Below are 61,951 nucleotides of genomic sequence, written 5' to 3' on the forward strand. Positions count from 1 at the left end.
CCAGGTGGAACATGAACCAAGTAATTTTAGCCGTCATTCTATTCATAAAGTGTGGACCACCTGATTATAATCATCCTTTCCATATTCAGACCCTGACACATACACAAGTGGGGCACACTCGATGAACGGTCGGGATCACGTTTACATGCCGACTGGTAGAACAGCCGTTCCATTTCTCCATTAACAAAAACCTGTTGAAAGAATCGCACCACTCCCGTACACACACCAAAGACAAAAATCATTTTCAAATTGGTGCTGGCTCGCCACTCTACGTATGGCCCACATGTACATCCGGACCGTCCAAATGGTGTATCAAGTCATAGATGGATCATATCTCAAATATCACACTGATTGGGAAATTCTAACCGTCCAATTCCTGGCCATAAAAAGGACGCTTAGAAATAAATTAGCAAGTAGTCCAAATGCAACAATAAAATCAGATGGGTTTTCGTACATGAACCATCTACAATCAGCTGAGAAAGCTGGACGGTCTGGATTGTCGTACAACTACACCAAATGTACGGTGAAGGAGCCAGCTATTTATGATAGGAGTCACCTGGTATGTAAGACTATATAAACACGACATTGCAAGAAAACACTAGAGAGGTACAGATATGGGAAGAAGCTGGTCGGCATCCATTCTCCGGTGGCCGGGATTTGACATCTCGGTCTCGGACCAGTCGTCGACTACCTTCCAATGGCCGAAATTCAGCTTCTCCGGCCTTACACCGAGATGGGCGTCTCTGATCTTCCGATGGCCCGCTTTCGATTTCTCCATCGTTGATAACGTGCTGTGGACCTTCATCACGGCATTTGAGTCACTAGCTTTGGTGGCCATGCTCTGTTTCTTCTTCCTCTTCTGTGGGTGCAGCTTCTGATCTTTGATCCTCCTTCAGTTCTAGAAAGTTCTAGAATTGAATTTGGATTCTTCTCGAATGCCCGAGTTTTGAATTAGATCAGACGGTGGTGATTGTGTCCTGTTTCTCCAGGCTGAATTCCTGCCGTTGAAGATGATGGGCCATGAGGGTGCACGGGAGGCACGTGAGTACGCATGTACGCAATATCATTTTATTGTTTTTTTTTTTTTTTTTTGTATTTATTCAGTCGGTTTGTTATTTTCATTAAAATGAGTAATTATGGTGTATTAGAGTATGTTTAATGGTCCAGATTTAATTTTTCGAAATTGGGATGTTTGTATGAGTGATCAATGGTGATCTTTCGAAACATAGATGTTTGATCTATGTTTCGTTAAAATACCTGGTTGATCTATTATCCTCCTCTGGAATCGAGTGTTTTGAGCCGTTGGATGGTTGTGATTTACCTAAATATTTTGTAAGGATATTGTGTAGAGTTGGCAGGTGAGCAGAGAGGGAGATCTGTGTCATGGGCAATTTGGTCATTTAAAATGACATGTCACCATTTGGGTGTTTTCAGTGGAGGGTGAGGATCTGTTTGGATGTATCTAAATTTGAAAATAGTAGGCAATGAGGCGTGGCCCACTTGCATTTAGGGGGTGACGCGTTTGGTGGGGGTGGGCAGCTCGAGTAACTGGAATCCCTGGAAATTTCTGCCGTAATTCAGGAGAATAGTAGATTATATAGATTGTATTTTAAATTTTATTGAATGAAATTAAGTTTTTATTTTTTTTAATTTCGAATTATATATCTAACTAATACACATGGCACCTTTTATTTTATTATCGTACGAGTTATAAAAATATCATATAACTCTAATTACAGATAACCTAAGTCCCATTTGGTAGGTCCTAATGCTCATGAACTGTGACTCGCCCAAAGACCGAACTAAATATGACTTGGTTTAACTAACTCCTAAGTCGGTCCGTCACAAGTGTGGTGACTGGTGACTCAGTACCTTTTAGAGAGAAATCAATGCAACTCAGTAGAAAATATAACCTATTGTTTTGGGCTGGCCCGCTTTTATATATATATGGGTGTGGTAAATAGTTCTAAGCGGTGGAGCTCATGGGAACTTTCCGTGAGGTCGAGCTATATGGGACCCACCGTGTTGCGTGACGAATGTTAACACCATCAGTAGATGCACCATTCCATGGTGGGCCTCGGGGTCAAGAATCAAAGTCAATATATGACTTGTGTGAGCTACGCTACAAAAGTTAAGAGGGGTTACCCTCCCATTAAAACATTTATAATTATTTATTAGGCCCTCCGAGATGTGGTTTACAAATCTAGCCCATCTATTATGTGTGTCCTACTTGGATGAGGGGTCAAACCAAGTTTCTGACAAATTTATATTTTAGGTGGGCTCCATCAATTGCTTTTATATGTTTTAGGCATGTCTTTATATGATTTTAGATGGTATGGCCCACCTGAGTTCTGTATATGGCTGATTTTTTGGATATTCCATAATTTAAAGGGGACCCATCAAATGCACAGTGTTGATGTTCGACAAATCATGGTGTGGCCCACACAGCTTGACCTCATAGGAAGTTCCCATGAGCTCGCATAAAACCATTTCCCCACGCACACACACACAATATATATATATATTAAAGGAAGAAAAGAAACACGCAAAGTCATGGAGATCTTTTCCCCAAAAATCTAATTTCGCTATTGGGTTGGCCTCAAAATCATTATAGGTGGGCCCCTTTAGTAATATATAAAAGAAAGGGAAAGTGATGAAAGAGCCTAAATCATGGATCCTTTGAAGCCACTTTAGAAGACATTTTTAATCTTTTGAATCTTGGGCCCAGACCTTGTCGTAAGCCACTTGAGCAATCACTAAGGGGGAACGTGCATGTATGTCTATCCACACATGTGCCAACATGGCGCACTCGGGCGAGACCCAAGTGGGCCGATGAAATATATGATGCAATCTGGGCCGCACGAGAGCCAACGGTCATCGAATTGACCCACACAACGGCCCACCTAATGAAATTTTGGCTGGATTTTGGCTAGCAAATCCAATTCTTGTATGTCTATTCCGTTTTAGCAACCGTGGTGCAATTTAATTGTTACAAGAGTAGTACCATCAAAAGCTGTCGATGGGCCGTGCCGGGGGCAGGCTTCAGCTCGGTTTTGAAATATCAACATGGGCCCAGCCCATTGACAGCCTTACACCCAATGTTCTAAGGTCTGGACAGGACACTGGCTCAGCAATTCAGTCCGGCCACTAGTTCAATTGGTCGTATCCATGTTGACTCATTTGGATGATTTTAGATTAATTAAAACAAAAGGAATTAGTAAAGAATAGGAGCGATAGGGCTGGCCCGCTTCCGGCCAGGTTTGGGCTTGTATACTAGGGCCGAGAGAGCTAGGCCCGAGCCTCTGTTAAATAATTGGGCTCAATTAACAGCCTGTCTGCCCAGCCCGTTTAGGATTTCAAGGGCATTTTTGTCTTTTACCATGCATGATAGAGCACGTTTAATCAACGGCCCTGATCTTGCACAAAAGTGTGTCGGCTTGGACTTGGGCCTGTCCGTTTTGGGCCAGTTTGGGTTTTGAAACACTTGTAACACTCGTGGTTTTAAGACTCAGGTGCATCAAGGTGCCATTTGATGCACCTGTTGCCATGACAAAATGGAAGACTTACAAGAATTTAACACGAGGTCATAGGTTCAAGCACCTATTGTGGTGCGAGTGCACGAGTGTGTAGGTGTGTGTGGGTGTGAGGGTGTGCCTACAAAAGAAGGTGCCATTTAATCAATTGAAAAATAAGCTCTAGAAACTAAGTTTAGTGATGAAAAATTATCGCTCGAGCCTGTGTGACATTTTCTCAAACACATAAATTGCATCTTGAATTTCACACACCTTGAATGCAAAAAGTAAAAGTACTTTCCAGGCATTTCATGAAGCATTCAATGAGCAACATCAAGATCAAGATATGAGGGTAGTCTTAACATGTAAAGTTTTTTTTTTCCTAGATTTGTTTCTACAATCTCCCATTGGGTACCTATTTTGATAATATCATGATATGATGGACGTCTAAGAAACAACACTTTGTTGAGGCATTTCATCAAACATTGGACGAGTAGCATCAAGATCAAAATGACCAAGTCACTGAGTTGATTCGAGTTGGGGTTTGAGCCGAGCTGAGTCAAGCTCGAACTCGGCTCGAAAATTTTTCCAGCTCGAATCTATCCGAATCCAGTTTCGTGTCGAGGCGAGTCGAGGTTTTCCCAGTTGAGTCAAGTGAGCTAACCGAGCTAACTTCACTCATCTACGGGCCATACCACTAGGGGTGTCAATGGGCTGGGTTGGCCCGTCGGGCTCATGCTCGAGCTCAAATATGCAACCCGTTTTAGAATCAAGTCGAGCTTAGATGAAGATGACCAAAAGCCCATGCACACACACACACATATGAAATGGTACTATGAGCTCGAGCACATTATTCATTTCGAGGGCTGGATTAAAATTTCAAAATCGGTGAAACCAGTTACGTAGGGCCAAGTAAATACACGACTCCATAAAAAAAGTTTTAACCTATTTAAACCCTAGTTGTGCTCTCGAGCGTGTTTAGTGTGAAGTATTGTATATTTCTTCCTTATTGTGCATTAGTTTTATAAGCATGAATGTGTTTAATTGATCTATTTACGCATATGTTTTTTATGTGATATGAATTGGACAACCAAGATGGAAATAACTATTAAAGAGAAGATTTAATATTAAAAAAATGACTAAGTAAAGATTTAGAGATTTGAAGGTAATTAATGAGGAATTTAAGTGTCAAAGATCTAAAAAAACCAAGTGCAAAAGAGAGAAAATATTGGAAAAAATATAAAGTACATCAATAAAAATAATAGATTGTTCGGTCCCACCTAAGGTTGGTTCGATCCGACTAAATGTGCACAGAACAGTCCAATGAGAAATTGTGATTTTCGAAAGAAATTCGGCTCGACACTTAGGTGCGACCAAAGCCATATTCGATGCCATCGAATGAGAGTCCAGTGTGACCTAAGGACGACATAGACTTTATAAAAAAATTGGCTATAACCAATAAACTAACTGAAGTGATGTTTGGTGTGACTAAAGGCTACAATCAATGCAATCGAAGTGTAACATAAGTGCGTAAATTTGAAGTTGGTTTCATTTTAGTGTAAAATTTTTCTATATAAAGGAATAAGTTTAGCATTCAAAAACACGAATTAGTGTATAGGAGATAAAACAAGGAGTTGTTGAGCTTATACAGAGTCCTCCAATCATTCGGTTCTTTTTCGATTTTTATGTTTTTCTTTTGAGTTTTAATTTAATCATGTCTATAGTTGGCTAAATCTCTTAGCTATGGATAAGAGGTGAAGCTTTTTGTTATTTTTAATGTCTTAATTTACTTTTATTCAAGTTAATTAGTTTGAATGTTGAATAATTATTAATATTTGGTTTAAATGAAGACTTATTTTTAGTTTACTTGAATTCATTACCGACTCCTAACACATTGGATGCTTATAAAAGTTAAGAGTAATTTCTTATATATTTTGCAAGGGATTGGTATGTAGGATTCATTTATCTATTATAAGCTAAGGATATGATAGATGTTTTGAATTTCATGTTATTAATATTTTTATGCTTTATGCGAGAACTAATCCAATTGAAGTTCAAATCTAGGTTGGTATGTGAATGCTGATTTAACATCTCTATTATTTGGCTGGATAGGATAGAAATTCAATTTCAGTTATGTGATTGAATCAAATTAATAAAACATTAATAATGACTATAAGTGGACCCTTGGCTCTCTAGTACTTTGTCTCCATTGATTTCCCTCTTTACTTTTGTAACGTCCTGGATTTTCACTGTTTTGGATTTTAAAAAATTCTTAATTTTTTTAAAAATGTAATTAACTTATATTATCACTTACTGACCATTAGCACTCAACGTTAGTTTATATACGGGTGGTACCAGTAAAGAACCGCACAAGTCTGATTAATCAATCGTAGGAAGCCAACGAATCCGCCCGATCACTTAAACACCGAATTTAGCTATATGATTTGCTCACACAGCCTAAATCTAACCGACCTACCGCTGATTAATCAAGACAATCGTAACTAAATTAAAAGATCTACTCGAAGCTGAGTTAGATAAGGCCTGGATTTTGACTAATACACCAAATCAACTCCGTTACTCTTTTAGCTTAAAACCGATGGTTTAGAGTAATCATGACCAAATATCCACTTTCACTAGTTATAAATAGGCCACATTATAAACATAGTTAATCCAAACCCTAATCATTTTTCATGAGAAATCTTAATACCTAATTCATTCCAAAAATGTCCCGATTTTTCGAATAAGCTCTAAATTGCTCATTAGTGGGTTACTAGTTCCAAAACTATAGAATAATGTCCGTCTTATTGGGCTCGACATCCATCGCAAAAGTCGAACTTGGATAGTGTCCAGAACCGCTCAACTTGAACTGAAGGATGAGTGCATGAGAAGTGCAAATACTCTGAAGGAAGAAGCTGAAACTTGAGTGAATCGGGTCGTCCACTCTTATACAAAGTTGAAAATTTCGAACCGTCGGTTTATGACCAAACTTCACACGTAGAGTAAGGATATTTCCTTGCTCATATCTGTATAGCCGCGGCCTCGATCGACCATCGGTGACTGTTGAATAGACTTCTAATCATATCTGTCGATTGGCGCATCCAAATGACGGGCCGATCATGTCCATATGTAGATCATCATTAGGGCTAACTATTTAATGGTGTATATCGACATGTACACCCTATAATGGGCCCTAAAAGTTAGAAAAACCCTCTCATATGGCTAGTATAGTAAAAATCCAACCATTGGAGCCATTTACACCAAATCTGTCACTATATAAGGGCTTTATTTAGGCACCCCCTCTTCCTATACGAATTTGCATTTTCAAAGGAGAGAGAGAGAGAGAGAGAGAGAGAGAGAGAGAGAGAGAAGAAGAGAGAGTAGGGTCGGGAAGCTTTAGTGCTTCCCTTCATCGGTTTCCTCCAATTAAAGCCCTAACATCGATCACTTTCCGCTGCCGAATCCACTCCATTTGCGATTTAGAGGTAAGAAACAAACCTACTTCCTAACATAGGTTCTTTCTAAAATGGATTACATGAATCTCATATAGTTCTTGGTGTTTATATGAGAATTTATGATTTTCCCCCAATCCCTAACCATAGGAACCTTGCATCCACCACCACAAGAACAATATTCCCAGATAATCACCATTCTTCTACATATATGCGTTTTGTAAGTTAGGCCCTTGCATGTATCATAACATACGGGTGCATTTGACTCAGGACCTCGGCAAACCCTCCCGCGAGTCCAACACCCCTAGGATAATTCCGCAATCCCTCGACGATATAAAGGTGTGGACCATTATCCCTATGTGACCAAGTACCAATTTTAGGATAAATTTAATGATTTTGAATGCTAGAGTGATGTGCATGAGTGATTCGGGGAAAAACCTAGCTAGAAACCTACATATTAGGTCTACCAACATCTATACAACGATAAATTGCTATTTGTTTGGTTTTCAACATGTTTGAGTATAAAATTAGTGTTGCATGATCATCTCATATTTGATTCTTGCATGATTTTTCCTATAACATGTATGATTGTATTATTTCTTGTTGTATTCTTGTACTATGAGTAGTGTGTTGTCCTTAGTCTCTTCGGTAATCCAGCACCACACGCACACACGTCTAACTCATACTATTAAGAGTAGTTGTATTTATATTAACAACTTGAAACTTCATGCTCGACATATTGTGCACATGATTTCACTTGTGTTAGAAGATGAATTCTTAATTGTTGAAGTGTTATTGAATACAACCCATTCTCTAGGTTAGTCAGGAACTGAGAATTGTGAGGGTGGACTTGTTGGTTGGACTGCCCTGTGACTAGACTGACTGATTTGGGCGGACACGAATGGACGATAGTAGTGAGACTACATGGGTTGCTTGCATTCGATGTCGTGCATTACGTGCTCGCCTAAACTTGGGCAGTCTAGTCTACTGACTGACTAACTGTGCATGTTAATCATGTTTGCTCACGCCTGTTTGGAACCTGGAACACCCCTCGCCCATTGACGCCCACTGACAATAGTTGAAAACTGATCCACAGTCTCGTGAGCCGGGCATGGTGGAATGAGACACTATGTCCGAGCTGTCGGCCTACGCTGGGGTAATGAGCCTCCCCGTAGTGACCGCGAGCGATTTCACTTTCCAGCGCTCCCCACGTACTTGCAATCAGGGGTGGGGACCCCGATGGGATCAAGGATTGCGGGGTCATGGCCTCGCGCGTTGAGGGGTCCGGGCCTCGCAAATGGATGAGGGCATTGATATCGTTGGGATGTACCAGTTTTTCCAACCTATTGGATGAACGAAATTAACTAAATGCTCGGCTAACATTATTCATGCATCGCATTAGCTAGGATTTGGCGACTCGGTAGTTGAGGTCACAATGAGGGAGTGTTGGTCATGCGCGACCGTGAGATAAAGTCACTCGAGGGAGTGTTGTTGGTGAGGTCATACATCATACACAACTCATGCATATGCATTAACAAATACCAGTTAATGATTTATGAATGTGTGCTTTTCATTAAATTCATCATGGAATTGTTATTTGATGTAACTTATGGCTGATGACACCCACTGAGTTAGCTACTCACTCTCACTCTGGGACGGTGTTTAAAACATCAACTAGACCCTTTACTAGATGCAGGTGAGGCGGAGCTCGACGAACCGAGCGAGGTGAGCATGGATAGGGAAGAGGAACTTTCTTACTTACAGCTTATGGTTAGATCACCGTAGACTGTGCAGGTTGTTTATGAATTGTTGAATAGGGATCTAGCGCACCATTTCTTATATAAATTTTGTCGGGCGACGCCTTGTGCTACCCGTTTGATATTCTTATAGACTTGTATTTCTTAGTCGCATTTATTTCAGTAGATTAGTTGTGGTTGTGGTTTATGTTCCAGTCAATTCATTTATTGCTCATTTAAACTGATTTACATACAAATCACCATAATTAGGATATAAGCGACACCTGGGAATTCGGAGGCCAAGTTCCTACACAGCCCTTGAAAACCCGGGGTGTTATAACTTTACTCAACCAAATCATTCCTTCTTAAATCAAATTTCATAAGTTAGTTATAGTTATAGTTCTAGTTCTAAAGTATTTTAGAAAACGCACAATTATAAGTCCTTGTGGGCACGACATTGGTCTCATCAAGTTATTACTACATCGCAACCCTGTATTTGTAGTCTGTTCCGATCATAATGCATATTACATTTTCAAAACCATTTAAAAAAAAGAACATTTCTTCTAATCTCTTTCTCTCTCTCTCTCTCTCTCTCTAGTGGCTTCCTCCCCCTCCGTAAGACACCTCTCTCATCCCTCTGTTTCTTCCTCCCCAAAAAACTCCTCCCATCTCATTATTTCTCCTCTCTACACAAAACCCGACACTGAAATATCGAATGATATGAAATCCGACATGCCTAATACACCAAACACAAACGTGACCACCCTCCAACACCTCCCACTTTTGCCCTTTTTATCTTCATGACTATGATTAGAGATGGGAGAAGAAGAATTGAAGATGAAGGGGGAAGTCGAAAACCCCCTACAACTTAGGTCTCTCTCTCTCTCTCTCTCTCTCTCTCTCTCTCTCTCTCTCTCTCTCTCCCCCTTTGCAATGGGCCTATGAAACCGCCCATGTGTTCGGGCTTAGGCCGGTAAAAATGTTTATGGTTGGCTCATGCTGCACTATTTTGGCCCATCACGAGCCTAGGCCTAGTTTGGGCCTAAGTTGAAATTGTGGGTTGGGCTTGGACAAAGCTTGGCTTGGCCCTAACCTGGCATGTTAACACCCCTAATCACCATGTTCAACATTCAACATTAAGTGAAGAGAGCGGAGGTTTTTTTAAAAAAAGACCCATATTTTCAATGAAAAATAATTAAGTACTTAATAAGTTAAAATTACCAAATGACCTAAATGAATCATTGAAAATCACTAAAAATATCAAATTTCATAGATAAGTGTTGAAGATAAGTTTTATCAAACAGCCCCTTAGCGGCTCGAACATAGTCGCTCCCTCCCATGTTGAGTTGTATCCAAGTTGAGTTGGGCATATTTTCAATGGTGACTCGAAGTGTCGGCCTGGATTTGACTCAATTAGGTCTAAGTCAACTTGAACGAGTGGGCTTAAGTGGAGACTCAACCGGGTCCACACATGTGGGTCCAGGTTGTGGACGACTCTTAAGTAGTGGCTCTCTACTCTCGTCTTTGTTAGGCTGAGCGGAGAGATCTGTGTTGGATGTAGTGACATCGGCAAAATCATCACATGATCATAGGACCTTAACTATTGGTTTGTGTTTTATTTTAGGATTTTGATTTTGATTGTATCTACGTAGAAATCCTAGTAATTTTAAATTTTGAAAATTTTAAAACTTTTATGTGTATATATCTTTTCAAAATTGCATATAATAATTACATATAGTTTGAACTTAAGCCCAACCATCCAATTTTATGCAAGATTCATGCTGTCCATTATGACTACCCTACTTTTTATGATATATTACAAAAATGCCCTTGAAACCATAGATGGGACCGGTCGGGTCAAAGAACTTTTAGCCCTAACCTAAGGCTAGCCTGATTAATAAGATGCCTTTAATCTTAGGTTGGGGCTTGTCTTTGGGTCAAATATTTTTGCCAAATAATTTCTTGGGTAGGCAAGTGGATCCAGATTGCTTGCCACAAGTAGAAAAATCCTGCCCGTTGCAATCTAATTGAGCCACATCATCACACACTGCATTTTATGTAGCAGTGCTGACAATGTTGGTAATGATGTGGGCCAATCAGGATGCAGGAAAACTGAATTTTTTTGCTTGTAGCAAACCGAGGATCTAAATTCAAGTCGGATCATGTTTCCCTACTCTGCTAATACACTAGACACCTTGATTGGACCTATCTCTTATACACTATCCTTCACTTTCTTTTCATGCAACCCATTTAACTCCTGTTAATTGATTTGTCAGATGTAAACACAAAGCATATATTGCTTTTTATATCTTTTATTAGCATTTTAAGAGGCTCGAAAATGGAAAACTTATTTTAGCTTGATTTTTTTAGAAATCCAATATTGGATCAAGCTGATATTTGTTTGCTTACTTTCATTCATATATGTATGACCTTATCAATGGGATGGATGGCCTATAAACATTATAGTGAGCCCTACGAAGTTTTTAATGTTAATCTTTCAAATAGTGACTTTATCAAAGTTTGTGTGACCTTCTCAATAGGTTAGATGGCAAATAAACATTATGGTGGGAATTACAGTGGGCCTTATGAAGTTTTTAATGGTAGATGTTCAATCAACATTGTTTCCTATGATGTGGTCCACCTGAGATCTGGATCTAACTTGTTGTTGGGCTTATGCCCTAAAATGAGATGGTAAAATGGATGGACAACATGGATATACAATACATACATTAAGGTGGACTCCATGGTCAGTGCCACATTCCCTGTTGGGTGAGGCCGGCCCCACCGAATGTGCTCCAATCCAAACCGGAAGCAGATTACGTGGTGGCAACCTCAGTGGTGTGTTGATGTGGCAAAGTTATGTGGGTTCCACCATGATATATATGTTATATATATATATATATATATATATATATATATATATATCTATTATTGCTATATTTTATGAAATAATTTTAGGCTATGATCCAAAAAATGAATCAGATCCAAAATCTCAAATAGACCACAACACAAAAAGCAGGAGGGATTGAACACCTACAATTGAAAACTTATTGGAAACCATAAAAGTTTTGGATCAAGGTTATATTTGTGCTTTTGCCGGATCTACGTAACCTTATGGACATGATCGATGGTAAATAAATATCATGCTCTGTGTTGTTCACTTAAGGTTTGTATTTCCTCTTGGGCTCATGACCTAAAATGATCCTACAAAATGGATGGATGGTGTGGATATAGAACATACATCATAGTTGGCCACAGAGCTTTGCCACGTCAACACTCCATCAAGGTTAGTGATGCATGACACACCAGCAATGTGCTATCAGTCTAAACGTGGCCCAGATGGTGAGTAGGTGATTCTGATAGTTGGACATGTCATGGATGGAAAATAGAGTGGATTAGGCTCTATCGTCCATTAGTTTTGCTCAATTCATCTACCAAATAACAGGCCATTAACTATCATTTTCTACTATGGCTCCAATTCAAACGTACAAGATGGGTAGGATTTCCTAATAAGTGTCCCAGTAGATGCATGGACCTAATTGATACATAATCCTACCTGTTCATTGAAGAGATGGCTCTTCCATGTTCCACCAAGGGCGAATTTTCCTATGAGAGTTATTGGAGGAAGCATGAGTGGAGCTGTACGTGAATTGAGTCAGCTTGATTAATTCGCTCGATTCGGTTCAATAAAGATAGTCTCGACTTAGTTCAACATTAAGTTCGGGCTGAGTCGAGCTTTTTTTATTTTTTTTTTAGTTCGAAAATTTTTGAATTGGGTTTGAGCTGCGCTCGGCTAGGCTCAGTCCTTGGCTCAAATCGGACTCAATTTGACTGGATTGGGTTTGACTCGTTTGACCAGGTGTAAATGCCTACTCAGTCATCCAGAACCCTAATTTCAAAAAACAAACCCCCTTGGCCCTTTCTCATCTCTGTCCATCACCTGTCCAGAACCAACCCCTTTCTCCTCTCTCTCCGGTGGCCGGACCCTAACCCACTACCCCACCCCGCCCCGCCCCGCCCCGCCCCGCCCCTTTCTCTCTCCCTCTCTATGTCCGAAGTTTCAGCCAATTCCTTTGATCCGACGAGCACCGAGCCCGAGGCCTCCTCCGTACTATTTCACACACACAAAGACCTCCTCCTCCTCCCTCTCTATTTGCCCTCTCTCCTCTTCTGAATTCGGCTCAAAAGCTTGAGCTTGACCAAACGGGGCCGAGTTGGATAGTTAGCCTTGAGGACCAAGCCAACTAGAGTTGGAGTTAAGGTTGGCTATTGGCCAATCTGAGCTGAGCCGTGCCAAGCTCGACGCGTGTACAACTCTAGCACTAAAAAACTCAGCACCGTTCATCGTGATTGGATGGTAACCCCAACACCACTCATTTACCCGTTGTTGGCGTTGTGGGGCCCACTATGTGTTTTATCCATGCTACCTTGTTTTAAGCGTGAGCTAAAAAAATAATGAAGTAAATACAAAACTCAAATGGAACATACAAGGGGAAACAACGGTGATCAAAAGCTCACTATTAAAAACTTCTGGGGGCCACGAAAGTTTTGAATGAAGCTGATATTTGTGTTTCCCCTTCCTCTTAAGCTTAAGGACTTCCTAAATAGATTAGATGACAAATAAACATTATGGTGACAGCTTCACATCAACTTCATTTTTGGGCTCATGCCCTAAAATAGAGTGCGTTTTTGGTGGATCCCTAATCAAGGGGCTCATTTTGATGTATACACTTTACATCCACACCGTCCATCCATTTTTACTGCTCATTTTAGTTCATGATTTAAAAAATGAAGTAGATCCAAATCTTAAGAGGACCACACCACAGGAAACAGTCATGATTGAATCTCCACCATTAAAAACTTCACGGGGCCACCTGACTGTTTATTTGCCATCCATTCTGTTAAGGTAATAAAGACATGGATTTAGACCACACAAAATCAGCTTCATCCAAAACTTCTACGCTAGTTTTTAATGGTTGATTTCTTTCCTGTCCCATTGTCTACCTGAGATTTGGATTGACTTCACTTTTTAGATCATGCCCTTTAATCAGTTTTCGAAAAGGATCATGTGGATATAAGGCACAGACATCAAGGTGGGCCCCACAGTCAAGGATTCATCTACCTCATTGGAAGCTGCCCCTTTAAAATGAGCTGACAAAATGAATGGACCGAGTAGATTTAAAACACATACATCGCTATGGCCCTGCAGCACCCTATCAGCTTTCCATAACAGGAGTTCGGTAGGATGTGACTCCTAAGGTAAAGCTGATCTAAAATTCAAGTAGACCACCCTGCATGGAAAAATGGGGATGGCAATGCCCACCACCGAAACCTTCTTGGCCCAGTAAATTTTCAGATCGGGCTGATAGTTGAATATCCCTTCAATCTCATGGGACTCACCTTATGAACGGCTTTGATGGCATGTAAACATCAGGGTGGGCCACCCATGAAGGTTGCAATGGTGGGCGTCCCATACCCACTGTTCCCTGCAGTGTGGCCCACTTGAGTCTTGATCTGACCGATTCTTAGGCTCGCGTCCTAACATAATCCGGTACAAATGATGGACAGAGCACAAGCATCACAGTGCGCCACACACACCTTTGCTGCATGGGATCCCAACCGGCGTGGTTTGCGCCGTCTCCCTGCCCATCTCTAGCCGTGAACGGGCAGTTCTGTGGGCGGGCCCAACGTGATGTATTTGTTTATCCATGTTGTCCATCCCTTCTCTCACATTATTTTAAGTTTTGCGCACAAAAAATGAGGCGATCCAGTGCTCAAGTGGACCGCACCAAGTAATAAGGTTGGGTTGCATTAAATGCAAGGCGGAGTGAAAGATACTTCGTTTCAACGGTGAGATCTTGGTATCGATCCGTAGTGGGGTTGGCTAACAGTGAAGTGTCAACTGACAGTGAGGAATACTGACAAGCTAAATAAATAAATCAATGCAAGAGTCATTCGTAATGGTGTGGTCCAACTCTCCAAATAATAAGCTTGAGTTACATTAAATGCGAAAAGCATTACATGCAAGAGTCATCAGTGATGGTGCGGTCCAATTGAGACTTTGATTTACCTCATTTTAGCACACATCTTAAAATGATACAAGAGGGGCAGATACCGTGGATGAACAAAAACATCTACTCACATAACAACCTGAGACTGCAAGGTAACCATAGCTAGGAATTGGGGTGAGGATGTGTACTATCCACAACAGGATCCTATCAGCAGGGAGCAACTATAACATATGTATTATATCAATGTTGTTAATTTATTTTGAAAGATAATTTTAGATAATAATATTATAAAGGAGATGAATCGAAGTCTCAACTGGACCACACTGTTGTCATGGGATAAGATTAATGCCATGTTTTATTGATAATACGGTGGTACATTGAATGGATATACCTACCATCATTTGAAATTACTAAGAATAACACACATGTATTATATTTAAACCATTCATTTGTTTTGTAACCTCATTTTATGACATGCGCCTAAAAATAAGGTAGATTTAGAACTTATGTGGCCCCAAAAAAGTTTTCAACGGTGAGTATTCAATACCCGTTGCTTTCTATGGTGGGGTCCACTTGAGCTTTAGATTTACCTATTTTTTGGTCCATGCTCTAAAATAATCTCAATAAATGGGTGGACGGTGTGGATATAGCCCACACATCATGGTGGGAGCTACGCAACTTGCCAACATTGGGTGAAATTGGCACGTACCCAATGTAATTCCATTTAATGTAATTCCAAGCTTTACCATTCTTCCCAAACATTAGTGGAATTGGCACAGAACCAGATGAATCCCATCCCACATAATCCCTTCTAATCCCACTGCCCAAACGGGCCCTAAATTAAGCTATTAAATCACATACATCGAGGTAGCCCCACAAGCCCCTGTCAGGACTGTCCATCGTAAGTAAGTACATTCGGTGGCTACACCTGATACACGCCTTATCATTGGAAAAATGGGGAAGGGGCAAAAAATTGGGGAAGAAATTTATACCGTCGATACCTTTTTTTAAGCTCCATCTTAATGTTTATATGATATTGAAATCTCTCTCCATCTTAATGTTTATATGATATTGAAATCATTTATAATATCATTTTCACTTGACGAATGGAATGTTAAAAAGAACTTAGCCTGAAATAAAACTAGGGGGATACAGAAACTTTTGTAGCCATATAATATTTAAGGTGTTGCCTACTCCCTATTATTTTTCAATGATCCGTTGCACTTGAGTCCTTGAGCCTGATATTTTTGGTCTCATGTCTTAAAATGAGTTTTAAAAACAGATGAACGGGTGAATTTATCAGAAACATTTCTGTAGGCCCCACCCAGGGTCACAAGGAAATAGATTGGCTACTCCCCTGCCACCAGCCAATGGCTGATGGTTGGTGCTATGTGGGACCCACCATGATGTATGTGTTTCATCCATTTTGTTGTTCTATTTTTGTAGATCATTTTATGGTATGAGACCAAAAATTAGTTATATACAAATTTCAAGTGGGCCACATTACAGGAAAGGAAACAGTGATGAATGAACATCCACCATTGAAAACTTTTTAAGGGCCATAAAAGTTTTGGATCAAGCTGATATTTATTGTTTCCCTTTATATGGGTCTATATGACCTAATCGACTGATTGAATGTCAAATAAAAAGTACAGTAGGCCTTAGGAGGATTTTAATGGTGGATATCCAATTTTTATAGTTTTCCTGTGGTGTGGTCCAAATGAGATTTATATACCTCTAATTTTTGGTATCAAGCCTTTAAATGATATGTAAAAATGGATGAACGAAATGGATGAAACACATACAATGGTGGGGCCCACAGAACACTGACCACAGCCACCGGGCAGGTGGCAGGGGGAGTAGCCAATCCGTTTCCCCCAGCGGCAACTTCCTGCGAAAGGTCGCAGGAATTCCGCGTCCCTGGTCTGACTCGGACGCGGATTTCCTGCGAAAGGCACGCGCAGGAACTTCCGGCGAAAAATGACGTGTTCCAATGAAAACATGCCAATTGTGTGAATGGCGTGGCAAGTTTAAATCCTGTTAACGGAGTCTCCGTTAACAGTGAGAATCGAGCACTACGCAGCGCCTCTTCGTTTCGCATGTCCTTTTTTCCTTTTTCGTTTTTTCTCTTTCTTCTCCTGCCCTTTCTTTTCCTCTAAACTGGAAGCCAAAAAATAAAAACTTGCCAAGCTTTTATTTTGAGATACCACACTTTGGCAAGGAGATAATCTAGAACTTGCATACGTTCTCCCATTTGAATAGGTAACTATTTAGAGTTTCCTCCCTCAAATTTTAGGAGTTTTTTTCTCCTTGTTTTTCTTTTCTTTTCTTTTCTTTTTCTTTATTTTTTTTAAAAATTTCTGTTGAAATCTGAAAATGTAAGAATTTGCTTTTTTCATAGTTTAGGGGCATATAAGAATTTATTATCATCCTGTTTGCGAAAGTTCACATAAATAATGCCTGCTGGTGAACACGCAGGCAAGGTACCGCTAACTTATGGTGAACTACTATCTTTCCTTCAGATCTACAAAATCTGTACCGTCAAAGTTATAGACCCCACCATGAAAATCATCTGACCGGAAAATCAGGCTGTTTTTCTAATCAGGTGGGCCACATTGTTGAAATCAACTTACAACTGATGGTTGGACTTAACATAAAATATTAGCCCACCTACTGAACGGATTAGCCTGCTTTTCTGGAAAGCTGGACTTCGTGGTGGGGCCTATCATTTTCATGGTACTGATTTCCTTAACAGGTGCCACGTTTGCAAAAAAGATGGCTTGGTGCTACACATTGTGGTAGGTCCTCTTGTCATTCTAGACCCGGTTTTCTCAAAAATATGGCCCACCTTGGCAACGCTGGGATGTTCTAACCGGACGGGGTTTGGCTAGTCATGCCGCCACCAGCATTCTAGACCCAGTTTTCTCAAAGATATGGCCCAACTTGATCAGTGAGAATTATTTGTGGCCTATTTAATAAATGAGTTAGGTTTGAGCTGATTCTAATCCAACCCGAACCCGGCCCATTGCCACCCCTAATCAAGTGAAGCTTCTAAAGATTTTGTATATATGCATTTACTTTAGGAAAATGTAGAAAGTGTGCTTACTTTTTTACTTAAATGAATTATTTTATAATTTTTATTCTTGGTTTTGCACTTTCCTATTTAAATGAATACACTGACAATTTCATTTTATTTTTTTTAATGACACACTGTTACTTTTTCTATTGTAAGAATGTGTTGCCTTTTTCTTTTTTTTTTTTTTAGATTTTTTCACTATTGCATATGTATATCTACATTTATGTTTTGACAATTTTATACCGGTAGGTAAATGGATGACATGGGTGCCTTGGATAGCCAAAATTTTCCCCAATCATGTCGAAGGTTGGACTTCAATGTTGAAAAGGAATATCATGTTCAAGAAACAGTACATGAAGTTTTGGTTGAGACAGGTGAAAAATTAGATGAACCAAACCTTGTAATGGAGTTCAATTCTGAAGAGAGTGCATATGAGTTTTATAATAAATATGCTGGGAAGATAGGGTTTAGTGTTCGAAGATCATCGTGTAACAAATCAAATAATGGTATCGTGATTCAAAAAACATTTTGTTATTATAAAGAAAGTCGAAGACAAGAAGATAAACGAACTGATCAAGTAAAGTATCAACGTCCGAATATAAAAACAGGATGTCGAGCAAAAATGACTATTAGGCTTCAAATGAATGGTAGATTCAATGTCACTAAATTTGTTGCAGAGCATAACCATGAGGTCATTACACCATCAAAAGTACACATGTTAAGGTCACAATGAGGTTTAATTGATGCTCAATCAGCTGTAGCAGATATGGCAAACAATTCAGGCATAACACCATCAGCAACTATGGCATTTATGAGCAAGCAGGCTGGAGGTCGAGAGAATTTGGGATTCCAACCTGTTGATTACAAAAATTACTTGCGAAAAAAGTGAATGAAAGCAATGGAAAGGGGAGATGCAGGAGCTGTTTTAGAATATTTTACAAAAATGCAAGTAGAGAATCCATCTTTTTTTTATGCAATACAGGTAGATGAAGATGATCAAATCACCAATATTTTTTAGGCAGATTCAAAGTCGATAATGGATTATAGTTATTTTGGGTGTGATCTGCTTTGATACTACATACAGGATAAATAGCTATGGTCGTCCATTTGCCCCATTTATTGGGGTAAATCATCATAAACAAACAGTCATATTTGGTGCAGCCTTGTTATATGATGAAACAACTGAATCTTTTAAGTGGTTGTTTGAAACTTTTTTAAAGGCAATGTCTGGAAAGCAACCAAGGACAATCTTAACAGATCAATGTGCTGCAATGGGCAATGCAATAGTTGATGTGATGCCGGAAACATACCATCGTCTATGTATCTGACATATATACCAAAATGCTGCAAAGCACCTTAGTAATGTATTTCATGGTTCAAAAAGTTTTGAATATGATTTCAGTAGATGTGTGTATGATTATGAAGAAGAGGAAGAGTTTCTAATTGCATGGAATAATATGCTTGAGAAATATGATTTGATACAAAATAAATGGTTACAAGCGTTGTTTAAAGAAAGAAACAAATGGGCTTTGGTATATGGCAAAAATACATTCTGCGCTGATATGAAGAGCACACAACGGAGTGAAAGCATGAATAATGTTTTGAAGAAATATTTAAGTTCCAAATACAATCTTTTGTGTTTCTTCACACATTATGAACGAGTAGTGGCTGATCGACGATATCGAGAATTGGAAGTTGATTTCAAAATGAGGCAAAGTACCCCAATATTGTATGTTGATGTGGAGATGTTGATGGAAGCGGCAAAAGCATACACTCCGGAAGTATTTAAAATATTTCAAAATGAGTATAAAAAATTTCTTAGTCATACAATTCATAAAAGTGGTGAATTTGATACAGTGTTATAGTTTCAAGTTGTTTGTAATGATAAAGTTGGAGGCCGTCTTGTCAAATTCGACACATCAAACAATACCGTCACATGTAGTTGTAAGAAATTTGAGTTTGTCGGGATACTATGTAGCCATGCACTAAAAGTTTTGGATTATTATAATATAAAGGTGCTTCCTTCCAATTATATTTTGAAAAGATGGCAAAAAGATGCAAAAGTTGGTGTTGTGAAGGACCATCTTGGGTTTACCATACAAGGTGATCCTAAGATTTCTTTAGGGAAGCGTTATAGCTATTTGTGTCGCAAGTTTGTTAAAATTGCTTCAATGGCTGCGGAATATGAAGATGCATTTAATTTTGCTGATAGATATTCAGATAAATTTCATGATGAATTGACAGAGTGTATAAAAGGGATTAAGAAACTTCCATTGATGACATATCAAACTAATGATGAAAATGTAGATGCTGAAATTGTTTGTCATCAATCGACTGACAATGAGCTGCCAATTATGACATCTTAAATTAATGATGAAAATGTAGATACTGAAAGTATTCATCATCAATCGACTGACAATAAAGTTACTTTCGTTGATAGTCTCCGCTCGCAAATTGTAAGTGGGATTAAAATGAAGCCTAAAGTTGTAGGTGATCGCCGTACTTTTAAAAATCCTTTAGATATAGGAATGAAGAAAAAATCCAGAACCGAATCCATTTAGCTACAAATGAATCAAGAGAGAAATGATTCAACCCAAGCACCAAATATCTTTCACCTTCCTTCATTTCACCCTTCACATTGTCCAAGTGTATTCTCTCAACTAAGCCAAGTCAATCAGGTATTATGGACATTTTATTTACTAAACTTGTCATAACATTTGTTATCCACATTACAGCTTTTTATACTTTGTTTTTTCATACCAGGGTCAAAAAGTTCCTATAGTGAGTCCTTTTGGATTACCAGTAGCTTATTATGGGTACCATCAACCTAATATTAACATATACCAGCAAAATTCCTTGAGCATCAGATCTCAGGTAAATTTGAGATTTTTTGAAACTAAAATATATCATATGTGGTTCTCACAACATGTGCTCATGAACTATGATTCTGTTATTTTGTTATTTCTTTGTCAGGGTAGCTTTGTTACTAGCGGGAGTTATTTTGGAGTACCTGGTGGAAGTTGGGTAGCTGGCACCAGTGGATCCATGAATGCACACCATCTGCCTCTTGTGGGTGCCAAACAGGCATCAACTGGTAACAACAAAATTATTCGAGGACCAGCGCTTGCCTAAGGTATGAATTGTTGTAACATGTATTAAATTTTTTTTTCTTGGCACATAAGCTTACAAATATTTTGACTAATGTGTATGGTTTTGTTTTTGTTAAGCATTCTAGTAATTACATATTGAGTTGTTAATTATATTGCAGTTTGGAGGGCAACGGGTTCGATGTCAATGTTAGCTGCATTGCTGTTTGAAGGGCAGAATAGTTGTTTTGTGCTATGAATGTATGTGGGATTTCTTGGATGCAGAATATGAGATATTGTACTATGGATATATGGGGTCTTTTTGTTGTATGCAAGTCTACTCACCTTTTGCGCATGTTAGATTTGTTGAATGCGAGGATAGCTCTTTTCCATCATTTCTTGTTGTAAGATGTGGAGCTTACTATTGGTCTTGTGCTAGGGTTTGTAAGGCTATTCCACTTTAGTTCAGAGGTGGTGTTTTTTTGGTGTGTTCGAGTTTGCCCATTGTTGGTTAGATTGTGATAGTTTGTGTGGCAGTTTTGTCGAAGCTGTCTAAGTGCTTAGACCTCTCGCCTATTGTCTTATTTTGTTTGTTTATGTTATTTTTGTATACCTCTCTTCCACATAATAGGCATGGTTTCCTATTTTTTTGTACAGTCTACCTAAATAGACGTACAGGATATTTTTTGTGTGTAAAGAATGTTATGCAGGAAAGGGAATAGAGGAAAGGGAAAAAAACAAAGGAAAATTTAGTTATCACTCACTTGGTAGGTGTATGTTATGATTCTTTTAAGTATGTTGTGGGCTTGGTTTCATGAAAGCCATTGTTCTATTCTGTTGTTGTTTTTTTTTTTTTTTAGTTGATGTGATTAATGTTATTTGTATCATTGAGATATGGAACTCTTTCAAATCCTATTTGAACTCTTGGGTTGTTATGTTTTGCATTCTAATCTTGCATTAGAAGCTTGATCAGTTTCTATACAAAGATAACTAAGTGAAGAATCTGAGTGTGCTACCTTGATGAGTGGCCCATTTAACACATGTTGTGAAAATAAGATGTGAAATAACACCACCAGATTGATGCAACTAGCACTTGTAACACCAAACCCTCGTAGTGAGCCCTTGCATGCATGTAAATAAGGGGGCTCTTTTTGTCACATGCACCAATGTGTGACAATGTGTGTAGGATATGAGCTCATTTATGAAGTGCAGGCACAAATATCAGTGCTCATTCTCAAGCAAGCACATCCCCACATGCCACATGTGTATGAGATCCTGAGCTTTCGATTAGGTGGTTTATATGAGTTAGAAATTTGGCCTAAATTTTAGATCATTTCACTCTATAGCTATGTGACTATGTTGAAAAAAATGGTGAATAACCATTCGAATGAGAACATGTGAATAATAACACTAAATTGATGCAACTAGCACACGCAAAACTGAGCCCTTGTAATGGGCCCTGCACATGTAAAAAAGGAAGTTCTTTTGTCCCATGTGCCAACATGGGACCATGTGTGCAAGATATGAACTCATTCATCAAGTGCTGACATTAACATGGGACCATGTGTGCAAGATCCTGCACAAATGAGCCACGTTAACTTACTCATTAGTTGCATCCATTTCTTAAATTCAGGTCATCGTTTTGGCCTCTTTCATAGAAGCGAACAATTTATTCAGCATTTTTCTTATCGATAACCCGAACTCAATTCTCGAATCAAGTTGAATGCAAGCTATTGATCCATAGGCTAGAACAAATTGTTAAAGTTGTCTAAAGTGGACATTTTTTAGTTAATGGCCAAGAAGATAATAGCATTTGAAGAACATTTAATGGCCAAAATGCTTTCTATCCAGATCAATATCCAAATGAGAAATCCAACCCGTCCATCTAGTTTTTCGAGCTCATTTTACAAGTTACAATAAAAAATGAGTAGTATCCAAAACTCAAGTGGTCCGTATGAGTTCATATCTTGATGAATGAGTTCATATCCTGCACACATGGTCCGTATGAGATGAAACAGTGGGGAAATGAGTGCTTACTGTCAAAACATTCCTAGGCTCCACCTTGATGTTTATATTCTATCTAAACTGTTTATAATGTCATTTTTACATAGATGAAGTGAAAATATTTAGAAGCTAAACTGTACAAAACTTTTGTGGCCCATTTAAATGTTTCAACGGTGGTCACTAAATCTTCACTATCTCCTCTCGTGTGGCTCATTTAAGTTTTGAATATACTTTATTTTTGATCACATGTTCTAAAATGAGCTCGAAAAATAGATGAACCGAGTGACTTTATAAAAAAATATCGTACTAGCTCACACAAAATTTTTACACAAGTTATTTATAGCCAAATGCTCTGGTAGAAAATAGAAACCGAAGAGGCGCTCACGTACGTGCTCGAGTCTCACTGCTAGTAGAGACTCTATTAATCGGATTTAAGTCTTGCCATGTCACCTATGCAAATGGCATGTTTTCATTGGAACACGCCATCTTCGCAGGAAGCTCCTGCGCGTGACTTTCGCAGGAAATCCGCGTCCGTCTGACTCGTTTACAGGCATCTCCACGTCATCACGAGGACATTTTCGTAATTTCAGACTGTTTCTTAGACCAGTACCGATTTGACACGTGTTCAATCGCCGACTATATAAATCCAAAACCCCCTGCTCCTCTCCCTCTACTTCCTTCACACGATTCCCATTTCAAAAAACAGAGCGCAAAAAGATATAAGAAAAGCTCCAGATTTCAATCTAGGGTTTCTGTTTCTGCGATTTTCTTCATCAATCTCTGTATTTCTCTGCAAGATCAAACCTTTCTTTCTTCGATTCGTTGAAATCGATCGTCTTCCTTCAATCTCGACCGTCCTTTCCCCTTCTTGGATTTCTCGTCCTGTGCATGGCATATGCTTATCCGAATCAAAGGAGGATCTTGGTGCCTGGACCTCAATTCGTCGATCCACGGACTGCGATCCACCCATCTGGTTTTCTCCCCACGCCGTTTGGCGTCATAAACCCTAGTTTTCGGCTCCCGGTCCCGCCCGTCGAGGTTTTAGTTCCAAACGGTCCTCCAGTTTTCGCTCCGGTCCGATTCGCTTTGAATCCCGCTGTCTTGATCCGGATGGACGAGCAAAGAACACAATCGCTGCTTCAGGTATAAGAAGTTTCAGTTATTTCCTATTTATTTTCTTTGAATTAGTTTATTCTTTTGATGTGATGGTTGGGGTTTATATGTTCTTTGATTGGGGTTGTTGTTTTGTAGTTTATGGCAAAAGAAGGACTCGTGCCATCTCCAGAAGAGGAATCAAAGAGGAGAGACGCGATTGTGGAGCTTAAGAAGGTTTGCTGATTCGAATTTAGATTTCTCAGTTGGAATATGATTTGATGGTTGATTTAGTTATTTTGATTGAGATTGGTGTCTTAGTTATTTGCTTGGAGGCTGACATGGTCATAGTGTCTATGGAGTGTTGGTATTTCATCTTTCAGTGTAAATTAGCCGAAAATGCATTGTGGTTTATCATCAAATTGACGTTGTTGTTTATTGGGTATTTGGGGTTTATAGTATTATAGTTGGACGGTGGGTTTGTATGTATTTAGCTATTTATGCATATTCTAGTTATTTCTTTTTTACTTGTCTTGTTTCATGAGATGTTGGAAGGGAAGGGAGGCAGGGCGGGAGATATCCCAAAACCGAAGTTTTTTTAATTTTATTATTATTTAATTAATCAATAAAGATCTGTTAACAGATTTCATGTCGTAATTAAATGAGATTAGGAAATCGACTTGGGACCTTTCCATGTTAACCACAATGAACAGTTGATCTCAAATTCTATAACCATGGTGAGTGGTTATATCTTGAGTATGGCTTCTAAAATTTTTAATTGTCATGTTAATTTTATTTATTTTTTAATTGTTTGATGTAAGATCCTGGTGCAACTTCTGACTTGGTTGACCACTGGCATGTGAGTAGGGGTGGATCCCCTCTCTCAACTGGGGCACAATGCGCTTCCTTTCTTGTTTGTTAAACTTTTGCGTTTGCTTATTATAGCATGAGTGGAGGTTTATTGCTATGAATGCCTTGTTTCTGTAGAACTTCACACCATGTTCAATTGCCATTTATTTTTGTTCCTTTCATTGTCTATGATTTCAATCATTTTATGTTATTGTTTCATCTATTTTAAGGAGCTATGATAACACTGCATTTTGTTGTATCATCATGTAGATTGTAGTGGCATGGGTAAAGAAGGTAGCTTGGCAACGGCGACTTCCAAAGAATCAGATAGCAAGCACTTGTGCAACAATATTGACTTATGGCTCCTATGGCTTGGGAGTAAGTACTTTGTTTTTCCCAGCCTGTTCTTTCCTTAGTCTCAGGAGTGAGGTTTGGTACTGGCACCATTATTCTATTTAACATTTTCACTTTTTGTGTTTAAGTATGGAAAAATCATTCATGTGTAATGATATATGATTCATGTTAATAATTAATTGGCATATATATGCCCTGTGTGGAAGTTGGATATGTAGTTGGAGGTGAATGTAGAAGTCAGTGGCTCGAGAATTTTGCCAAACATTGTCAGATGCATTTGATCCTGTTTGCTTACCTATGCCTTTAGTTGTGTATTGAGAAACCTAAGTCCATACGGCATACTAGTTTGGAGAGGCTCGAAAGGAAGCTATCCATATGGAGGAAGGAACAAAGAAACTTCTGAAATAATTATGTCAAGAAATTGTTGCTCTTATGATGATTTAGTGATCATCAACAGCTCACCTAAAATTTGTAGCAGGGATATGACAAGAGAACAGTAAGAATTGTGATTCCCACATAAAAAGATGAAACATTGAGATTCTTTGATAATGGATATGGTAAAAGATTGAAAGTAAAATCTTTTAGTAGTAATATCTACAATGCATATTAGGGGGTTTTGAGTCGGGTTCTTTTGCATATTTGGGAATGGGTTCCTTGATTTTCCGTTGAGAACGGGTTCTGAGTGAGTCTTGGGTTGTTCCCAGGCCTTGCATCAGGTATTTCCCACTCTTTCTCTTCTGTGTTGTCTTTCTGTTCTTTTTTGTTGTTTCTTTTCCTTCTTCTTTTGTTGGCTGTTGGCGTTAATAAAATTGCGTCTTTCAAAAAAATAAAATAAAAATACAATGCAGGAGAGTCACATTCGAATAGTTTTTCTTTGACACCAAGAGAACAGATGCAAGCTTGAGGGCGAGGACAGTGATAAATATTTGGCTTGATAAAAAAACATAAAGACCACTTAATAGAAAATAAAACAGAACATAAATAGAAGCCATCAAAGATGACACCTCAGTGGAGGTGTCTGACGTGTTTTACTCTCTGATGTCATCACCAGGACACTTTGTCTGCACTCCCCTGAGTGTTGTGTCAAGTGCTCCAATGACCGAAACCCTAAAAGTCTCCAGGTACGTCCTCTCACTGGCCTGGACAGGGTATGAATGGAATGGATTCTTGCTTGACTCATAGAACTTGTCAGCCCACCTGGAATGCATCATTTTTTTTTTCTCAAAAAATTCGGTGGATAATGAGATGCACCACAATTCATAAAGAATCCTGTTGCAAATTGCTACTGCTACAAGTACATTTCTGCTTGCCCACCATTGAACCCCATGCTATGCACCCATTCCTAGTGAAAGGAAAATGCTAAAGTAGGTTACCCCTGCATATCTTTTCTTGTTGAAATTTGCTTACCTCATTACTACGTGCTTTATTTTGTTCCCCATGTTTCTTATTTCAACAGATTTTTTTTTCTTCAATTGACAACTTGAATTTTTTAAGCCAATAAAATAGAGCCATAAAGTTTTAGGGATGGGCAGTGAATAGAACCTCTCCTTGCTCTCCCTTTAGTGAGAGATATGGCTGTTTCACTAGCATACCTATGAGTTATTGGTTGTTCTCTCAATTATCTTTCAGTTGCTGTGCTGAATGCTGCATTCGTTTTCTTGCTTATATGTAAAACTGTTGTTTCGTTTATAGATTCTTATACTAAGGCATTTACCATTCATTTAGGTTCATGGATCAGAATCGGATATCGATGCTTTATGTGTTGGCCCAATCTATGCGACAATGGCAGTAAGTTCCTGGACATGCCCTTTGGTTTACTCCTTAGTTATCTAGGGTGGAAATTTATCGCTTGATCTGTTATTTCATAACTGTGGCAGGAGGACTTTTTTATTGTTCTGCGCAATATGCTTCAAAGTAGGCCAGAAGTATCAGAGCTTCACTGTGTCAAGAGTGCAAAAGTTCCTTTAATGCGTTTCAAATTCAATGGGATCTCAATAGATCTTCCGTATGCCCAACTTTCAGTAATTTCGGTTCCTGAGGTAACTCTCTTGAGTTTGCATTCCCTTTTGGAACTGCTGTAGAAGGCCTTATGTTTCTTTGAGACTGCAATTTTTTCCCCCGTGATCAGCAAGAAAATTTTATTCAAAGAGAAAGGGGAAAAGGTAATGGACAACAATGGATGAGAATTAACAAACACTAGCGATTTGTGTAGACACTCCCAAGCAAAGCCCATCTGATAATGAATTCATTTCCTGGAAATATGGATCGAACTGTTGGGAAAGAGGCTGCCTAAGACTTTCTCGTTAAGAAGAACTCTATGTTTCTGAGAGGTGCAACTTGATCCTGAATCCTGGAGAGGAGGAGAGTGGTTATGACAGTTGGAGATGACCCAAAAATCCTGGATTTTGCAACCTAGGGGTCTCTGTTGGAATTGAAAAGTGTGGAAGTCCTGGATTTTGATCCACTATGGAATTGAAATCCAGGATTTTCAGGGGTGCTAAATGACCTCACTTCTACAAATCCTGGATTTCAATTCCCAACTACCTAAAATCCAGGATTTGGTGGAGGTGCCAAATGACCATTTATAGAGTTTGTTCCGGAAACTATTGCTTTCTGGCATAATTGAGTAGCTGTACACCTGTGGCTCTGAGCATCTATAGCCATGGTTACTTAAAAAGAACACAGTCGACGAGGAGTAGGACAGTATAAATGCATGCTTCATTCTGTTTCTATTTGTTTTTGTTATTGGTATTATTATTTTGCAGCATACACATGTTTTTCACTGTTCCATCACTGCATACTATCCCCCGCTGCATGCTATAGAAGGTTAACTTGCTTAGTGTAACATTGCAGAATGTGGACATCCTCAACCCATTCTTCTTACAGAACATTGATGAAACAAGTTGGAGAAGCTTGTCTGGTGTACGTGCGAATATACGTCTCCTTCAGCTTGTCCCAAACTTGGAGGTACTGCTCGAATCTCTCTGTTTTCAGTGTTTATGTGGTTCTTGAACGAATGGAATGTGTTAGTTTGGGACACGCCTGCATTACGGCGCTTCTTTTTTACATTGAGTAGGTGCTCTGGTTTGTGGCTTTAAGCCCCACAGCATGAGTCATATAGCCTTAATATAAGTATCAAAGCATGGATCGGGTCTCACCTGACGTAGATACAAATACTAGCATCCTAGTTTTTTTTTTTTGGTGGCTGACTTAAGATATAGGTTTCTATATTTCAATAAGATATGTGTTTCTATATTTCAATAACAATTTTCCATCTGCTCTGGAGTTCATCTTTTCTTTAAGTGGAGACTAAGACAGATTTCCATGTTGTGAATGTTTACTGTGCTCTGTCCACATGCTTTTGTTTATGTTCAACTGTGAGTCTTTGCGAGCATGATTGCTAGGTGTAGAGATGACACTGTGTAGGTTTTTTATTTTATTTTTATTTTTATTATTACACCTTTGAAAGAAAATTTCAGAAAGATCTATTTCAGTATTCTCTGTCCTACATTGTTCAGTTTCTGTTATTGTAAATTTTCTGATACATTCTTTGCTTGGTTGTCTCCAGAATTTCCAATCAATGCTGCGATGCATTAAACTATGGGCTAGGAGGCGAGGACTTTATTCTCATGTAAGGGGCATTTCCATGCGGCATAGTTGTCTCGTATCTCTGCCTAAACTTAGTTCTCTACTAGCAATGCAAAATTTCACAGTAATATTTGTTTTTTCGTTGCAGTTACTTGGGTTTTTTGGAGGGATCCACTTGGCAATTCTTTCAGCACATATTTGTCAGAGACATCCTAATGCCAGTATCAGTGCTCTTATCTCAATTTTCTTCGATACATTTTCTCGCTGGCCTTGGCCCTCACCTGTGACTCTGCAAGATGGATCGATTCCATATAGGGATGTTTCTGATGGGCGCTCCTTCATGCCTATTATGATGCCATGTAGTCCGTATGACTGGTGCAACACTAATATCACAAGAAGCACATTTAACAGGATCAGAACAGAATTCAATCGCGGGCATAATATGACAAGGGTATGTTTCCTTTTTTACTGTGTAATGATTTGTCAATGCTTACCGTGAAAAAAAAAAGAGGCTTTCTCAATGCTTTCTTCTTAAGGTTTCTTGATGGGTGTGTTTAGTTGTACCCAATATCATGATATTTAATGATTATCAATATTATTTGCTGTGAAATTTCATGAAATTTGTGCAACCAAATACACTCTAGAATAGCAGGTATATCCTGTATTTTATTCTGTTTCTCAATTTAATGTTAAATGCTCAGTTCGTCATGATCATGAGGGGTAAAAGGTTGCCACCTTATGTATGTAAATATTATTCTTTGTCAGGATCTTGGGAAGCCGGATTTTGAGTGGAGTGATCTATTTGATCCTTTCCCATTTACAAAGAGATACACACGTTTTGTAAGGATTTTCCTCGCAGCTCCAGATGAAGATGAGTTGAGGGATTGGCTGGGTTGGGTGAAGTCACGCTTTCGAAATCTTCTTCAGAAGGTAGGCAGCAAGTCTCATATTTTCTTACTGAAGTAGATTTGGTCTATTGCCATATTTATGTTGCCGCTGATGAGGAGCTTGTCTTTTATCTTAATATTAGGAATTTTATTTTATTGTTTATTTTTTTGTCCTTGTGTTTGGGGCATGCTTTGATTTGTTATGTGAAAGATTTACTGGGGGAAAATCTCACAACCTTGTTGGAGCAACAAACAAAACTGGCCTTTTTGGGGTGTACTGTTTCTGGCCTTTGATGCTGACATTTACTTTTGCAGGCCATGATATACCTTACCTTTAGGCCCTTTTTGGAAGATGCCTGAAAATGAGTTTCTATCTCATTTTGGTTAACCGTGGTTATGTGTTAGAGAACTCGATCTCTAATACATAATTACTGTTAACTTTTTTTGACAAGTAAAAGATATTTTTATAAAAAACGAGAACAAAAACAAACAAAGAAGGGCTGAAGAGCTGAGATAGCCCCTCCGCTACTCCCCTACAAAAAGAAGATTACAATCCTTTAGTTTATCAACAGCATAAGCCCACTCAACTATAAAATAAATCACCTTATTAACAGTACCCTCTAAAGATTTAGACATGTCATTAAAACACCTCCCATTTCTTTCTTCCCACACAGCCCACCAAACTGCCAAAAGAGACATTTTCCACAGCTTTGACCTATAATTTCCAAAACTTATGCCATGCCAAGCCTGCTGCAAACCTCAAACAGATTGTGGAAAAGACCATTGGATGTTAAAGCAGAGCAGAATATCAGTCCAAATCCGATATGTGAAGGGGCAGTGGATAAATAGATGGTCCACTGTTTCTTCATTTTCCATGCAACAAAGACAGATATTAGTGATGTACATGCCCCTTTTCCTCAGATTGTCCACTGTCAAGACCTTTTTCTTGCAAACCAACCAACCGAAGGAAGCTAGCTATCTTTGGAGGAACATGGTATTTCCAAATCCGATGAGTCGATTCTTCTTCAATAGGAGGAGAGTTTTTTTCAACATGACTGTGAAAGGATTTTTAGGTTTCTATAAAATAGGGGCTTAGCTCTTCTTTATGTATACCATTGGGTCATAGTTGACTTTTTACTTTTCACCCGCATTCATTTCTATTGGATCTGAGCGCATGGAATCTTGATGCAATGGTGTGTTGATGCCCATCCCCATCACATCTTGCTGGATCGTGCATTCCTTTGAATTACATTTTGAAAAAACAAAAACCTAATTAATGGTGAATTGTCCTGTAACTAGCGATGTGTGTGTCCCATTGCAAGGAAGCATGGCTCGCATGTGCAAGATCCTCAACTGTTTTTGATGTGTGTTTATGTTAGAACTTGGAGCTTTCGAAGTGATTACTCTTTTGAATTGTAATGTGCTGCAGCTGGAGGAAGTTCAGGGATATTGTGATCCCAATCCTACAGAGTATGTTGATCATGAAGTAGCTGAGCCAAACACTGTATTTTATTGGGGTTTATCACCCAACAGGAGCAGCTTCACCGATATTGACTCTGTCAAAGAAGAGTTCATGAAAAGTGTGGACAACGGCTATCAAGGTTCTGCTTGCAGGCTCGAACTTTCCATTGTCAACGCCTCCCAGCTTCCCAAAAATGCACAAATCGATTGGGGGAATGGAAACATGTCGAAAGCCTATTGGAGAATTTCTGATTATATCCAGCAGAGACCGCCTGTTTATTCTCAGCATTTACCGTATTACTTCGTCGGGTATGCAGCAGCAGCTACTGATAGAAGCGAGTAACCGGTTGCCGGGGGTTAAAGCTACAGTAAAATGAGTGGATCTGTGTACCCGTGTACCGAGCTTCAGATTGGCTCTTGATTAGGTGATCTTCCTTACTTTTGGGCTTCCAGTATTTCTTGGATTGAACGGTCCAGATGATTTGTTTTGTAGAAAAGGAATGGTGCCTATTCCCCACTGTTGGATTGGTGGAAGGCACAATTGCACTATAGTTCAAAGAGGGCAGAGTGGTGTTTGGGGAAAAAAAATATATTTCAAGGAATTGTAAATCGCATGTAATGTTTCCAATTTTTTTGCCATTTTTTCTTTATAAAGGTTAACACAATCATCTAAAAAATCTAGGTGGAGGTGCCTTTTGTTCCTCTTGATTTGTAACCCTCTCTCTCAGTGGGAGGTTTTTCTAGAGCAATACTGTTTTTTTATTTGTCTGCCTAGGCGGAGGTAGAGGTGCCTTTTGCATCTCTCTTGATTTGTAACCCTCTCTCAGTGGGGGAGGTTATTTCTGGAGCAATACTGTTTTTATTTGTCTGAACAGGTGGGGCTGTTATAATACTGAAAAGTTGTTTCTGTAATCTTGAATTTGTAGTTCAATTGATTCATATTCAATAATTGGATAGTGCATGTGTTGGTGAAAATGGGAAGCAGTCCTGTTTGCAATGCTTTGACCCATTCCTTGGGCTTCATAATCTGTGGTCGGGTGTGCCTGTTGCCATTGTTTAATAGATATCGTAATCTCCTACTGTAATTTAAAAAAAATAAAATCATGCGGGTGTTCCATGACAGAACAGAAATATTCTTGCATTGAAATTTCATGTCATGGTTGTTCTAGAGGACAGGTATTCTCAACATGTGCCATTGTGGCATGCCTCCAATTTTGACCATCCATCAGTACGATAAACAGGGAGCTCTCCGGCCATAAAAGTAGGCTGAAGAAGGGAATGCGTGTATGTTGCTCAATGGCCCTTGAACCATTCAAAGCTTTGAATAGAAAAGTTGTTAAATCTCTGCCCTCGATTGTGGCTACTTGTGTCTTTTTCTTTTTTTTTTCTTGTGGCCCGAGAATGTTCCCCTGCCAAAAAAAAATACACTTTTGAAGTACCAGCCTGTGGGTTCCACCACAGACTCTCCTTGTTTCAAAATTTAAATTGGTCAATAAAGTGGCCACACACCCACCTGGCGTAGTATGCTCTCCATCTTGCCACGGGCGTTTGGCATGCAGTGCCTCGGCTAGCGCACTTGGCTGCTATGTGAGTACGTCCCTGACCACGTGGTCCACCTCGATGTATGCATTGTACATAGAAGATGTCCATCTATTTTTCCAGCTTATTTGAGGGCAGAGTCCCAAAAAATGAAGCAGATATAAATTTCAGGTGGACCAACACCACAGGAAACAATGGTCATTGAAAGCCCACCATTAAAAACTTCCGAGGGTCCACCTTTATTGACTATCCAATCGGTTGATAAAGTCACACAGACCCGGATGAAAGGAAAAACAAATATCAACTCGATCTGAAATTTGTGGCCCATAAAAAGGTTTTTAATGGTCATAATCACTGTTTCCTTTGGTGTGGTCCACTTAAAATTTATATCCGCTTCATTTTTGGGACCATGCACTAGAATAATATGAAAAAAACCGTTGGACGTCATGGACATACAATGCATAGATTGAGGTAGGCCCTGCAGTCAGGGTCTGGTCTCACCCACAGTGCTGGTTCGGGGACGCATCCAAGTCGCGCTCTGCCCCAGCACCCTAATAAAATGTTTGGCTGTAGTGACTGTTGAATATGGACCACTGGTCATCTTCTTCCTAACTGTCCATCACAGACAAGTATGATCAACAAGTTAGCACACAAGTGTGCTTTTTTGGGCCAATGTGTCCGCTTATGCACAGTTATCCGGATTATAGCAGTGGAATGCGAATGATCACATTCTCTCAAGTGTTCCACATCTACACAAGTGCTGCTGTCAGATATGGGGCTAACAAAAGGTTCTTTGAAAACTGTTCAGTTAGCATATTATCAGTTGTGCTGTTTTGATGTGGTTATAAACTCAATATAGCTAATTTGATTGGATAGTCAGCCGCACTCCATTTATGCATTGTATATCCAAGCCTTGGTCTGGTTTTCCAACTTATCGTAGGCGATGGTCCAATAAATAAAGCAGACGCAAATTTCAGATATACCATGCCACGGAAAACAGTAGGTAATGTTTATTGAAAACCTTTTATAAGCCAAAAATGTTTTAGATAAGGCTGATATGCTTTCTTTTTTTTTTTTTTTTCCTTTCATCTAATTTTTATGAACTTATCAATAGATTGGATGGTCAATCAACATTACGGTGTACGTTAGAAATCTTTTAATGGTGGTAATTCAATGACCACTGTTTTCTGATGTGTGGTCTACCTGAAACTTAATTCAGTTTTATTTTTAGCCCCATATCTTAAAATAAGCCGAATAAACAGAAGGACGGTGTGGATATGACATGCATACATACCACACATGGCTGGTTCGGAATCTCACCCATGTTGCGCTCCCCTTGACAGTCCAACTGAGAGTGCTTGGTGGGCTCCATAATAATGTATGTGTCCTATACACGCTATACATTTATTTTTTCAGACTATTTTATGTCATGAGCTTAAAAATAAGGAAGATTCAAATTTCATGTGGACCACAGCAAAGGAAAGAGTGGTGATCGAATACTTATTGTTAGAAACTTCTTAGCGGAAATAAAAGTTCTGAATTTAAGCTGATATATGGTTTTTTTTTTTTTTTAATACGGGTCTGCTGGGGGCATTCAACCCCCAATTTTTTCTCGTGGTGTGGTCCACTTGAGATTTAGATATCCCTAATTTTTGGTTTCATGCTTTATAATGATCCGTAAAAATAGACGAACGGTTTGGATTAAATAAATATATATCATGCGGGGCATAAACCACTGTGAATAACTACCTCGATACCGACGCTGTCAGTACAGAATCCGCGTCCGCCTGGTAGTGGGTCGGTGCCGCTCCGTACAATTGAGAAGCAACGTTAGCTGGTTTCACGAGAGAACGCATTGTTCCGAAGCTTCTCGAAGAAGATCACTCTCGTACGACGGACGCGGATTTACAGTTCCTGCGATGGAAACTTAGGTGGGCCCAAATTGATGTTTGTTAGAAATCTACCCCGTTCATCCGTTTTGTTAGCTCATTTTAGTACTCGAAATAAAAGTTGAACAGGATCCAAAAGTCAAGTGGGCCACACAAATATAATAGGTAGTTAGGAAAATTTCAACCGTTGAAACCTTCCTGGACTCGACATTAATGTTTACATGCCATCCACACGGTTCATAGCGTCATTCTTACTGGGATGAACTGAAAACACAAATATTATCCTGATTCAAAACTTTTTTGGTCTCAAGAATATTTCAACTGTATACGTTTAGTCCCAACATTTTCGGTTCATTTTAGGTGAGGTCCATTTTTTGCCCTACCATCTAAAATGAGCTTAAAAAACGAATGAATGAGATGGATTTATCACAAACATTATGGTGGACCTCACCTAAGTTTCCACATGACTTCCAGAGGCTTTTCCAGGAAATAAGGTGGACATGAAATCGGTGTCCCGCCCGGATTGGGCAGGAGCTTTGAGTAGTCACCGTGATAGATGGGTATTAGTCACATCATTAATCCATTTTTTTTGGCTATCATTTTAAATTATAAGTCTAAAAATAAGACTAATCAAAGGCTCCGGTGGACTACACAAGGTGAATTAAACTCTCATGGTCCAAAACTTCCCGGAGGCTTAGTAAGTTTTGAAGGGAGTGTTTTCTCTTTGTCCACATCCATATAACTTTATAAATAGGGATGGCAGATAAATATAAGAATGAGCTCTAAAAAAGTTTTAAGTTGAGAATCATTATCACAACTGCTTCATGTGGTGTGGTCCACTTAAGCCTTTGATTTGTCTTATTTTTGAACTTATAACTTAAAATAATACTAAAAAAATTCGATGAACGGTGTAGATAAAACCTGTTGATGCAAAAATCTGGTTCGTCCTCTTAGACCTTCGTATACCTGCACGGAAAGAGGACAAAGGAGACTCTGGCTTGAGCAGGGGACCCTCCGATGCCAAAGTCAGGCCTGGATTCTGGGTCTAAATGTATTGAGGAGTTTTGAGAAAGAATTTTAGCCTTACCCCACAAAACGATGGAGGTTCCTCTTTTATAACTGCAGGAGCATTTAATCGTACGAGGATTCTTCCCCTGATATCGTGTGCGGGATCCTCTCCTGGTATCACGGAGAAAGGATCGTGCCTATCTCCAGTCTTCGTCCGATCCCGTGAGCTTCGGGGTCGGGGATCTTATTCCGAGATATTCGGGATGAGGCTTTATCTTGCGCTGGCCGATCCGATAAGAAGATCGGCCCGATGCATGCTCGGATCGCTGATGTGTCGTCCGAACCAACTTAACTTCTGTCTCGGTTTAGTGAACCATGTCTCAGATCTGACACATCCTTTGGTGACCCGAGGCATTAAGTCCGAGTCTCCGAACTCTGTATCTTTTGTCCCCAACAGTAAGCCCCCTTACTCCGTGTGTTTCATATGACACTTAGGAGTAGCGAGTTTTGAGTCGGTTCATAACTTAGTCCGAGACAATAAGTAGTCATTTAATGCATTCTGTGTCACCTTTGACGGGAGACGGTTCAGTCTCTGACATCGCATGCGCCGACAACCGTCAAATCGCTCACCCCGCCAATGAGGGTTGGACACGTAGCAAGGGCATTATTGTCGTCAGTCGACGTGCGCCACGTGTCGAGTGGGGGAGTCGATGCAGGCGTCCAATCATTTCTCCATTAATTGCTTCCGCCACATGGCAATCTTATAAAATGGTGGGGGTCCCGCATTTCGAACTTCTACTGCCATTCCCGCTTTGCATTTCCTTTGGAGCTTTTTCGGTCTTTCGTCTTCTTCCTTTCCTCTTTCTTAACCGCAGCTCCTTTCGCCATTTCCGTTTTCCTTCCTCCCTCAGGTGAGTCTCCCCTTTCTCTTTATTTAGTGATAATGGCGGATAGAGTCTCGAAGTCCCCAAGAGGGAGTTTCCGGAGATGAAGGCGAAGCGCAACGTTTTGGAATGTTGCGGAATCGCCTTCCTTCCTGACAGAGATAGTAGTTGATGCGAACGCCGCTTTTCTTTCTGAGAGGGTCACTGGACCGGCGGAGCGCCCTGCTTCCGTTGATCCTTCTCGTGGTGGGTCGTCTTTAATAACTCCGCCCGGGAAGGCCTAATCTTCCAAGGGGCATGGAGGAAGAAGAGGAGGAGGAGGAAGAGGAAATGTTGATTGCCGAGGGAACCTCTGGACCGGTTCCTGTTGATGAGTCGGCACACGCCGAGTCTGAAGGAGAAGGATCGGGGGTGATCTAAGCGGCCCAGTTCCTTCAGTTTTAACTGAGGCGGATTTAGACAGAATCCGAATCGGGTATCACATCCCCGAATCGGTTATCACTTATCTCCTCCGTCTGAATGACTTGCCGGATCATCCTCCTGCTGGGGCGGTCTACCAAGTCTCGATGCAATGCGGCTTGCGTCGGCCCCTTCAGGCCATTGTCCGGGGAGTTTTATCTCGTATTCAGATTGCCCGGCAAATAGTTCGAATGGGTGGAGGAACTTATTCGGGTGTGCGGTGTTATGGGCTGAGATAGAACAGCCACCGCTAACAGTCGACGAATTTCTCCACTTATACCAAGTGCGCATGAACCCGAACTACCCCGGCTTTTATGTCTTCTCTGCTTGGCGGGGCGGAGGCGGCTCCCTAATAACCGACCCTCCCACTTCCAACAAGCATTGGAGAGAAGCGTTGGTTTTGGGCATGTGGTCGCTGGGAGATGGATGAGTCCGGGCCCTGCGAGGCCCGTGTTCCTCGGACATTCCAGAGGGCAGGTGACTTGGGTTTTCTCTCTCTCGTCCCTTTTCATTTTTTGTAATATTATGAGTCTGAAGGACTTGTGTCCAGCAGATATCCCGAAGAAGCGGCCGAAGCTCGGCTCCAGTGTCTTGGCTCGGATCAAAGAGTTGAGGACGTTGGACCCGGCAGCTAGATCTTGGAAGGAGCTTTTACAGCCGGAGCGTCTTCATCCGCAGGTCTTGACTCGGCCGTCACAGGTAATTGAAAATGTGTCTTCATGTATCTTCTGAATTTTTCCTGACTTACTTCGTTTTTTTTAAATTATTTTTAGATTTGCCCGAAGCTCGACCCCATCTCAGGATTGTTCCCGAATCGGCCCCCTCGAAAATGACTGGAGCTCGTCCTCCTCTTAGGGCGGTTTCGAAGTTAAAGGCTCCTCCGCGATCAGTTCTTCTGTCGGAGCCTCGGCCGCCGAAGAGACAAAGAGTGGTGCGGAAGGAGAAGGAGCCTGCGAGTTCTTCTGCCCCTACTGTCGTCGTAATTTCTGACCCGGAAGAAAGGGTGGAAGCGACGGTGGCCGCAGCCTCGGAACCTCAGGCGGCGCCCGACTCGGGACACGTTGCGACGGATGTTCCGAGACGGGAGGAAGAGACTAGGGCTGCGTCTTCCAGAGGGAAAGAAGAGACGAGGACTGCATCCTCCAGAGGGGAGGAAACGAACCAAGAAGGGCCGTCCGTCCTGCAGAAGGTGGTGTCGGGGATGGTTCCCTGGGCCTTAGCCCATGGGAGCGAAAAAGAGTTCATCAGTCTCTACAACGCTCCTTCATCGCAAACCATCGGCCATGCAGCAAGGGTGCTTTTTGAACTCGCTCCCTGCTTGATTAAGGCCAGCAAAGAGTTATCTTCGACTCATCGGCTGCAGACTCTTCTGATAGGCGAGGCGGCCCTTGCCCGGAAAGCTGCCGAAGACGCAAAGGCAGAGGCGGCTTCCTCCAGGAGAGCCCTCGATGAAGCGCAAGCCGAGGTTACTCGGGTATTGGCTCTCCTTTCCAGAGCTGAAGAAGAGAACCGACGAGTTCTCGCAGTCCATGCTTCTTGTGCAGATGACTTGGCTCGGACTAAGCTTGAGGCGGCGGAGCATATTCAGCAGGCCAACGAGAAGACTCGGGAGGCTGAGAAGGCTAGGGACCAAGCCGTCCAAGCTTTCCTTGAGTCAGCGGAGTTCGAGGATGAGAGGGATCGCTTGTTCCAAAGCGGATATCTGGAATGTGTCAAAGACATAAAGAAATCTTTTCCTGACCTTGATCTCTCAGAAATCGAGGGAGGAGGAGCCTCAGAATCCGAGAATCCGGACGCCGCTGCTGAAGTCACTGCTGGGGATGAGGCCGGCACATGCGAGAATGCTTCGGGTACCGTTCTTACCGGAGGACAGTAACCAGGGCCCCTTGTGTTTTTTTTATGTATTCATATGTTATACTCGCATGTGGTTGATGAATGAAAGAAAACGCTTAGTTTTATTCATTTGACTTAGCTTTAATCTTTCTTAGTTCAGAGTCTTTAAACATTGAGTACCGAGCTAAGGATAGTAAATCTTGAGGTGCTCAGCGTTCCAAGGATGAGGCATTGGTTGTCCGTTTAGATCTTCTAGCCGATACGTTCCTGGTCGGATGGTGCCCGAGACGATATAGGGTCCTTCCCAATTGGGTCCCAACGTACCCGATCCAAATTCCTTGGTATTGAAAAATACTTTTCGGAGAACCATATCTCCCATTCGAAACCTCCTGATCTTAACTCGAGTATTATAGAACCGAGCCACTTGTCGTTGTCGTGCCTCCGTGCGCAGCCGTGCCACTTCCCTTTGTTCGTCCAGAAGGTCGAGCCCGAGTATAAGGAGTTCTTCATTTTCTTCCGCATTGAACGAAGTGATTCGAGCCGAAGGTAATCCGATTTCAACGGGAGTGACGGCTTCCGAGCCATATGCGAGTGAAAAGGGGGTTTCTCCTGTGGCGGTTCGAGCTGTAGTTCGGTAAGCCCAAAGAATTTTAGGGAGCTCTTCGGCCCATGCTCCTTTGGCCCGGTCAAGCTTGGTCCGAAGATGTTGCTTGATAATCTTGTTAACCGCCTCAACTTGTCCGTTAGTTTGAGGATGATGAGGTGAAGAATAGACGTTTCTGATTCCGAGGTTGTCGCACATCTCGCGAAAGCTCCTATTATCAAATTGCCTTCCATTGTCTGTAATAATGGTACGGGGTACTCCGAATCGGCAGATAATGTTTCTCCATACAAACTTGGTGATCTTCTGCTCGGTTATTTTAGCTAATGGCTCTGCCTCGGCCCACTTCGTGAAATAATCCACTGCTACCACAGCAAACTTGGTCTGACCTTTTCCCATAGGGAGTGGACCTATGATGTCGACATCCCACTGTGCGAAGGGCCAGGGACCAGTCATCGGCGTCAGTGCCTCGGGGGCTTGCCTCGGAATTGCCGCGAACCGTTGACATTTGTCGCATTTTTGGACGAGCTTGCGAGCGTCGTGTTGGATAGTGGGCCAGTAATATCCCTGTCGTAGGACCTTGTGGGCGAGAGATCGCCCTCCAGAGTGGTTTCCGCAGATTCCTTCATGGATTTCACGTAATACATAGTTCGCCTCACTGGTTTGAGGCACCGCAGCAACGGAGCGTAGTAACCTTTCTTATAGAGGGTTCCGTTGAATATGGTGTAACGGGAGGCTCGGATTTTAACTCGTCGAGCCTCGGCACGATCTTCAGGCAGCTTTCCCTTGTCAATGTATTGGCGGATTGGATCGATCCAGGATGGTTCCGAGTCGATGGCATTGACGGCCTCGCTAATTGGTTCATTTATACTCGGCTTATCGACGTATTCGACAGGGACGGACCTGGGTATATCATCTTCATCGGCGGAGGCGAGCTTTGCTAATAAATCTGCTTTGCCGTTTTCTGTACGAAGGATCCGAGTGACACGACAGAGGTGACATCCATTGATAAGTTCTTTTGTTTTCTCCATGTATGCTCTTAATTGGTCTTTCCGTGTCTGGTATACACCGGTAACTTGATTAACAACCAACTGAGAATCGCTGAAAACACTTAGGTGCGTGACTCCCATGCTAGGCGAGTCGGAGGCCGAGTAACAACGCTTCATATTCTGCGCAGTATTGTTCGACGCTTGGAATCCAAGTCGTAAGGCATACGTATGTAGGTATGATCGGGAGTTTCCAAGCCAGCCCCACTTGCTTTCGAGTTGGAAGAACCGTCGACAAACAGCCTCCAAGGAATAGGGCAGGGTAGGGTCGGGAGCGGTTGTTGTTGGAACCGCAACATCCTTTGACATATCGTTGACCGGGAGTTCGGTTGGTGGTGTTCCTCGGCAATAAAATCAGCTACGGCTTGCCCTTTGATTGCTACCTTCGCTGTATTGAATGTCAAACTTACTCAGTTCGATAGCCCACTTCGTGAGTCGGTCGGAAGCTTCTGTTTTGCAATACCCGGCGAAGCGGAAGATCGGTCATCACGATGATGGTATGAGCATGGAAATACGGCTGAGTCGGCGAGAGGAAGTTATTAAAGCCAAGGCCACTTTTTCCAAGCTTGGGTATCTCGTTTCTGCTGGTAATAACGTTTTGCTGACGTAATAAACCGGCAGTTGCTTTCCTTCGGATTCTCGTATCAAAGCCGAGCTAACCGCTGCCTCGGATGCTGCTAGGTAAAGGAGCAGGACTCCCCTGATTCGGATTTTGATAAGAGAGGTGGAGAACCGAGATATGATTTTAATTGTTGGAATGCCGCTTCACATTCTTCCGTCCAACCCATTGTTTGTCTTCCTTTCAACTGTCTGAAGAAAGGGAGACATTTATCCGTGGCTCTGGACAGGAACCGATTAAGTGCTGCGACTCGTCCAGTCAACCTTTGGATGTCCTTAATAGTTTTAGGGGATTCCATATCAATCAAAGCTTTTATCTTCTCAGGGTTTGCTTCTATTCCTCGCTGACTAACCAAGAAACCGAGGAACTTTCCAGAGCCCACCCCAAAAGCGCATTTATTCGGATTCAGCTTCATCCGAAAGTTTCGTAGGATGAGAAACATTTCTTCCAAATCATCCACATGATCTGCCGCGTGTATACTTTTGACGAGCATGTCGTCAATGTATACTTCCATGGTTCGGCCTATAAGCCGAGCAAAGATTTTGTTAACTAATCTTTGATAAGTTGCGCCGGCATTCTTCAGACCGAATGGCATCACTCGGTAACAATAAAGGCCTTTGTCGGTGACAAAGGTAGTTTTTGATTTATCTGTTTGATGCATTACAATTTGATTATACCCTGAATATGCATCCATGAAGCTTAGGAGCTCATGTCCGGCGGTACTATCTACTAGCTGGTCTATCCTCGGAAGCGGAAAGCTATCCTTCGGGCAGGCTTTATTTAAGTCAGTATAGTCAATACAGACTCGCCATTTTTCTTTACAAGCACGACATTCGCGACCCATTCTGGATAGTGTATTTCTTCTATGAAATTAGCCTGGAGGAGTTTGTTGACTTCTTCTTCAATGATGGCGTATCGTTCAGGGCCGAGCGGTCGTCGCTTCTGTCGGATCGGTCGATATGATGGATCGATGTTGAGTCGGTGAGTCACCATAGAGGGGTCGATCCCGAGCATATCTTCATGACACCAGGCAAATACGTCAGCGTACCTACGGAGCAGGGCTATCAGCTTTTCTTTCAAGGGGGACTGTAAAGACGAGCCAATTCGTACCGTCTTGGATCCATCTGTTTCGACCAAGGGGACTAAGATAAGATCTTCGACCGGCTGCCCTCGTTCATGACTCTCGCCCCGAGGGTCCAATGATTCGATCGTTGATATGTTGATTGGACTTTTGTCGGCGGTTCCCTTTACAGCTATCATGTAACAACGCCTCGCATCTTGCTGGTCTCCTTTGACAATTCCTACTCCCGACTCAGTCGGGAATTTCAGTGAAAGATGGTATGTGGATACCACGGCCTGGAGGAGACTCAACGAAGGTCGGCCGAGTATTGCGTTGTATACTGAGGGTTGATCGACGACCAAGAATTCGACCATCATCGTCGTTTGATGTGGGGCACTACCAGCAGTGAGTGGTAACGAGACAATCCCTTCGGGCAGTACTTGTCCTCCGGAAAAACCGATTAACGGGGTCCGAACTGGGCGTAGCATGGATCGTTCGATCCCCATTTTGTCGAACGCCTGAGTAAACAACACGTCTGCAGATGACCCCGTATCGACGAGTATCCGGAACACTTTTCGGTTAGCGATAGTCAGGGTGACAATCAATGCGTCATCGTGGGGGTGATAGATACCTCGGGCATCTTCCTCTGTGAACGAAATGCAATATCTTTCCCTTTTCTTCTCCTTTGGTGGCCGATCTATAATCATAAGCTCGGACTTAGGCTGACTAAGTTTTCTCGCATGATTCCTTCGAGCATTGTTTGAGTCGCCCCCACCTCGCGGACCGCCGATAATTGTCCGGATTTCTTCCATAGGCTGACTCTCGGTCGGACGTCCCTCAGCTACCCCAGCTTTAACCACATGTTCTTTGAGTCGGCCGTCCTTTATGAGTCGTTCGATCTCTTCCTTTAGGTGACGGCAATCACTTGTGTTATGCCCGTGATCACGGTGATAATGGTAGTATTTATCCTTGTCCCGCCGATTAGGATTACTCCTGAGCTTACTGGGCCAGTTGACAAAGCCTTCGCTTTTTATTTCCATCAACACCTGAGTCTTGTTCAGGGGGGTATATGTGGAATATCTTCGATCTGGTCGTTTGCCCGACCTTCGCTCATCATGCGCTTGATCATCCTTGCGTTTCCTTCCTCCGGCCGAGTCGGCTTCCTTTTTGGCCGACTCTTTGACCAAAGTTTTAGTTTCACGCAGAATTCGCGTTTCTTCGGCGTTTGCATACTTATCCGACCGTGCCATAAATTCTGCCAGAGTATCGGGCGGAGTTTTGTCTAGAGATGCCAGGAATGGCTTATCTCTAACTCCTTGCATGAGCGCATTGAGAGCCGTTTCTTCGGAGTGTTTTCGAACCTGAAGGGATTCGAAATTGAAACGCTTGATATAATCTTTCAATAGCTCTCCCTGCTTTTGAACTATGTTGTTCAGATGTGCAGGGGGCTTTAATTTCTTTTTTCCACCGATGAAGTTGGTGAGGAAGGCGTCGCTCAGCTCAACGAATGAGTTGATGGACTTTGGTTTCAACTGTTTGAACCACAGTCGAGCTACATCGGTCAATGTAAGAGAAAAGGCCCTACACATTACTGCATCCGAGGCGTCGTGGAGCTCCATGTAGGTTCTGAAGCATTCGATATGCTCCGTCGGGTCGGTCTTGCCGGTGAAAGGAGTGATTTGAGGTAATCGAAACCTCTCGGGCAACCGAGCCTTCATTACCGAGTCCACAAAGGGGGACGCCTTTGCCTCGGATCTGGTCGAATACATATTCCGGCCATGCTTCATGTCCGTCAACTCTTTCGCCATTTCTTCCCGCACTTCTCTTTTAAAATTTTGAATATCGGCTTTCCAAGGTTCACTGCTCTCTGCCGTGCCTTCCATGGAAGGGCGGTTGAGCCTTCTTCGCTCTATCTCGTGTCGAAGATCGGTCGGGGGTAGGGAAGCGTTGGCCGACTGCGGTGGAGATGGTTCTGATTCGCCTTGGGGTTGGCTCGGCCGGAAAGACTGCGGCGCGGAAGGTTGAGGATCAACTGCCGCAGTCGGTACGTGCGCTGTCTCCCCTTGAGGATGGGGGAGTGGCTGCACTTGCTGCTGATACATTCGTTCCAGCATTTGCTTCATCATATTCATATCAGACCGAATTTCTTGAATCTTCTGGTCCAACCGCCCATCGTTGCGACCCCGCTGATTGTTGCTTGTTCTGGTCGCTCCTCGTTGGCGGTTGTTAGGTGGGTTCTGGGCTGCGGGGCTGGCCCTGTAATCGCAATCTCATTCAAATCTTCTTCCGGGACCGTCCTTCTAGTCATCACCATGGAATTCAATATAGAAATATGAGATGGCTTTTTTGTACGGTTCCCACAGACGGCGCCAAACTGTTGATGCAAAAATCTGGTTCGTCCTCTTAGACCTTCGTATACCTGCACGGAAAGAGGACAAAGGAGACCCTGACTTGAGCAGGGGACCCTCCGATGCCAAAGTCAGGCCTGGATTCTGGGTCTAAATGTATTGAGGGGTTTTGAGAAAGAATTTTTGCCTTACCCCACAAGACGATGGAGGTTCCTCTTTTATAGCTGCAGGAGCATTTAATCGTACGAGGATTCTTCCCCTGATATCGTGTGCGGGATCCTCTCCTGGTATCACGGAGAAAGGATCGTGCCTATCTCCAGTCTTCGTCCGATCCCGTGAGCTTCGGGGTCGGGGATCTTATTCCGAGATATTCGGGATGAGGCTTTATCTTGCGCTGGCCGATCCGATAAGAAGATCGGCCCGATGCATGTCCGGATCACTGATGTGTCGTCCGAACCGACTTAACTTCTGTCTCGGTTTAGTGAACCATGCCTCGGATCTGACACATCCTTTGGCGACCCGAGGCATTAAGTCCGAGTATCCGAACTCTGTATCTTTTGTTCCCAACAAAACCCATACACCATACGTTACAATAGCAACTCAAGGCTCATACCCGTTCCTAGCTGGAGATCGTACGCAATCGGCAATCTGGAGCCGAGTGGGTACTACCCCCGTCTGAACTCGGGACAGGGCTCCAGTATGAATTACATTACTTGCCCTCAACTACTTAATGATGAAAAATAAATCACGTGGCTCACTAAAAGACCAGCTGGCACACCTTTAAAAATATAGGTGAAAAGGCAACTTTTAGAAGGTGTGGCCCACATGCATGGACTGAGAGGCACGCACAAGAGATCTGGTCCTCAATCAGGCAGGCCGTGCTGATTTGATCTTGATAAAAGATCCGGTGGTTTGGCCAATCGTTTCCTGCCGTCCATCTGTTTTCTACACTGTAGCTCACTTGGGGACTGAACTGAGCCTGATTATTGGATAAGAGGATCTAAACGGTGTGGCCCACCTGATGGAAAGCTTGGATCTCTCACTCGTGGGAAATATTTGTCTGTTTGCTTGCTTGTAGTTTAATGGATTTCACACGTGTGTACGTTTATAGGATTATCAGGCGGTGTACGAGACTTGATACGCAGGCACTTAAAAACTGCACTTGTGGATTACATTAATTAAAATTAAACCGATCAAACTGTGGAGCCCACCGTTGCAAAGTCAAAATCCCAAAATCGAAATCTTTGAATAATCCTAACCTCTGATTCTGGGACATTTGTTTGTTGAAATAGGACCATAGGATATTTTTATTTTTAACCGTCTAATAAATGCCCACTAGTCTGACAGTCAGATAATTAAATAAGTGTAATTAGTTGCTCATGATACATCTAAACTGGAAAACCATAATTTGGACAGTTTAATTTGTCTAAGTTGTACGGCACGTATAGAATTTCTAAGTAAATTTTAGGTGCCTGCTTATCATCCATCACACTGCCAGAGTGGCAAAGGTTGGTTTTTTTTTTTTAAATAATAAAATGGTAGCAGCGAGAGTCTAGTTTGCAAGAGGGGGCACATGGACTTGGATTCGGCAGTGACACCTCCCGTACGGACGTCGGTGCTGAAAAAGTTGTGGGCCCACCATGTGTACGTGTTTTATCCACGTGGGTCATCAATTTTTCGAGATCATTCTAGTATACGAGCCTAAAAATGAGGCAGATCTAAAGCTCAAGTGGACCACAGTCGGATTGAACGCCCACCGTTAAAAACGTCTTTGGGTGCCACACAAGTTTTAGACCAACCTGATATTTTTGTTTTCCCATCATCCAAGTTTACGTGACTTTATGAACAGGTTGGATGGAAAATAAATATCAAGGTGGGCCTGGGAAGGTTTCAATGGTGAGTGCCATTATCCTCACTGCTTCCTATGGTGTGGTCCCCTTGAGTCTTGGATCTGCTTCATTTTTGAGCAAACACTGAAATGATCTGAAAAAATTGATGGACGGTACAGATAAATCAAAAACATTATGGTGCATCCACAGAGCTTTTACAAGGGTCACTACCGAATCCAAGTCCCATGATCAAAATGATCAAGTCATTGAGGCCCACGTGATTATTGGACCCTTTGTTTTGTCAGATCAGCACGTGTTCCCAGTTGGCATACGTGTGGCGTGTATGGGCTGCATTAGGCACGCGTGTGGGAGTACGGGGTCTCATGAAATTCATCACATGCGTCTTTGTTGTTGCCAGATGAACTGAAAAGACCAACCTACCTTGGACTTGTTCTTTTAATTTTAACCATGCGGTCATGATTTTGTAGGGGCTTTGCTTCTTCCGTAAGTCTGATAAAATAGTTCGTGGAAAGGACCAGTGGGTGGCACTTGTGACGCACGCGAAGAGATGATGCCCCTCTACTGTGGGCCCTACAATTCATACGGTTCGGATTGAGCCACGTGTATAGTCACAGTCTGAGCGCTACTTGGCTGTGACCGAACCATCTACGCGGGTGCAACCCTGACTGTAGGGCCCACTTCAACGCATTCATTGTATATCCAAGCCGTCCATCTGTTTTTACAGCTTAGTTTATTGGGTGGTGCCAAAAATTAAGTAGATAAAAATTTCAAGTGGACTACACCACAGGAAACAATGGTTATTGGCCATCAACAAAGTTTTAGATCAAGCTGATATTTATTTATTTTTCTATCATCTTGTTTGACCTTAATTATAAACAGGTCGCATAGTAAATAAACATTATATTGGACCTTAGGAAGTTTTTAACAATGGGCGTTCAACAACCATTGTTTCTTGTGGTATGGTCTACCTGAAATTTGTATCATCTTTATTTTTAGGACCACTCTCTAAAATAATATGGAAAAACATATGGACGTGTGAATATAAAATCCATGCATTGGAGTGCCCCTACAGTCAGGGTGGCACCCAAATTTAGAGCTGGGCATTTCATACCCAAACCGGTGGATCTGGCCTGATCCGACCCGATTCGAACAGAACCGATGGTCAGGATTGGGTAGCGTAATCCAGATCCGAATTATTTTTGAGTCGAATCCGGATAGGCCCTGTTCCAAACCGATCCGATTCGGACAAATTCGATCCGGACCGCATATTTTAATGTGTGTGTGTGTGTGTGTATATATATAAAATTTTATTTTTTATTTTTTACTTTTACCTTTACGTTCGAGCGTTAAAAAATCCCACCTAATTTACACTTTGGCCCGTCCCTATCTCTCTATCTCTCTCCTTCTTTCTATATTTGTGATTCTCTCTCCATATCTGCTTCTCTATTACTATTGAAGAAGAAGGTGAGAAGAAGGTTTTGGAGCTATGATTTATCTGTTGGAGAGAGATATACAGAGAAGGAGGGAAAGAGAGACCCTGCTTTGATTGGGGTACAAAGCGGATAGACTCAGGTACCGTTAGCATATTTTGTGGGTATGATCACAAGGTATGTATTATATCCAAACCGTCCATCCAGTTGGCGAGCTCATTTTAAGGCTTGCGACAAAAAATAAGACAGATCTAACCATCAACTCGACCACACCGCAAAAACTAAGAGGGAGATTGAATGTCTACCATTGAAACCCTTTTTAGGGTAACAGAAGTTTTGGATCAATATGAAATTTGTTTTTCCTCTAACCTTATGAAATATGTTTTTTCCAGGTACTTGTAACCTTATGGACAGATTGGATGTAAAATAAACGTTATGGTGGGCCTTACAAATTTTTTAACGGTGAAAATCATTATCTCCGCTGCTATTTATGGTGTGGTCCAGATGATCTTTGGATATGATTCATTTTTTGAATAATGCTCTAAAATGATCTCTAAAAATAGATGAACGGTGTAGATATAGTAAATACGTCACTGTGTGGCCATGTAATGCGGATCTCCTTTGAACCGTTCGTACAACTCGGAGCTCGAGGAGCGTCGGTGCTCGTCTTTGCACGACACGTACCCTATATAGCTGGTGCTAGGCTGCTAGCTACAGACAGCAAGACAACAAGAATGACACCGCCCGTGGCTGATGGTCGGTGCTCTGTGGGCCCCACTATGATGTACGTGTTTCATCCATTCCGTTCATCCATTTTTACAGATCATTATAGGGCTTGATAAAAAAAATTATAGGGATATAAATCTTAGGTGGGCCACACCACAGAAAAACAATAATGAATGGATATTCACCATTAAAATCCTCAGAAGGCCCATTGTACTGTTTATTTGAAATCTAATCAGTTGATTTGGTCATAAAGACCCAGATGAAGGGAAACAATAAATATCAGCTTGATCCAAAACTTTTATTGCCCCCGAGATGTTTTTAATGGTCAAAATTCATTCGACACTGTTTCCTGTAATGTGGTCCACGTAAGATTGAGATATACTTAATTCTTTTTCTCATATCATAAAATGATATATAAAACTAGATGGACGGCATGGATGACACACATACATCATGGTGGGCCCCACAGAACACCGACCACTAGCCATACAAAGCTTCTTCAAGAAGTTATTGCTGTGGTGTAAAGCTTCTTCAAGAAGCTATCTATCAAGCTTACCGTCCGATTTTTTCATACCGAGTAAATTATGTGGGCCCATCTTGGAACTCTTTTGGTTTATCCACACCGTCCATTAGTTTTTATCCGAACCTCACTTAATCCGATCCGACTCGGTTTTTTTGATTGAGTCGGACTCAGATCGATTCAGGCCGATAGGAGTTCGGGTCTGTTCGAGTTAAATGGCCTGGATCAGGTCTCTAATCGAATTATGTTCGGTCGAGACCTACAAATTTCGAACCTGGTCGAGTTGGACCAAATTCGATCCAACTCGGTTCGATGCCCAGCTCTACCCACATTGCTTGGTGGTAGCCAAGTTAAGAGTACCGAATAACAAGGTGTCAATGGGCCTGAATCGGCTTAAAAAACAAACATTTGAATGGGGTCAGCTCAGAAATCGGTGCCAAGACTTACCAAGGCCCGACCCATTGACATCCCTAGTTATTCCTAGGGCTGTCAACAAGCCGGGCCTAATAGGTCTTGGCTTATTGGACTCTGACTCAGCAGCAATGCCTCACCAACGTTAGTGCTGGAAAAGCCATGTGATCCCACCATGATGTATCCATGCTGCATTCATTTTTCAGTTTAAGTTCATTTTAGAGCGTGAGACGAAAAGATGAGACAGGTCCAAATATAAAGTAGACCATATCACGGGGAACAATAGTGATTGAATGAGACCATCGTTTAAAAACTTTCTAAGGCCCACTGTAATATTTATTTGCCATCAAAGCTGTTGTTTAGATTACATCGACTTGAATGAAGGGACAAAATGAATACAGACTTGATCCAAAACTTTTATGATAGCTTTGGAAGTTTTTAATAATGGATGTTCCACTGTCATTGTTTCAAATGGTGTTGTCTACTTGAGATTTATATATGCATCTTTGAAAAATGAGCTGGATTGCGTGGAACATCATGGTGGGCCATTGAGCTTTTTAAGCACCTGACTTTGGTTCTAGAGGGGTCACTATCAAATCCGAGTCAGTACCGGTGCTGGTTGGTGCTCAAAAAGCTCTATGGCCCAACATGATGTATATTTTATCCACACCGTCCATCTATTTTGCTGCAAGAAGTTTTTAACCGTGGGTGTTAAATCACCATTGTTTTCTATGGCGTGGTCCACTTGAGATTTGGATATGCCTTATTTTTGAGCTCATGCCCCAACATAAGCAGGAAAAGTAGATGGACAGAGTGGATAAAACACATTAAGTGGGACCATGATACAGGAAACAGTGGTAATTTATCATTAAAAACTTCTCGTGGGTCACAAAGGTTTTGGATCAAGCTGATATTTGTGTGGTCTCTTCATCGACATATCTGTGACACTTATCAACAGGTTGGATGACAAATAAACATTTTGGTGGCCCCAATGAAGTTTTTAATGGTGGGGATTCAATCACTACTGTTTCCTGGTCCACATAAGATTTGGATCTGCTTCATTTTTGAGATCATGCCCTAAAATGAGCTTTCAAAACGGGTTTTACGGTGTGGATTTAAGGTACATACATCACTATGAGCCCCACAATCAGGGGTCCCACCCACCAAGGTAGATCCGCTCCCCCATCCCACTAGGGGCTCAAAGACTTCAATTGTACTAATTACATGCATGCGTTCACCTAAGGTGGATGAGTCACGAAATAGTAGTCAATGAATCAAATCTAACCGTTGATCTCACTTGTTTATGTGGGTCCAGTCCATGACTCTTTGTGCCATTGTACATCCCTCATGGGCCAATGACTTTAATTATCTTTGATTAGTGAAGAGAGGAAGGGAGAGAGATTAAAAGAGTGCAAGAGTGAGAGAGAGAGCACATTGAATATGCTCAAATGACAAAACTACCCTTATTTTTGTTGGAAATACCTCCTAGAGTTCTTTTAAAACATAACTTGAAGATTAATAACATGGGTAAAATTGTCCGTACCGTATTAGGTTTTTCAAAATGCAGCGGAATAAAAGCGGTTTCTATAATCTCATGTTTTAGAAATGCGAAAATTTACAGAACTACTTTATGCCCGTGTATGTAAAAAACTGTCGATTTTTTAAATGAAGGAGAAGCTGTAGATGTTGAGGCTGACTAGAGCCGTCCATTTGGTGGACCCGACATGTCTTGGGACGTGCACTCACGTGAGGGTGAATGTGTCCCACCTCTCTCCCAATCATTTTCTAGATTGGTTATCTCTTTATGTAATAAAATCTATTTATAAGGAGGTGTAGGTTTTAGGAGAGGCATGACTTTTTCGACTTGCAGCAGTAAATAAGTAACTTATTTATAATAAGTTTCGTTTATAAGTAAATTTTTTTACTTAAAGTTATTTAATCACTTTAGCTTAATAAATAGAAATTAAAATAAGTTATTTAAGGTATAAATAACTTATCATAAATAATTTTCATCTAAACACATTATTATAAACTTCGGTGTACCATACTGTGAAATGAGTTTGTTAATTTGCTAATACCATGCACTATGACTATCCATGTATTTCAATTTTTTGCTGTCACTATCTTTAACTAATACCCATATCAGCTCAATGAATGGATCAATAAATATTAATTATAAGAGATCAATCAAGCATAATTTAAAAATAAATCAACCCTTAAAATTAAAAGTTAATAATTAAAAACTTACTATTAATCAATTTCAAACCTCAAATGTACATTTTAAGTTTAACAAAAGCTTAAATTTTACATGCTCAATTTATCTCTCCCTTTTCCAATGTTGTTGCACTCGCATTTTTGTATGCGTGTAGTCTGCACATTCTCTCTCTCTCTCTCTCTCTCTCTACATATCCTGCACTAATTTGAATCTTCTGCAATTTGATTGTCCCACATCATCGCACATTGCATTTTATGGGACATGGGCTTTTGTAGGAAGTTGGTGTGCAAAGGATGCTGGGTGGGTCGCATCGTGATGTTTTTGAGAAATCCATACTGCCCATCCATTTTTCCAACTCATTTCAGGAAGCGTGACAAAAAAATAGAAGAATCCAAAGCTCACTGAGTCACACGAGAAAGAAAATTGGGGAAAGAAATTCTTAAAACTTTCCTAGGCTCCACCTTGATGTTTATGTTCCATCCAAACCTCTTAGAAGATCATTGACAATGGGATGAATTAAAAAATCAAAATTATAACTTGATACAAAAGTTTCATGACTATAAGAATGTTTCAAGGGTGCTCACTGAATCAACATTGTTTCCTCTCTTGTAGCCCACTTGAGTTTTGGATCCATCTCATTTTTGTTCTTATATCCTAAAGTAAGATCCCAAAACAGATTGACGGGGTGGATTTCTCACACCCCACCCAACATCTTTGCACAGAAACTTCCTATGAAAGGCTTTCTTGTGAAATCCGCGTCCCATTTAATGTAGCAGTGTTGCATAGACGAATCAAAAACATAAATTTTCTGTTTGTGGTAAGAGGATGATATAAATTCAACTACACGTGTCATACTTTCCTAACAAGGTGTAATCGACGAGCATGCATGCGTGTGTACGGATGGATGCATGAGTCACAAAATAGCAGTCAACCTGACTAGAAACGACAGTTACTGTACACAATGGCACACCTAGGAATTTCCTTCAAATTCAGACCTTGTTTAGACAACCACGAGCACATAAAAGCCCGCGAGGGTGCAACTCCCTCCATTTATCATGAAAGTCTCCCCTTGAAAAATGGCTGCAAAGGTAAAGGCATTCCTCATATCCCTTCTCTCACTCAAAAGTCTCACAGACCCAGCTCCCATCCACTGCAAGGTAAATGCCCAAACACCCACGTCGAAATTACAAAAGTGCCACTCTGAACCAGAGAAAAGCTACAACCACACCCTAGTGATTGACGTGGAGGGTGCTTTACTAAAATCCTCCCCCCTTTTCCCATACTTCATGCTTGTGGCCTTTGAAGGAGGTGGGCCTCTGAGGGCATTCCTCCTTTTGATTTTGTACCCTTTGATTTGTTTTTTAAGTGGGCCCATGGCACTAAAGGCCATGGTCATGGTCTCTTTTTGTGGGATAAGGGAAGATGGTTTTAGAGTAGGGAGGGCAGTGTTGCCAAAGTTCTTTTTGGAGGATGTTAGTTTGGAGGGTTTTGAGGCTTTGATGAGGGCTGAGAAAACGGTGGCTGTTAGTGGTTTGCCTAAGGTTATGGTGGAAGGGTTTTTGGAGGAGTTTTTAGAGGTGGGGTTTGTTTTGGGGAGGGAATTGAAGGTGGTTGGTGGGTATTATGTTGGGGTTATGGAAGATGAGAAGAATTTGGAGGAGGTGTTTGAAAGGGAGAAGATGGATGGCGATGATGCTGTTGGTATTGGGAGCTTGGACAAGGGTCTTGATCATCACCTCTTCTTGCATTGCAAGGTCTCTCTCTCTCTCTCTCTCTCTCTCTCTCTCAACTGTTTCTTGGGTGTGGCCCACCTGAATCATGTGATGCATTTGATGGTCACTTTGGATTTCCTTAACACGTCATGGTGAAGCCTACTACACATTTGTTTCTTGGTGTGGCCCACCTGAAACATGAATTAGGCTGAATCTTATACATTGCTCTAAGTGATGCATCCAATGCCACACCTGAATCATGAATTAGTCTAGAATTTTATATCTCGCCCTAATATGATATGATGCATAAGATGATCACATTAGATTTTGACAACACATCGTGATGAGGCCCACCCCATTTGCCTCAGCCAGTCTGCACATGAGGTCTATGTTTCACGAGACCATGCCACACATTTACAATAGGGTACATCTAGACTTTAGCCATTGGGTCAGGTTCTTTTCAATGGCCCAAATTCATCAAAATCATTTAAGCCTTGATATGGACCCAGAATACTTAAAATAACTTTCACATTAAAATATTTTAATCATTTGATTATTTAAAAGTTAAAGATACCTGTATTAGAAAAGAGAAATGTTCACACACAACCAGCTGTATGTCCAACTAGTTAGCATGTGGGGAACACCAAGATATTAAGCCCATCTGACAACATTGTTCCATCATGAAAATTGGATTCTCTAAAAATCAAATGGAGATGCCCCACATTAATGTGGTTGGTCATGATTTTCTATGGCGTGGCCCACCTGATAGTTGAATTAAATTGAGTTTGGCGCATCCTTTTTTATAATGAGACAACCTTGTTGGACTGTGAAATGTCATACAAAAATCATAGTGGGCCCCACATGCCAAACTAGTTGTGTGTGAGCATATCTCATTAGGAGATTTTAGATTTTTTTGATATCCACAGTCCAAGGTGAGGTCAATCATATAAATGAATTGGATGATTAAAATATGACCCTTGATCCAAAGGCTAACACCTCTAACAAGTTGGACCTTTTATACACTAAGGTTAGCCACACACACGCTCCTCTTTGCATGGACCTACACGCAGCACACGTGCCAATTTGAAAACTTTGTGGGACATCAAACCAGTGAATAAGGTGGGCCACCTCTTTGAAGATGAACATATGTGCAAGAAAATCATGACCCACTCATCAGGTGGGCCACACGCGTACATCGAATGGGGTTGTTGTTGGCACTTAGCAGGTTTTCTAAACCGTCGATTCTTTGAAGGGTGGACCACCTGATGAGTGGACGACGCGGTTTGAAATGTTCATCTTGATGGCAGGCCCATCTTATGCAACCGTCCATTCATAGTGGGCAAGATCACTATTCACAAAGTCAGATTCATGGCTTCCATGGATGGACGGTCGAGACCATTGGTAGACTGATGGACGGCACAGATACATGTGTAACTGTAACCACTGGAACATACCAACCCTTTCACCTATTTCCAAAAGAAATGCTAGTTAAAAAGCAACGTTTATTCTACAAAACCTGTTAACATCTCTTAGAGCGCGTTTTCGGTAAGGCCGTGAGCGTGGGGCCCACCTTGACGTATGTGTTGTATATCCAAGTCGTCCATCCATTTTGCCAGATTATTTTAGGTCATTACCCCAAAAATAAAGCAGATCCAAATCTAAGGTAGACCACAACACAAGAAAAGGTGGTTATTAAAATCCAACCATTAAAAAATTCCTAGTGCCCACTGTAATATTTATTTTCCATCTAACCTGTTGATAAGGTCAAAAAGAGCTGGATGAAGGGAAAACACAAATATAATCTTGATCCAAAACTTTTGTGCCGCACAAGAAGTTTTTAATGGTGGGCATTCAATCACCACTTTTTCCTGTGGTGTGGTTGACCTGAGATTTGGATCGGTTTATGTTTTTGGATTCATGCCCTAAATGAACTGGAAAAACGGATGGACGGCGTGGATATATAACACAGACATCAAGGTGGGCCCATGGTCACCGCCTCACCAAATCCGCATTCCATCTCTTACAGCTTACGAATCCAACGGTGATCTTTCATTTTCTTAGGTAAGCTTCATGTAAATAGGTTTGCTAGAGTACGTACCAACGTACTGCAATAGGATATATGGGTACTTTAGCCGTTCAATTGGGTCCTTTCGAAGATCCAACGGTTGTCTGATGAGCCTCACCATAGATGACGGATGTACTTTAAAAAAAAAAAAAAAAAAACTCGTAGATTGTAATATTTCAACCGTTGGATTTTATAAAGGTTAAGAGAGCGTTTATATTCAAAGGAAAAGAGAGGGTTAAAACATTTCAATATGAGGATTTTCAATTTTTTTTTTGGCCATTACCCATCTAAGGAGAGCAGCATCATATGAACGGTTTGGATCATGATCATGGATAAATGACCCTTGATCATGGATAAAGTCCTGAAATATCCTATAGCAAATAGTTCCAAGATCTATTGTAGGGAACCTCTCGTACAAGGTGGGTGGGCCACACCTGTATGTTGAACCTCTCCCTCATGTGGGACCCATTTTTCTAGAGTCTGGCGTGGTACCTTGCCTGCATTTCGTTATTATTATTATTATTATTATTATTTTGGCAGCTCTACAAGCACCTCTGCATGTGTACATTGGACATCTGAGCCGTTTATCAGGTGGGATCCACCGTGTAGATGTTTTGACCCCAAAATTCAGGCCGGTAAACTATCATGCAGGCACTCTATGTACGGAAAAATTATGGACGGTCTATTAGAACTTGTACTGCCTATTGTTCCCGTATCTATGTGGTGCACCAGATATAGTTCACCAACCTGGTTTTTTGTCCCCATCGTTCACGTGGTGTGTCCCATTTGATACACGGCTTGGATGTGCTACACGTGCAACAGGTTGGCATGTGAATCTGTGTGTAGAAGTGCGTGTAGAATTATAGGATCCATGACCATGTATCGACAGCTAGGGCTGTCAGTGGGTCGGGTTCAGGTTGGTCCCTTGGTACCCATACCCGGGCTAAGCGGGTTCCGGTCTTGCTGCATTGGGGTCTCTTTGGGTCCAGGTCTAGTTCTTAGTACATGGACTTGGATCTAGTCGGGTGGAGTCCCCATCGGGTCTTTTGATCTCGGTTTTAGATTGGGTTTGCTAAAAATAAGAGCATTTACATGGTTATTGGGCCCACCTGGTGGACGGATTAGATTATGCACACGTGTGCCACTTTGACACGTTTTTGTGTATAAATGGGCTCCCTTACACCTGTGTGGCTTAGGAAACCCATTTTGTTGCTAAAATCATTAAATATATGCAATTGTACCATACAAAACCAACCGAAGATCTGGACCGGATCCAACTTTAACTGGGGCCATCACATGGACCCGACTTGAAGCTGACTAGGATCACTTTTTAACCGGGTCAAAAGGTGAGATACGAATCGGACCCAAGTTCTTAACGGGTCCAAAAGATGGGACCCGGACCCATTAAAATCGGGTCGGGTCCATCAGGTACCCATTGACAGTCCTATCCACAGCCTACAATCCAAAGATCTAGACCATTGGTAAGTTGGGCCCCATAGTGTATGGACACAACTACTCTTATTGACAAAAAAAAAATCATAAAAATTAATCTATGGGCAGATGATAGACAGATGAGATGAAAAATACAGCAATGATCCACATTGAGCTGAAAAGGCCCAAGTTTAGTGGCTAGGATTCTTAATCTGGGGTATTTTTGCAGGATGATCTGTCCACAAGGAACCCAACAGGGCAACGGTCTGGATCATCTGAACCATGAGGCCCACTTGCACAAAGTACCAACTGAAAACTCCAGCATTGCATGCATATCCTCAGGTTGAGGTCCATGCAGTTCCTCAGAGAGCACCATGCAGTGCACTTAAATGGGAATTTCTGTACTTCTCTACTTACAGCTGAGAGGCATGAATCCTCATGTAATCATGTATTGATGACTTGTCGAGTTGGATACAACTCGTCCATGTCAAGTCCGACCCAGTCCCCCGACCACGAGTCAACATTGAAAATAAGCCCGACTCAGGAAGACTCGCATCTGACTCGGTTGGGTCCCAACTCGACTCATGACCGGACATGACCGGACGAGTTGGTCCGAGTCGCTGAGTCTTATAAACCAATGCATTTAATGCCTACTTCTCATATTCACCAACCAGATGTTCTTACACTGATCTTATGTTGCATCAGGAAATCCACTTGGTGACTGAAGCTGACAAGAGAAAATACCATCTCCTACCAAGACACAAATACCCAAAGCCCTTGATATTCCATGACGGCAGATTGGCCTTCAGACCAACCCCCATGGCCACACTGGCCATGTTCATGTGGGTCCCATTTGGTTTCATCCTAGCCATCCTTAGAGCCCTTGTGGCCATCCTACTCCCCTACAAAATGTCCATCCCCATCCTATCCCTCACAGGAATGAAGCTAATATTCAAAACAAAACCCAACTCCTCTCCTCACATTTCAAGCCCAAACCACAAAAAACAAGATCCAAATGGGATTCTCTATGTGTCCAACCACAGAACTCTCCTAGACCCACTATACCTTTCTGCCTGTTTAAACAAGCCAGTGACTGCAGTCACCTACAGCCTAAGTAGACTCTCTGAGCTCATTGCACCCATAAGGACTGTTAGGCTTACAAGGAATAGAGAGGAAGATAGGAAGACCATGGAAAGACTCCTAAGGCAAGGAGACCTCTTTGTATGCCCTGAAGGGACCACCTGTAGGGAACCTTACCTACTAAGGTTCAGCCCCCTATTTGGGGAGTTGGGTGCAGAGGTTGTACCTGTGGCAATGGATGCACATGTTAGCATGTTCTATGGTACAACAGCTAGTGGACTCAAGTACATGGACCCCCTTTTCTTCCTCATGAACCCAAGTCCTAGTTATGTTGTGGAACTGCTTGATAGGGTTTGTGAGGAGTATGGATGTTGTGGGGTTGGTAGGAAGTCCAGGTTTGAAATGGCACTGTTTGTGCAGAAAGAGATTGGTAGGGTTTTGGGCTTTCAGTGCACTCAACTTACTAGGAAGGATAAGTACTTGATGTTGGCAGGGAATGAAGGGGTTGTTTCAGTTGATAACAACATACATCAAAGGAAGTGAAAATGTGGGAGAAATAGAAGGTGCATGAGGAATTTAGGGCCTGTTTGGACGGACCCTCAAAATGGGCGTTTGACACATAATCGTCATTTTGAGTTGAACCATAGTTCGTGTTGGGTGTTTCTATGCACTTCTGCAAACCGCAGTCTGATCTCCGCTCGTTGAAGTAGGCGCTAAAAACCTCGCCGGCGAGTCGACTGCTAAAGTTGTGGGAAAACCTCTAGTGCAAGAAACACCCTTTTGCGAAAGTTGCATCCAGACAAGCCCTTAGATTGACCCCTCTTGCACTCATTTCCGATCATACTCAAAGCAAATTTGTATTTTTTATTGTACTTTATTAAAGTGTTAAGTATTGCGTTGATTCTTTAAATTTACTGAATAAAATAGTTGTGTTGTTATTTAGTGAGTTGGTTTTTGTTAAATCCAGTAATTTATTACTAGAATTCTGGAAAGGGAGATATCAGGCACTTTTCGGGATTCACCCCTATTTCTATCCACCATATCTTCACCATATAGCATGTGTTTGGATGTACTATTGAATTGAATTGTGATTAGTCCAATGAAGTGGAAATGACCAAATTGTAATTACCTTCCTCAAGTGTCCAGATAAACGCAAGCTCCAAATTGCAAATACATTACTTTTGAGTCTTCCTTGAAGGGGATGTAACTGCAATTTAAGAGTCCTACTTCCCCATTTTGAATATCACTACAAGAAGGACATTTCCTCTTTGATTAAATTGGGTGTTTGCAATTCAATTCAGTTGCACAAACACAGCTTAATGAGTACATGCTCTTTGCTTGGTTCATCAGCATCTAATCATCAATCACAGCGAACTCTAAACACGAGCTCAGCCATGGGGTTTGAGGTCATTTGGCAAACTGGAATTTAGAAGTAATTAAAGAATTTGTTTCCAGGAAAGATTCTCTGAGAAACAGATTCTATTAGTCTGTGCGCTGTCTGTGTTGACAGAATCCATTCCCCTAAAATTTACAAGCCACCCTCTGGCCAGAATTAAAAATCAGGCCTTTCACTGGAATTGGATTCCAACAGGAATCCATTTCTCACCTTTTTCAGGTTGAAACGCCCAAGAATTTATACTACTTAGGGCCTGTTTGGATGCTCTTCCTCAATAGGGATTTCTGGAAAGGGGGTATTAAGCCTGGTTTTTTGGTTGACTAGGCAAAAACCATCTGGATTGGTTTTTGCTGAGTAGGCGTTTTAGCACCCATTTTGTTCGCAAAGTGCATCCAAATGCACAAGAGGCCTCAAATGGCCCTTTGGAGGGTGCATCTAAATGGAGCTCTGGAGATTTCGATTTCCAGCAGTGTACTTTTTTGGGTTGCCAAATGCTAGAATTTTCCCTACTTAAGGATTCCAATTTCCAGTGGTGTACTTTTCCAAGTTGCCAAACGACCCCTTGGGAATAATGGATAAAAGAAAAAGAAAAAAAGAAGATATATCAACACATACCATGGCCTTAGTCATGCAAAAATCAATTTATTTTGCTTCACTTCCTCTATTAATCCACCCAAGTGTAAACATACTTCCAATGCATGTGGGTGTGACTTATCACCCACCACAAACTCATGACAATCCCCATCAACTTCAATCATGCTGCATCCAGGACTCTTCCTACAACCAACCTCCTTCATCTCTCTTTTCATCCTTTCCACATCATCCCACCTTCCAGCCTCACTATACAAACTCAACAAAGCCATGTAAACAGCCCCATTCAAAGGCTCGTCCCTAACTAGCCATCTTGCCGCCAATTCACCGAACTCGACATTCTTATGGACTCGACAGGCGCTCAAAAGAGCACCCCAGATGGCTGCATTCGCCTCCATTGGCATCTTCCTTATAAATTCGACTGCTTTGGTGATCAATCCCGCCCGGCCGAGAAGATCAACAACACAACCAAAGTGCTCGATTGTGGGCTTGATCCCATACTCGGCCTGCATGTGCTCAAAATACCTCAACCCATCTTTCACCAAACCTGAATGGGTGCACGCAGATAGAAGTGCGACAAATGTGACCACATTAGGCTTGATTCCCAGCGCGATCATCTCCTCAAACAAGTCGATCGATCTCTCACCAAATCCATGCATGGCCAACCCAGAGATCATAGCCGTCCATGCACCCACATACTTCTCCTTCGCACTTGCAAAGACAAACAGCGCATTTTCCAAGCTCCCACACTTGCAATACATATCTATGAGAGCAGTGGTAATTCTACCATCCAATTCTCTTCCTTTGGTCTTATGTATATATGAATGAATCCATCTCCCACAATCCAAGGCACCCAAATTAGAACAGGCCCTAAGAACACTCATGAGAGCGGAATCGTTAGGCTCAATTCTCGCAATTTGCAAATCCCGGAACAAATGCAATGCTTCCTTAAACCGCCCCCTTTGGACATAGCCCGTGATCATGGCACTAAAAGAAACAACATTTCTCTCAGGCATTTCATCGAATACCTGCCGTGCTAACTCAATTGAAGCGGAATAAGAATAGCAAATGATCAAAGTAGTCCAGGTGGCGACATCCTTCACTAACATCCCATCAAAAATCCGCCGAGCGGCATCGATCTCAGCATTCGATCCGTACAGATGGATTAACGAGTTTTGGATGAAGAGATCCGTATCGAACCCATGTTTGATCACACAGCAGTGCGTCTCCTCGCCCTTGCGTGGGGCCCGTAGAGTGGAGCATGCCTTGAGCAAGGATGGGAAGGTGTAGTTATCAGGTGGGGCACCTTGTTTCTTCATATGGTTGTAGAGATGGACGCCTTGGATGGGATTTGGGCTAGTGGCGTAGGCTCTGATCATGGTGTTGTAGATGTAGGTTGATGGAGTTTGGATGTGATCAAAGATCAGACGGGCGTAGTTTAATGAGAAAGGGTTGGAGATGGCGAATGTGGTGATGAGTTTCCGTAGGAAAAAGTCATGTTGTTGGAGTCCCATCACGATAAGGTGGCCCTGCAGCTGCTTAGCTTCTTGCATGTTTTCGAATGTCTGGAACAACGCCCAATAGCCGTTGGGTGGTGGGGATTTTAAGGTTTTGGATTGAGGACTCAGCGACTCGGACCCAATCTTCTGGTTTTTTGAGTCGAGTTGTGACTCGACCGAGTCAAGGGTGAATCGGCCGACTCGTCTGGTCACATGTTAAGCAGTGGTGACTTGTGTAGGTGATTCGTGGTATTGAACCGCATTAGGTAGGAGTGAGTCCGGTTCAAGTCAGGTGAATCACACGGGTCCATGAGCTCTTATCCCATAGGCTCAGTCCAACTAATATTAAGCCTTAAAATTCAGGCATAGGTCGATCCACTAAATCCAGCCCAAAATATTTATGGGCCTTGGTCAAATCTTATCTTTTTCTATTTCTTTTTCCCTTCTTTTGTGCCAAAAGATACATTCAGGATTTTTACTGAAAAAATCCTAAGCAATCCATGTTTAACCAAATAATGCCTCCTCGGTTGGAAATTACATGAAAGTGCTTTTTGAGTAGAGTTGCACATGAACCGAGTTAAGCTCGGTTAACATGCTCGACTCGACTTGACTTGGCTTGGTACTTGACTCAGTT

General features: G+C 41.6%; 3 protein-coding genes and 2 long non-coding RNA genes across 7 annotated transcripts; 4 read left to right on the forward strand and 1 right to left on the reverse strand.

Annotated features, from left to right (window-relative positions):
• The first annotated feature begins 722 nt into the window (after positions 1-722).
• On the forward strand, positions 723-1,183 carry LOC131231559 (uncharacterized). The gene is made up of 2 exons (XR_009164437.1): positions 723-861; positions 990-1,183. It is a non-coding gene; the product is annotated as an uncharacterized LOC131231559 (long non-coding RNA).
• Positions 1,184-20,411: 19,228 nt separating this feature from the next.
• On the forward strand, positions 20,412-21,472 carry LOC131231905 (uncharacterized). Its single transcript, XR_009164562.1, has 3 exons — positions 20,412-20,658; positions 20,758-20,917; positions 21,053-21,472. It is a non-coding gene; the product is annotated as an uncharacterized LOC131231905 (long non-coding RNA).
• Positions 21,473-23,529: 2,057 nt separating this feature from the next.
• Positions 23,530-32,054, forward strand: LOC131231952 (nuclear poly(A) polymerase 3). 3 transcript variants are annotated; one of them, XM_058228370.1, is made up of 10 exons: positions 23,530-24,017; positions 24,126-24,203; positions 25,086-25,193; positions 26,895-26,957; positions 27,047-27,208; positions 28,023-28,136; positions 28,738-28,800; positions 28,906-29,208; positions 29,523-29,687; positions 31,074-32,054. In XM_058228370.1, the coding sequence occupies exons 1-10, from the start codon at positions 23,763-23,765 to the stop codon at positions 31,446-31,448; spliced, it is 1,686 nt and encodes a 561-aa protein (XP_058084353.1). In that variant the 5' UTR covers positions 23,530-23,762; the 3' UTR covers positions 31,449-32,054. The 3 variants fall into 3 exon arrangements, with proteins under 3 accessions (XP_058084353.1, XP_058084354.1, XP_058084356.1); XM_058228371.1 differs by having other exon boundaries at positions 27,050-27,208; XM_058228373.1 differs by lacking the exon at positions 27,047-27,208.
• A 20,424-nt stretch (positions 32,055-52,478) lies between these two features.
• LOC131231619 (probable glycerol-3-phosphate acyltransferase 3) lies at positions 52,479-59,068 on the forward strand. Its single transcript, XM_058227879.1, has 2 exons — positions 52,479-53,297; positions 57,457-59,068. The coding sequence occupies exons 1-2, from the start codon at positions 52,620-52,622 to the stop codon at positions 58,372-58,374; spliced, it is 1,596 nt and encodes a 531-aa protein (XP_058083862.1). The 5' UTR covers positions 52,479-52,619; the 3' UTR covers positions 58,375-59,068.
• Positions 59,069-59,853: 785 nt separating this feature from the next.
• On the reverse strand, positions 59,854-61,371 carry LOC131231752 (pentatricopeptide repeat-containing protein At5g66520-like). The gene has a single exon (XM_058228056.1). The coding sequence runs from the start codon at positions 61,369-61,371 to the stop codon at positions 59,854-59,856; it is 1,518 nt and encodes a 505-aa protein (XP_058084039.1).
• Between the last annotated feature and the right edge of the window lie 580 nt (positions 61,372-61,951).

The sequence above is a fragment of the Magnolia sinica genome, chromosome 17, assembly GCF_029962835.1.
Source record: "Magnolia sinica isolate HGM2019 chromosome 17, MsV1, whole genome shotgun sequence".
NCBI classification, from domain to species: Eukaryota; Viridiplantae; Streptophyta; class Magnoliopsida; order Magnoliales; family Magnoliaceae; genus Magnolia; species Magnolia sinica.

What these genes read in the sequence shown, in the direction of transcription:
- LOC131231752 (XM_058228056.1), bottom strand. Translation starts at nt 61,371, where the DNA reads ATGCAAGAAGCTAAGCAGCTGCAGGGCCACCTTATCGTGATGGGACTC.
- LOC131231952 (XM_058228370.1), top strand. Translation starts at nt 23,763, where the DNA reads ATGGCATATGCTTATCCGAATCAAAGGAGGATCTTGGTGCCTGGACCT. An exon ending in GAACACAATCGCTGCTTCAG is followed by an intron (nt 24,018 to 24,125) that starts GTATAAGAAGTT and finishes GTTGTTTTGTAG; the next exon opens with TTTATGGCAAAAGAAGGACT. An exon ending in CAGTAATTTCGGTTCCTGAG is followed by an intron (nt 27,209 to 28,022) that starts GTAACTCTCTTG and finishes GTAACATTGCAG; the next exon opens with AATGTGGACATCCTCAACCC.
- LOC131231619 (XM_058227879.1), top strand. Translation starts at nt 52,620, where the DNA reads ATGGCTGCAAAGGTAAAGGCATTCCTCATATCCCTTCTCTCACTCAAA. An exon ending in ACCTCTTCTTGCATTGCAAG is followed by an intron (nt 53,298 to 57,456) that starts GTCTCTCTCTCT and finishes ATGTTGCATCAG; the next exon opens with GAAATCCACTTGGTGACTGA.